The sequence below is a fragment of the Neofelis nebulosa genome, chromosome 4 (assembly GCF_028018385.1).
Source record: "Neofelis nebulosa isolate mNeoNeb1 chromosome 4, mNeoNeb1.pri, whole genome shotgun sequence".
NCBI lineage: Eukaryota > Metazoa > Chordata > Mammalia > Carnivora > Felidae > Neofelis > Neofelis nebulosa.
This window is the reverse complement of record NC_080785.1, coordinates 54,873,331-54,945,419: the sequence shown is the minus strand read 5'-3', so window position 1 is coordinate 54,945,419 and position 72,089 is coordinate 54,873,331. Positions and strand designations below refer to the sequence as shown.

At 42.6% G+C, this 72,089-nt stretch overlaps 1 long non-coding RNA gene across 2 annotated transcripts; it reads right to left on the bottom strand.

The window, feature by feature from the left end:
* Window positions 1–37,963: 37,963 nt before the first annotated feature.
* LOC131509292 (uncharacterized) lies at window positions 37,964–71,202 on the bottom strand. Of its 2 annotated transcripts, none has more exons than XR_009260414.1 (3): window positions 70,877–71,202; window positions 39,594–40,009; window positions 37,964–38,280 (listed from the first exon to the last, which is right to left on the bottom strand). It is a non-coding gene; the product is annotated as an uncharacterized LOC131509292 (long non-coding RNA). The 2 variants fall into 2 exon arrangements; XR_009260413.1 differs by lacking the exon at window positions 70,877–71,202 and adding an exon at window positions 70,256–70,844.
* Window positions 71,203–72,089: the final 887 nt, after the last annotated feature.

Sequence of the window (72,089 nt, the reverse complement as noted above, 5' to 3'; positions counted from 1 at the left end):
GTGGCTCAGTCAGTTGGGCATCCAACTCTTGATTTTGGCTCAGGTCATAATCTCATGGTTGGGGATGGAGCCCCACGTTGGGCTCTGTGCTGAGCATGAAGCCTGCTTAGGATTCTCTCTCTCTCTCTCTCTCTCTCTCTCTCTCTCTCTCTGTCTCTGCCCCCCCGCCCCGCTTACACACACACACTATCTCTCAAAATAAATTAAACCTAAAAAAAAAAAAAAAACAACCCAGGCAAATAGAAATGATGAACATTGCATGATGCACAATGCCAGGGGCTATCATTTAGGTAATAATCAATGTGAACAATGCCCTTGGGTCCAAAAGTGTACATGCTGTACGACCATACCCATCGGCCCTGGAAATGATCATGGCTTGCTCGTGGTAAGTGGAAAAAGCGAAACATGTTGAGTAGTGAAACACGCAAGTATGCTGGGATGTGTGCGGCAGCAGATTGCAGAGAGCAGCAGAAGTCAGGCAGAGGACATTGGATGGTGCACTGTAAGCCATAGGGAGGATGGCAGGTTTCTGAGTTGGGGAGGGACCTGGTGGGAGCATGTTCAGGGATGGTTAGCCAAGAAATAGGAGGCAGAGTGGCCTGGAATATGGAGAATTAGCATCATGGAGGCCAGCTTGGAGGTATCATAGTGACACTGGGTGAGGTGATGACTCACAATCTAAGCATGAAGAGAGAGGAAAAGAGCTGTTGGACATATCGAAACAAAACCTAAAAGAATGATGATATGGGAATGGGAGATGAGAGAAAGAAGATTTGGGGAAAGAGGACACCTGCTTTTGATGAGCTGTCCAAAGCAGTTTTGGTGCCCAATGCCCTTCTCTAGAATAAGATAATGCCAACTCTTCAGTCTAATAAATTGCCTTCCCATTACAAAAGCAAAACAAGAAACAAGAATATTTTTATCTTCTAGGAAGCACATTCTGGGAAACCAAACAAGGGATTTTGTGTGTCATAGTTCATTACTAACTCTGTTTGCATCAGGGCCAACCTAATACCCCAACAGGTTGCTAGGAGAAATTATCTTACAGAACATGTTTAAACTCAAGACAGGATTAAGGCTCTCATCATTTTACAGAATGACCTACTTCAAAGGAAGTCCATTTAAATGTAATGGGTGGATTTACACAAGTTAGTAGGTTTACTCAGAGCCTATTTGGAATCTTCGCTTTATTTAATACTTTCATCAGATCATAGGGGAGGCTTTTCTAGATAATTAGATGGAAAATAATAGAGTACCACACACTTTTGTAATTTCCTTTTTACTGCTAAATGCGCAGAAGGTAAATAAGTTGTCTGAGATGCGTGGAGTGAGTCAGCCACAGCCCTTTAAAACTGTGGTTCTGGCCTAGAGTCCTGTGCTGATGACCATGGAGCACTGACTGCTGCTTCAACCCTGAAATGGTAGAGCCCTGAATGTTTCATGGAAATCCCTTAAGCCAGAAATGTTTCTCAGGATTCATCACTAACACAAAAAACTCACAAAAGATCCAACAACGACAACAATGACAAAACCCAGCTTCTATGACAAAACATTTCCAAAAGTAGCAAAGATGAGTGATCTCACTGGCAAAACACCTGAGAAGCATAGTCAGGTGAGGCTTTGCTAATGCACTCATCAACAGCCTTATCTCAGAGCCATCCTTAGTCCAAAACTACGGGGTTGGGTGCAAATCGTTTGCAGAAGGTTAAGGGAGCCCAGAATGCTGCAAGTTACTTAACATGGAGTTTCCTTAGCATTGTCCCGAGTAGTTGCTTGGGAGACCTAAACCTTCTGACATACCTTCCATCAACCCATAAGTAAAAGAGAAACAACCTTAGGGTTGGTGGTTTATCGGAAGCTTTACTGTTCACCGAGGGTGGCTTGCCTTGTTCCTAAGACGTGTGCTTCTGTCACAGTCTCTTGAACTCCTATTCAGAATCAACCTCCCCACCCGCTATGGATGAACCAAACTGCATGGCAGTTATCGAGGCCATCCATACGGAAATACGTGGCTTAGCTATAAGACGATCTATTAAAATCTTACAACGCTGATGCAAACATACCTACCAAACATACAGATATGATGCAAGAGCGCAAGCTAATAAAAGCCAATGAGCATCGAAAGGATTGGGCTTTTGTGTTTATGGAAGAAAAAAACTCAGGGTGGTTGACCTGAGGTAAAGGCATGTACACTGCAAAGGCAGGACTGGAGAGCACCCCTCCCTGCAAGGGGAGGCTCCAAGAGTTCACCAGTGGGTAGACTACCTATCCTGGGAAGAACCCAATGCAGTGTGTCAGCTCATTAAATTAGAAACTGCAGCAGCAGCTTTAAATATGGAGGTTTCATACGCACACACAGGTAGCCAGAAAGCAGGCTGTCTTGAGTTCTGCTAAACTAAATCACACTCTGAATCACACCCTGAAATAAGACTTCTAGGGCATGGAATTTACTTGGGAGATTCACTCCCCAGTGAATAGTGGAGTAAAAGAATGGAGAACTTCAACAGCGATAGGAAGGGAGCCAATGAAAGGTGCATTATCGGGAAAGATTAAGAGAACTTAATCCTGCTGGAGAACTCTGGCAGCCAACGTAGAGTTGTTGGAGTTATCCCATTTAAGGATGAGGGAGCTGGGGTATTTATACTCCCATTCCCATCAGTCATCGGGCATCAATTCTCTGGCACTGCTAGTGTCCACTGAGCACTGATAGAGAAGGTTTCGGGCACCAAAATCAATCTTCCACACACAGAGATGTGGTGCAGGCGCTTTAAAGTCTGGCTGGTGTGTGTCACAGGGACAAAGCCTGAGGGAACATAGGTGGGGGATGGACAGGATCCGCCACAGAGGTCTTCCTCAGAAAATCCCCCACATATTAGGCCAGGAGACAGAGTTTTTAGGCAAATATGCTCTTTTCCCCCAAAGTACATTTTTTTTTCCTCCACTTACTTCAAACAGATGCCCATCTCCCATTTTCTGAAGTTGCGTGGCTGAAAAGAGGCAAAGATCCAAAGGAGCAAGCGTGTATTAGTTTGTTAAGGCCACCATAACAAAGTGTCACAGACTGGATGGCTAACACTACAGAAATCTATTTCCTCACAGATCTGGAGGCTAGAAGTCCAAGAACAAGGTGTCAGCAGGCTTGGCTTCTCCTGAGGTCTCTCTCCTTGGCTTATAGATGGCTGTTTTCTCCGTGTCTTCAGAGGATCCTTTCCCTGTGCCAGTGCATCCCCAGTATCCCTTTGCATGTCCAAATTTCCTCTTTTTATAAGGACACCAGCCGGATTGGATCAGGTCCCACCCATTGGATCTCATTTAGTCTTAAGTATCTCTTCAAAGCCCCAATCTCCAGATACAATCACACTTTGAAGTCCTGGGGGTTAGGGCTTTGTGTATGAATTTGGGGGAAGAAAAGCCAGAACAGAGAGTACTTAACACATTCATCCTTTAGATTGGTGCATATTTCTGTTAAGAAAGAAAATAGCGTTAACTAGGTTCAAGCAAACTATCAGAGTTAACAAAAGTGTATGTGGGACTTCAAGTTTTGTCTTGGTTGGAAGATGCCTTTTACAAGTTCCTCTAGATCTTAACCCACGATGTTAGGACCACTTGCAATGGTACCCCTAATGTTTAGTAAATACTTGTTTTCAATCCTACGTACAATTTGTGAAACTTACGTGACAACAGTGGGACCCGACCTCTATCAGGGGTCTCTATTCAGCAGGTGCTGTCCTAAGCAGTCTACACCTCTTAAATGATTCTTGTAGGGTAGGTACTGACTGCCATCTCAAAAATGAGAAAACAAGCTTAAAGAGGCAAAGTCACTGTATTTTTAGTTCTTTATTAAAGCAACTGAACCAATCTCCTAGCTAATAGAATACAAAGACAATCTTCACCTGTACTGCAAATTTTATATTACTTCCGTGAATATTTGAAAGGCTAACTTTTAAGCACTGAGCTCAGGCTTGGGGGAAGTTGGGAAGGTAGGATAATTAGTAAGACCTTGAACTTGTCCCAAGAGGTTGACTGCGCTAGAGAAAGATGGGAGACAACGTGCTAGGCAAGAGGGAGATAGAACACAACCCAGTGAAGGTACAAAGCCTCATGAGGACTCAGGCCAAGAGGACATCAGTCCTGGCCAAGAGGACACAAGAAAGCTTCAGGGTGCAGTTGAAATTGTGCTGAATAACTTGCAGTATGGAGCACTGAATTGGGCAGGGTCACCTACTCTTTCTCCACTCTTCCACAGCATGAGTTCAGAAAGTTGAACAGAGGACGAGAGCTCAGAGTCCAGGAGCACTTCCACGCAGAAGGCTGCTACTGGGGAGCAAGCGCATGTTCATTCGACACACTGTGCTGTGGGAGCCCGTGTAGCAGGGGTGCAGGATGGCAGCACTCGGGGTCAGCATGAGCTGCAGGGGTCTGCTGTCGGCATGCAGGCTGCCGTTATAAAATTAAGTACCAACGTTTTAAGAGTGGGAGACTTCTTTTTTTTTTTAATTTTAATATTTATTTATTTTTGAGAGACAGCGAGAGAGAGACAGAGCATGAGCAGGGGAGGGGTAGAGAGAGGGAGACACAGAATCCGAAGCGGGCTCCAGGCTCCAAGCTGTCAGCACAGAGCCCTACGTGGGGCTCAAACTCATGAACCATGAGATCATGACCTGAGCCCAAGTCGGATGCTTAACTGACTGAGCCACCCAGGCGCCCCTAAAAGCAGGAGACTTCTTGATTGTACTCCAGCTTCCTGGCTGCCCTGGACAAATCAAATGGACCTGACCACCCTAGCCTGCACACCTGCCTGACTCTCTTTCCCCAGGTCGTGCTCTCTCCATTTATTCACAACCCTGTCCCTCCCTGCCATCCTGTACCAGGTCACCTCATTTCTCTCAGTTGCCTGCCTGGTCCTTGTGGCAGCTGGGCAGTCACTTGACTGAGAATCATGGTGATTAAGAGGACTAAAACAGTTCACAGGATCTGTGTTTGGACTTGGCTCTACAGTTTTACCAGCATTTTACTAGTGTGTGAGTCTCCTCTCTATACTGCAGTTTCCTTACAGCTACATTGCTGTAACAGTATACTCAAACCTACAGCAACCACTTACTACGCCTAGTTTGCTTAGCACAGCACCTGACCCACAGAAAGCTGTCAATAGAGGTCAGCTCTTATTATTGTTACTGTTGTTCCAGGGTTTTGTCAGTGTGTAAATTTGTCTTTGGAAAATTGCCTCCGTAGAGAAAAATGCTCATGTCGGGGGCATATGTAAACGATTATTTTTGCATTGTTCTCAAAGCAGTTCTGCAACCTCCACTCAGCCTGGCCAGTTTTTGAACGTGTGTCACTGTTCACAAAAGGCACCAGGAAAATAGTCTAGAAAAATGCTTCAATGACCAAGGAATCAGTGACATCTTTTTAGTAGATCAGGTATAAATATTTTTCTTAAAAAAATCAATCTCTATTGTAATAAGGATTTATGACATACCCACGTTAAATCGAAACAAACAAAACTCTATTCTAAAAGATTAGGTTGTAGACCTCAAAATGACCTTTCACAATAAGACTTTAGACAAGATTAACACAGGATCACAGGAAAGAAGTATTAACACTTCTACTATTTACATACATGAAATGTATATATATTCATAATCATTCCTCAGCTAACAATAACCTGAGTTTACGTTCCTTGAATAGACAGGGACTGATTACGTGAAAATGGGAGGAGGGTGATAAGGTGTCAGTTCCCAGATTAACCCACAAGGCATTTCCGGTTTGCTCTGAGTAAAGCCTGCATGAGATGATGGAGACTGGTCTCCCCTGAGAAGTTGCATGACCACAAAGTGGTACCCGGGATGGTACCTCCTCTATTCCTTTCCCTGTAATGCAGAGGCTGAAAACAGGGACCAGACCACCCGGTCCCAAATTCTACCCATGAGCAAGTCACTAAATTTATTGAACCTCAGTTTCTCATCTGAGGGAAGCATTCAATTAATGCCTCTTACATGGGGTTGTTGTAAGCGTAACACATATGCAAAGGATATGTGCATATGACATATGCAAGCACTTAATAATGTTAGCCTATTGTTAATTAAAAGTCAGTCTATCACCCCTTTAAACAAAATGTCAGGAATGTTCATGTTCACCAAAGTGGAAGACATTCTGGGTCTCTATTTCTCTCTTGAGTTCACAGTCACCTTTGTGCCTGGAAAGGAGAAGACACGCTTGTTTTTCCTCCTACAGGGAAATGCAGATTTGTGAAGGTGAAGAGGTTACATAGGTTACTGGCTTGGTGGGTCCAATGCAGGAAAAACAGTAAAAAAGAGGACAGAGTTACAGAGCTGAGACAGCGACAATGATGGCTGTTCTGGGCAGAAAGAGAAAACAGAGGACACCCAACGACCAGGTTGGTGTTTCCCTTCATTCCAACACAACAGTGAAAACGTAACAGTAGTTGTTACTGGGCACCCAAGCCTCCATGTGGAGTGAGTTATGATGAATATTTTTTGTATTGTTTTGAATTGTTGAGCTAACATTTATTTATAGGGAAGTATGCAGTCAGACTAACCTTTCCGTATCTCATCCAACAGTACACTTTCCCATCAGGTACAGTTAACCATGCTAAGGGCAATTTCCCATGACTTAGAGAAACATTAACATGACGTTCTTCCTTCATAAACAACTTTCAATATTTCAATATTCTAGATTTATATCAGACATGAGAATAATAGGCCCATGGAGACTTTGACTATTAAATTTTTTCCCCTAAGTCTACTTGGAGAGCTCCCTCCCTGTCACAGGCAGGATGTACAGGCCCTGGAGTGAAATCCTGATGGGCCCCCAACAGACAAGCATTCTTAGCTAATGATTCTTCTCACTTCTCTCTTGACCCCTGGACTCCTGGGCAATTCTGTGGGTGAATTTTATGACTGACACTAATTTATACAGGCTTAAAAAGGGTCCTTTGCTGCCTTACAGCCTCTCCTCAGGAGAGTAAAACATAGGAGCTGTGGCAAGAAAGTAAAGACTTGAGTAAAATGCAAGGGAGGGGCACCTGGGGAAATCTGACTTGGAACAAATGGATTGTTGTGGATAAGCACACTATTACTGGACTGAATTAAGATGTCAGCCACATCGGAGTACAGACTGTCCTTCCAGCACCTGGAAAATAGCTGGGGAGGCAGGAACGAAAGAGAACCTAAGACGCTTGCTGGGCACGACAGGGTAGGCGCCTCAAGAGACAACAGTTAGCAGCCAAAAGCAAGTGGACCAGGGTGGAGGTGAGGAGCAGGCCTCCTTGACACCATTTACCTTTTCCTGCCGGTATCTGAGATAGCACTGATGATTGTTGTGCTTGAATCAACAGTGCTTAATTGGCCTATTCATCTAGAAATGACCATTCTGAGGTTTTGAGGACTTTATACTTTTGTCCTACGTTCCCTTCACATGAGGTGCAGGCGTGGGCTTAGCTATTACCTAGACTGCCTCCGGTCCAGTGTGGGGCATCATGGAGGGAATATCCCTAGGGCTTAAGCCAGGATGTCTGAGAAAGGTGCAGGGAAGCCCTTTATCCAGTTCTGCTGGGAGACAGAGACTGAATTCATGCCACTTGCCACAACCTCGGAAAGCTCTTGAGCATTTGCATTTGCTTATGAAACATGGTCTTGACTTGATCAAATGAAAAACAATGTGAACCCTGCCCATGGGTTATTTATCCCAGCAGCAAATGCTCAGAGAGTCTGAGATTCTATTACCGTGGAAGCCCCAGTAGACCTGAGGCTCTTTTTCTCTGAATTTAAATAAGTGCAGTGCCTTTGCATTTGTCCTCAGAGGTCATATTTTTGAATGACAGAATCATTTAGAGGCTCTGCTCTGGGCCCTCTGTAAGAGGGGAGGTTATGCTAACTGATGAGGTTCAGCTCCCTAAGCCAAGGGTCAGCAAACTACAGCCAAGGGACCACGTCCAGCCTGCCACTTAGTTTTTTAAATAAAGTTTTACTAGAATTCAGCCATGCCCATTCATTATGGATCATTGATGGCTGTTTTCACACTACAACAACAAAGTTGAATAGTTGCAACAGAGACCATGTGGCCTGCACAGCTTAGGTTATTTTCTACATGGGTCTATACAGAAAAAGTTTGCTGACCCCTGCCTTGTGGCATGGCCCCTTTTCCAGACTTCACTGGAATGCTTGGTAGAGGGCAAGATGGAGGAGGAAGCATGACTTAAGCAGGTCCCCTTTCCCCTCCCTGTGCTCAGGGACCTGCCTTCTTATATCTCTCCTGAGTCCTACCACAGGAATCATGAAGTTTTGTTCTTCTGTTATCTTTGACCCTCAGGTTCACAGAGGTGAGTGAATTATTCTCTTCAGACTATAGCACAACATTCTTGGTCTATGCCAGGTCCTTGCTAGCTTATTTTACTTTATTTCATTTAACCCCTTCATCTCCAACCCCCCCATTCTTCTTTCCCCTAGGCATGTCACTCTAAAGTGTTCGACATGCATGTACTCTGATAAAATGTGTAATGTTGTTGGTTGCATGTTTGTGGGTTTTTTAAATGTGTATTTATTTTTGAGAGAGAGAGAGAGAGCTTGCCTGCACGTGGGAGTAGGGGAGGGGCAGAGACAGAGGGGGACAGAGGACCCAAAGTGGGCTCTATGCTGACAGCAGCCAGCCTGATTTGGGGCTCAAACTCATGAACTGTGAGATCATGACCTGAGTGAAAGTCAGACGCTCAATGAACTGAGCTATCCAGGTGCCCCAAAGTGTTTGTGTTTTTAATGTGCATAAATGATAGTGTTCCGTAGATCTCATTTTATTTCATTCTTTTTCACTGAAAACCATTTTCATTCAACATCATATATTTAAGGTTCATCTATGACTCTTGTATACATCTAGTTCAATGTTTCCAGTTACATCTCAAACATTTTTGGGGGGAAAAGGACAGTAGATTCTTTTCTCAAAAGGTAGGGAACCTATGGTGTATGAGTTCTTCATAAAAGTTGTGACATAGCAGCCCCCCAGAGAAGATATAAATTTTTTAACTGTTTGTTTGTTTATTTATTTATTTAGAGACAGAGAAAGAGAGAGAGAAAGCACGAGCAGGGGAGGGGCAGAGAGAGAGGGAGACAGAATCCCAAGTAGGCTCCACACTGTCAGCACAGAGCCCGACATAGGGCTCAACCACACCAACTGTGAGATCATGACCTGAGCCAAAATCATGAGTCAGTGGCTTAACCAACTGAGCCACCCAGGTGCCCCAATACAATTTTTAAAAAGAGCTTGCCACACATAAAACACAATAAGATTTATAACAATCGGTAGGGTCCCTGAATTCTTTAAAAACATTGGTGTGAAACTTAGTTTTAAGGTAATATTTTTGGTAAGCATTCAGCATATTCTCTATTAAACACCACCCCCCGGCCACCAATATATCCCTACAAGCTAATTTGTGGCCACTCATTTCCAACTATACATTGTCTGTATTGGGTTCTGAATGAAGGCAACCAAGGTGTGGGGTTCTCAGAAGATAGAAATTTAGGTAGGCCTATCCCTAAAGAGGCAAGAAAGAGCTAGAAAATATTAGTTCCCTGACAGCTGCTAGATCAGGTCCACTACATCCCAACCATGAGAATAACCTACCAGGACCTCAGTTCCTGCTTCTATTCCTGTATCATGCACCATCAGGAGAGTAGATTTGGTTCACAAGCCTTCCCAACCCTTTGTGTCCCTAACCTCTCAGTAGGTGGAGAATGAAGAGCAGAGAATCTCTGAGATTTTCCAGATAAATGGTATTCAAACAATGATTTTGCATTAGATTCAAGGGAAGAATATTCAGCTTTGGGCAATCATCATTCCCACAGAATACTGTAAATAATTTCCTGGCCAAAGCTTTTAATCTTAGCTATCAAGTGCATTCATACTTTCACGTTGCTTTTTAAATCGTTAAAAAAAAAAAAAAAAAAAAAAAAGGATGGTCTTTTGATATTTGATACTTTCCCAATATAAGAGTAGGCTATAAATGGTAGACTAAAACTGGGAACTTGCATGTACATTTACAGTAATGTTTGAATTATAATGATGTTAATGTTATTAGTTTCCTGATAGAGTTCCAGAAGGCTTTTGTGAAGTACCTAATGGACCATTCAAATTACTACTCTTTACCTACCTCCCAAGTTTAGGGCATTCCTACTTTGCATGGAGAAGGGGCAGTGGTGAATTAAAACAGGGACCGATCTGCTGCGGGATGTGCTGGAGTAATTGATTTCACTGGTGCAGACGGGTGAGGCTCTGTGGATGATTGTGGCAAGGGACCATAGCACAGGGCTCAGCACAGATACAACTGTCTCCTAAGTTGCCCAATAGGGTCCAGACCAATGCCAATGGCAATTCTGATCATTAAAGAAGGGTTCTTGATGGACCATAATTCATTGCTTTTGTACCCAATCAATACCTCCTTCAACTCAATTTCCTAAACTTATAAATGGAATGGAGGACCTGTAGTTCAGCTCACGGCTGATTTTTTTTTTTTTTTATCTGAACAATGTTTCCCCACTAAAAAGCACACACACACACAAAGCAGTCTTGTCCAAATAAAATAACACAGGCCAAGTCTCTGCCTTTATATTTCTTTATGAATCTAACTTCTTTCCATACACATCTGCAGACAGATAAGCAATCTTCTGAATCTGCAATGAATAAAGATTAAGAAAACCTCTCTGACGTTTAATCAGGGAAGAGCTATACTCCTAGTTTATAGCTAAAGAGATTATACACTAATTAAATTGGAGTGCCTATCAGGATTAAAGCAACAAGTTCCATAAAAGGAAAAGTCTAGAATGCATCAATGAGGAAGCTGTGAAAAATAAAATTATTTTAAAAGTATTTTTTAAGCATAAATCGTTACAACAATGAAGATTTTCACACAGGAGATGACTATCTTATTAATCTTAATCAGGCATCTTTTTTCTTTTTTTTTTTTTAACCTTGAGCAAGAGGCTGCTTCAATCCCATGTAGCATCCAAGCACTTTTGAGCACTTCAGCAGTCAGTTATATGCACTTCTGCTCAGCTGCTAAGCAATCCTCCTTTTTTTCTGCCTCCATCCCCAACACACGTTACAGAGTGTGAAAGTGCCTAACGATCTTCGTTCACTATTTGTCATCTTCCCACCCACATTTGAAAGACACAAAATGTCAACTGTCACTTTTTTTTTAGAAAATCAAGAAAATCGTAATTTCCTTTTTTTTTATTTGAGAGAGAGAGAGAGAGAGAGAGCACATGAGCAGGAGAGAGGGGCAGTGGGAAAGAGAGAAAATCTTAAGCAGGCTCCATGCTCAGTGCAGAGCCCTATGTGGAGCTCAATCCCACAACCCCAGGCTCATGACCTGAGCTAAAATCAAGAGTTGGACTTTCAACTGACTGAGCCACTCAGGTTCCCCAGAAAATTATAACTTCTCATGTCAGCTTGGCCCAATGAACAACAACTTCCTTAAAACTTAAATGATGGGCACAAGGGAAGGACCAAGTAGCATTTTTCTATATGAACAAACTACACATAGAACATGCTGAATTTTTTAATTAAAAAATACACAAAACCTATAATTATCTCAAAATAACAATTTTAATTTAAAAACTTCTAACTTATGAGTCAGAACTTTCATGAAGTTAAAGCCATAAATACATCAGCTCAACATTTTCACATTTGCTTTTTAAAATATACTTACTCTTAAGGGATACTAGCTGGTAAATTTTATACTCCAAGCTGGAGTAGGGCCCAAATGGCAAGAGAATTCAGAACCCATATTGAGTTTATAAGAATATTTCCTTTTAGTATTCCTTACTCAGATTCCTTGCTTGCAGATACGGTAATACAAAGGCTGTGGTTAGAAACAAGCTTTACATCAGAATAATGTAATGTGTTCTACTTCCCTTAGAAAGCAACATATTTAATGCTATTAATATCCGAATAGTAAAGTGCCTTCAAAGTTTCTATAATGTAAGCTTCTAGAAGACAGGGACTCTTATCTGTTTGGCCACTAACATATCCTGAGAGATCAGTATAATGTTTGCATATGTTAAGTGCTCGATAAATGTTTATTGATTGAATAAATGAAGTTAAAAGATAGAGCTCAGCTGAATGTTCAGGATTCTGTATTTTGGAAGGGGGATAATGAAGTAGTTAGGATCAACTGTGTAAAGAGATGCCATTGGCTCCTAATAGATATTGATAGAGATGACAGGGTTTGACATTATTAATTTCCAAAAGGATTAGATTTTCCTTTTAAGTGTAACTGTCTCACAGAAATGCTGGCTGGGAAAGGAGAGATAATAGAAGCAAAAGCAGAAACATTTTATTTATTTATTTACTTACTTACTTATATTTTTTTATTAAAAATTTTTTTTTAACTTTATTTATTTACTTTGAGAGAGAGTGAGCACAACTGCAGGAGGGGCAGAGAGAAGGAGAGGCAGAATCCCAAGCAGCCTCCATGCCATCAGTGCACAGCCTGATTAGGGCCTCGAACCCATGAACCATGAGGTCATGACCTGAGCCAAGATCAAGAGTCAGACACTTAAGGGGGCACTTGGGTGGCTCAGTGGGTTAAGTGGCCAACCTCAGCTCAGGTCATGATCTCACAGTTTGTGGGTTTGAGCCCCATGTCAGGCTCTGTGCTGATGGCTCAGAGCCTGGAGCCTGCTTCGGATTCTGTGTCTTCCTCTCTCTCTGCCCCTCCCCTGCTTGTACTCTCTCTCTCTCTTTCCCTCTCTCTCTCTCAAAAATAAATGAACACTTAAAAAAAAAAAAAAGCATCAGATGCTTAATGGACTGTGCCACCCAGAACCCCCAAAAGCAGAAACATTTTAATCTGCATGTCTGAAATTCTCTAATTCTAAAATTCAGTTAACAGTGGGCTTTTCCCAACTTGGAGAAAATAAAGTTAGTGAATACAGCATGTCCAACTGTGCGTTTTTCTTCACAAACATTTTCTTAAAAACAGTTCTTCTCAACTATGAGTTACATACGTAAGAAACTAGCATTCAGTGGCTTGGTTTTTTCCCTCATGGTGCTCAGCCTAGGTCAGTAAGACACCTATTGCACATAACTAAGAACCTCTGTAGAGGTACCTCTGCGTTGTCACGACAGTCAGCAGCCTAAAGATGAGGGTCCTGGGATGTAGCGCCCTTTCAGCCACAGGTCACCTGAGATGTTTGAAAAGTGGGTTTCTCTGTATCTTAACTTCATCGTCTATAAAGTGAGCATAAATTCATCATTCGCCAGAAGCCAGAAGGCAGGGGGGCTTTGGTGTAGTGCAGATCAGCCTCTGTACTGAGAGGCAGAGCTGGGTAGGGTAATGCAGAGACCACGTGTGGAAAGGTAAATGGAAACTATCTACCATTCTATTATCTTAACGACTACTTTATGCTCAATACAATATCTAGGACAATGATGATAGATAATTCATGCTTACAAACTTGAATTTTTTTTTTTTTTTGCCTTATATCTTAAAGCAGAAGTCAGGATCAAGCTTATGAACTACCTATTTTACCTACAGTTTCAAAGACAACCAGTATTCAAAGACAATACATAGACAACCAATTATAGACACATCCCTGCCATAATAGACAATTGTTATGCCTTTGCAAGTATCACAAGGGCCATATCATCATCTCCCCACCCCTGCCACCTATGCACAAGGTCAATAAATGGATAACTGTTAAAGTTGGGTGATGGGTAGATAGTCTCTCTACTTTTGTATATATTTGAAATTTTCCCTAATAAAAAGTTGATGAAAATAAAACAAAGCCCCACCACTGACCACGTGAAGAAAGGGACAACTCACAGTCTTATATACCCATCTGTTTTTTCACTAGGTAACTAATTTGGAATTTATGAGTAATTGTTATTCGATTTTTTTTTTCAGTTATACAATTATTTCTGTAATGACCAATGCTTAAGGCATTTTCTTCGTCAATGATATATAAACATAAATTGCATTATAGGTAATTTTATATGGTGAATTTAAGTTGTGCCTCTTATTTGGTGAGTACACAAAATAACATTTAGATAGCATTTAAACACCTCCTATAATTACACTGAAAAAGAATCTTTCCCAGTGTTACTGAAATCAGTTGCAAATTTTGCTTCCAGATACATAAAGTACTAGAAAAGTAGCCAAAAAGAGACATGGACTCAACATGTTGCCAAAAATAATAATAGAACTTTAAATGTTAAGCAGTTTTTTAAAAAGCTCTTCTCTGGAATGAAATGCGTTTACTCAAGTTGTTTTTCCCTCCATCCTCCTGTTTCTTGTTATAGAAGTGCCTTTCCGGCCGGCTTCCCGATCAGTTGGTTGGCCCAGGCCGACTGAGTCAGCCAGTTGCCGCTGTTGATATGGATGTGGAGCTGGTGGAGGCCAAGATGGAGAGTGGAGTGGGGGCTGAGCACTCTGGGGCATTTTAAATTGGAAAAAAAAAATTGGGCAAGGCTACTGATGCGCTGTCGTGAGCGCGGGTTGATTGCCCTTTATCTTTTTGTAGACACTGTGAAACGTACTTAATGGTGGAGGCCCAAATCGGCCTCTTTGCTTGGTTTCCTGGGAGAAAAATAAGCAGATCAAGGATTGCCCTCTGGTTAGCATCATGTTCCTCCATGCACAGCTTATTTTTTCTTACGAATGTTTTTGTAGGTCATGCAAAGGGTAATGGGCAAGAGTTCATTTTTCCTTCGTCACTTAGAAAGCTTATCAGGACATTTCGTTCCCAGCCATTCCTCTAAGTCTGGTTGTCCCTATTCATGTGCTCAAAGGAAAACTGGTAAGGGTATCAAGACACAATTTTGGGTGTCATGATTTTCCTGATAATCCTTGAGATCCTCAGCCTTTGTAAACCACTTTGTGCAGAAGGCCACTCAGTGCTTTCCTTTAGGGAAATGTCCTGAAGTCAAGTTTGGTTTCAGTCAGTGTTTCAGACTATGAGTCTGGAGTTCTCTCTTGTTTAGTAAGAGAGTGGACAAGAATACAACAGAGGCTAATGTCCAGGAAGAGACAAGAGTCCCCAACAGGGGTTTTGTCTCCATACCTATTGAGGTCACAAGATATTACCCACATGGTGAATGTGAAGAAAACAAGATCTTATGCACTTGAATATGGAGAACACAAACAGACAGTAATCATTAACTTGTGTGTGTAAGAAGCAAAGGGTCTGGGGGTGTTTGTGATCAAGGTACATTGGCGCCAGATGGAAAGCAATTTCCTGCAGATGATATAACAAGTTACTCGTGATCTCATTACAGTATCTCGCTAGCTAGCCCCAGGCGCTTTCACCCTGTGGTGGTGGCTTTCCACCCTAAGCTTTTTTCTAACCCATTTATGTAAGTAGAACCTATTTCCACACAAGTCAGTTTCCCCAGTTTTCAGAAGATATAATTAATGCCACAATCTCCAAGCAGTCAATGCTAGTGCCCACTTTTTGAAACTGTAATAATAAAAAATTAAATGCAATGAGACAATGTATATAAAGCCTGTGGCACAGTGCCCAATACTTGCTAAAGCCAGTAAATGTTAGCTCTTACTGATGATTATTATCCTTGCCATAAACATGGCAAACTCTGTTCTAAATGACTTACTCATTCACTTAGCAAACAATTGCTGAGCACCCACTATGTGTCAAGCACCATCGTCGGTTACCAGAGATGTAGTGGTGTATATAAGCGGGGCCAGGTCCCTGCTCTCATCAAATGTACATGCTTTGGGAGGCAAGTCAGACAATAAGTTATTGAACTAAATAATTTAAGTTACTAGTTCCACGAGCAAAATAAAACAAGACCATGGGACAGAGAATGACTAAGGGGAATGGGGTGGGAGGAAGGTTGATGCTAGGGTGACCAAGAAAAACTTCTCCAAGGATGAAACTTGGATGATAAGACGGAGTCTGCTTGGTGAAGGTTGAGTGGTGGAGACTCACAGGCAGAGGGAACAAGAGCAAAGGCCTTGAAGTGTGCCTGTCACAACACAGCGCTGCGTTGCCATATGCCATGGATGCAAAGCCACATTCCTCTTTGCTGTCATGTAGCAGTTTCGATTTCCAAGGCATCTAAATACTCAACCTATAATCAGAATAAACTGCCACCAGGAGAGGTGTGGTACTTTAGTGAGACTAACCCATTTTTACAAACGGTGTAGAAACTTTAGTTTAACCAAGCATGAGAACTGACTTCTTAAATCAATATTGCTTAGGGGCGCCTGGGTGGCGCAGTCGGTTAAGCGTCCGACTTCAGCCAGGTCACGATCTCGCGGTCCGTGAGTTCCAACCCAGCGTCGGGCTCTGGGCTGATGGCTCGGAGCCTGGAGCCTGCTTCCGATTCTGTGTCTCCCTCTCTCTCTGCCCCTCCCCCGTTCATGCTCTGTCTCTCTCTGTCCCAAAAATAAATAAAAAACGTTGAAAAAAAAATTTAAGAAATCAATATTGCTTGATGTTCCTATTGCACATTTCACTGGGAGAACCAACCTTTGATTTTGGGGACCAGACCCATGACTCATTGCTACTCAAATTCAAAGATCTAAGAACCAGATTATGAGATGGGATGGCTCCTGCTGTGCCAGTGACCAGCTGTAAGCTCTTGAGTAGGTCATTTAGACTTGCTGTGAATTAGTTTATCTATAAAACAAAACAAAACAAAAAACAAAAAACAAACAAAAAAACAAGAGGAATGGGGTAGACTGGTACATCTAAAACCTTCATGTGCCTTCCAGCCCTGGGGATTTTGTTACATGCAGACTCTGATTCTGTGGTCTGGGGTAGGGCCCGGGGTTCTACATTTCTAACCAGCACCCAGGTGATGCTGATGCTGCTAGTCCTTTGGACCACCCTCTTGAGTAGCAAGAGTTTAAATAATCTCTAAAGTACCTTCTAGCACAAAATCTATGACTCTGTGTTCTAGGTTCACTATGACTTGAACTTCAAGTCCTTGATAATAATCTTCATCACCCAAAAGATCTGTGATAACCAAGATACAGGTGATCTTCCTGTAATACCCAACCTGGGCTTCCTTCTGGTTGTCCAAGGCTCACAAGTCAAGGTCGCTGACTCACATCAGCTACCTCCTACTATAACACTTATGCATTTTAGGGCAGAGACCAGTGAAACTCCTTATCACTCATCCAGTCTAATATGGTGAATTAAGGAAGCTTCAATTTCATAAGTGTGCCAACATTCAGGCTGGAATGGAATGGTTACTTTCCCAGAGTAAGCAATAGTCAAGGAGCACACTCTTCAAATTTACATTATTTAATTAATGAAACAAAACCTTGGTTAGGATGTTTTTAAAAGTACACAAAATTCCATATAGTACTGGAAGTTCAGTGAAGGATATTATTGTCAATCTTACCTTTATTACCCCAGCTAGGTTTCACCTTGAGGGGGTTACTAGGCAGGTAAAAAAAACAAACAAACAAAAAAACCAACCAAACCAACCAACCAAACAGAAAAATCCCCTAGATTCTTAAAACTGAAAAAATTCTCAACTTCTTTTCAGGAAGATCAGTTGGCCACTTTGCCTCTTTATCTCTGGAAGGGCTTTATCTCTGAAAGGGTTTTCTAGGGCTTGTCAGAAGATCTACCTCTAATGGGCAATGTGAAGGAAAAGCATGAAGATAACTAAAGAAATTACTAGCTCTTGAAGACACTGTTCCACTATTTACAGTAAGGTAAAGTAAGGGAAGATCAAGGAAAGGGAAGAAAGGGGGCATAATGGCGCCTATGTAATGGTGATAATGATGGCCCACATTTGAACGTTGCCTCAAAGTTTTCCAAATGTTTTCAGGAAGTGACTACAGTTATCACTATTGTATGAGGAAGGAGACTGAAGGCTAAGAGAGCTACAAATTGTTAGCTAGAGAAACCAGGGTCTGAACTCCCATCTTTCATCCATTTGTAATTTTCAGTACATAGCTCATGCTCCTATTACAGAACATTAACCCAGTCTTTGCAAATGTTCTCAAGCTCACAGTGCATGGCACATAGAAGAAGAATAAAAATCTGTCCGGTTTCTGTTGACTCTGATTGACATCCTCCACTGCCAAACCCAGGACTCGTGACTGCCTTTTTGGATAATTAGGACAACAAAATCTATACTCCCCACCAGATGTACTCCCCTGTAAAGAGTCCCCTAGGGATAGATTGGCCTTGCCAGGATGTCAGCAAATGCCATGATGGAATTATCTGGCATTTCATTCATCCCTCAGTGTTTCTTCTGCCAGACATCAGTCTAAGGGATCATACTGTCATGGGGCATCCATCAAAAGAGAAGCAAATAAATGAAATAGGACTTATTTTCCCTAACCCTTCTTAGGCTATTCAGAGAACAACCTGGTATATAGCTGGCCATTTTAGAAAAAAATGTTATAAATACTGGTTAGTTTGTTCCTGGATTTTCAATCAGGCTTTATATATTTTTATTTGCTGTGAAGGAATACTTTGTACCTGAAGATGGTGAGCACACATTTCTAAACAGATGTTTGAAAGAGCTAATAGGACACAAATAGCAGATGACATTCAACACACCTCTTGGGCAAGAATTGGTATCAGTTCAGGGCAACAAAAAGAAAGGGAGGTATTTATATAACCCTGATTTCTACCCATTGCAGGCCCTTTATACGGTTCGCAGGAACCAAAATAAATATTTAGAAATGATCACGAGACATAGATAGGCAACAGTATTACCAGACAGCAAAGTCCTGGTTAGCACTGCTTTTATCAACCTCTCAGATACAGCAGGCACTTGTAACTTACAAATTATGTCCATTCGTGGGAGTCTCTGTTAGTGCTATTATACCTTTAAAAAAATCACTTCACAGGAATGAACCAGACCAAATCACAGGCCAGCATCCTGCATGACACAGGGTTAAATATCCCAGTTTTAGATACAACGGAAAGCCAAACATCAGCAGAAACACCTAGCATTTATTTCCTTGTATATCTTTTCTTCTCATTTTATTTATTTATTTTTAATGTTTATTTATTTTGAGAGAGGGAGCGAGTGAGCAAGCATGAACAGGGAGGGAGGGAGAACAGAGAGAGAGGGAGACAGAATCCAAAGCAGGCTCCAGGCTCCTAGCTGTCAGCACAGAGCCCAATGCAGGGCTCAAACTCATGAACCACGAGATCATGACCTAAGCCAAAGTCGGACGTTTAACTGATTGAGCCACCCAGGTGCCCCATATCTCATTTTTTTTTTTTTAATTTTAGAGAGGGGGTTACTGGGTGGGGGAGAGGGGCAGAGGAGGGGAGAGAGAGAAAAGAAAAGACAAAGAGAATACCAAGCAGTCTCCATGATCAATACAGAGCCAGATGCAGGGCCCAATCCCATGGCTCTGGGATCATGACCTGAGCTGAAATCAAGAGTCAGACGCTCAATCAACTGAGCCACGCAGGTGCCCCTTTTCCTCTCATTTTAACCAGTCCTTTGTTTTCACTAAGATGATACTAGCTTTCACAATGGGCATGCTACATTGAACTGAGGCCCTAGCAAGTGTTAAATTGGCCACACCCACCTATCCATTCTCTCCTCTCCATCTGGATGATCGGGCCTTGGCTGAGGAAAATGGTGACTATGTAGAGCTTCCCTGTGGTGGTGGTGGTGGGATTCTCCAGGGGATCCTATCCTGTGCTACCAGTGGGTCAACCCTGCCACATCTATACTTGGGGAGGATGAGAAGCAGCACCTGAGGGCAGCCTCAGGTGAGGCTGAATGGTGAGGAGGTGACTTCCCTCATCTTTTGATGACTCAGAACTTGAAGATGATGACCTCTCACGTTTCTTCTGTGACTCCAAGTGGAGTCTATGACCACTTCCTACCCTATTTTATTGAGAGGTTAGAGAAAGCATTTGTGGGAGGACTGGGTACTGGCGGGATGGGTGACGTGCTGTATGGAAGAGGTATGGGAAATGTCCTGGCAAGACAGCAACCTTAAGAAAAAGGCAGAGGACCCACCATTCGGACCAGATAACCCTGTTTCCTCATCCCCAAAGCTTTCTTCTCCTCATTCTCTTAAAGGACAGCAGTTACTTGTTAGGGGCTAATACAGAGATCTGGGGCCTCATAGCTGTCCACTCTCCAAATGACCAGTGGGCATTGATGACCACAGCAGTCAGTCTTGAAGGAAGGGAATCCTGTTATCACAGGAATGTTCTCTCATTGAAAAGACCTAGATTCCCTTCCCTGCCTTCACACTCTGGTTCATCTCCATTTGATCTGGCTGCAACTGGAAAGATACTTTTCCAGAGAAGTAGAGGCACGAAGGAATGGTGTTCCTTTTCAATCAAGACTTCTGGCCTCCCCTATTGGTTCTAACAATGGACTGAGGGTTGTCTAATACCAGATACCCCTCTAAGGTCCTGTCTGGGCTATAGAGAAGGGATCTAGTTTGGTGAGAAGGGCTTCTTCCCCCCACACAAGCTCTCACCTGACAGCCACAGGAGACTATGCAGTACCTCCAACTTTCTGTACACTTCCTTAGAAGCCCCTGGAAAGAGGGAAAAAGTGGCTGGAAGCATCCGCAGTCTACCTTCTAGAACAGAAACAACCATGAAGAAATTCTGCTGCAACTCCTCACCTTGCCTGGCTGCAGGCTGCTGACTCTTGGAAACAGAACTCGTCATGGGGCACGAGTCAAAGATGTGACTGTTGTCCCGGAAAGATCTGATGACCCATTAGAGTTCTTGCAGGCATCTCTTGGCCTTCATGTTCTATTTCTTAGTTCCTCCCCTTGCTTATCTTGGGTGACCCAGAAAGGAGCTGAGAAATGTAAATAATGTTTCTGATAGTGGAGATCTGGGGCCCAATGGGCAAGCAGGGGTGTGACTAACTCCAGGCTGACTCAGAGACGGCAGGAAGCACAGCAAGGACCGCAGGCGTCTGCAAGGACTCGAGCAACCCACTACGGAGGTATTTTAGGAACAGAACAGGGAAAAGCTGTGGTGAAAGCTGGTGCCGAGGCTTAAGAATCACCCCCCCCCCCCAACAGCCTTTCACTCTGGCAGTGTCTGGAGATACGCAGTAAGATAGATCCAGCTCCTGGGTGAGAGAAACAGAGTGCAGCAGGGCTCTTTCTGTGTTTGGGAAAGGAGGGACTAAATGTCATTGCTAACAGAGTTTTATTTCCATAAACATTAATTGAGCTCCTATGAAATCCCAGGCACTGTGATCAGAGAGAAGACAGAAATGAGAAAGAAACCATCTCTGTTCCCAGTGACGCACAGAGTTGTATTAGATGTAACCCCAGATCCCTGTAGTAGATCCTGACAAGTAATCAGTGTTCCTTCACAAATGAGAAGCAAATGGTGGTCTGAGCTGTGGAACAGAGAGCCTGGCTCAGCACAGTCCAGCAGCCTGCTCGGTCGGGTGGGAGCACAGCCCAACCGTGACCAAAAGCCATCAGGGACCCAGGGCATCCAGGGCTGTGTTTATGGTTGTGCCATCAGTCCATTACAAGCAGGTGCCTAGGATACATCAGTGAACATGATAGTATAGTAAACCAAGAAAGCAAAAACCTTTGCCTTGTGGGGTCTACCTTCTTGCGGGGAAGAAACTCATCAGTAATAGTCCTAACATGAATTAAATTATACATGTTAGAAATACACGTGTGTGTGTATACATATACACACATATATATGGAAATAACTAAGAAAACAGAGTAGTGCAAGAGGATCAGAGGTATAGCAATTTAAAAATCGGGTCTCAGGGGCACTTGGGTGGCTCAGTTGGTTGAGGATCTGACTCTTGGTTTGTGTTCAGGTCATGATCTCATGGTTTGTGAGTTCAAGCCCCACATGGGACTCTGCACTGCCAGTGCAGAGCCTGCTTGGGATTCCCTCTCTCTGCTTCCCTCTCTCTCTCTCTCAAAATAAATAAATAAACTTAAAAAATAGGGTGCTCAAGGTAGGTCTCTTTAAGAAGGTGACATCCAATCAAGGACTTAAAGGGAGTGAGGTCCACTCAGGTAGATGTTAAGGGTCCTGAGAGCAAACCCTGGGCCCTCCTCAACGTGAGCCAATGAGGCCAGCAAGGGCCTCTGCAAAGGATCCCCTATGCAAAATGAGGACCTAGAAAGCGGGCTCTGTGTACTCTTCTCCTTGTATGCCCTACTCTCATAGGGTCTGGTAATTAGTAAATATTCAGTTAAAATCTAGAAATGAGGTGCATTCTGGAACAACATCTCAGGCTTGCTCTAGAGTTAGGGCTCCTTTCCTGGGCTGAACAAGCCCCTGGTAGAATGGTAAATACAGACAAATCAATAGTGCACAGTTACAACAAGGGAGGATATTGAACGAGGCCTTCAAAATAACTTCCTATCTTCAACTCTTGGATTAATGTCCCTGCCTAAATCACAAATGGGATGATGTTCCTCAAACCCAGTCAACTAAGAGACATGTTGTAAACAGTTTTCTAAAACGCTTAACAATTGTTATATAATCTGGCGAGAAGCATACATCTTCATAATAATCCCATGTCACCATCTTTGGCTCTGCCCATATCAGACACAGCTTACATGCCTCTTCAGATGCTCTCGGCCTCACCTGTGTCCCAGAGCTTCGGCCACTTACTCTGCTGCCACAGCTATTGCTGAGACCGATTCTGTGCGGACAGCGGACATCCACGGGATAGATGCCCTGAGTCTCCACCATCTCTGCATTCCATGAAGCCCAGGGCCACGGGGCACAAGATCTATATCATAACCTGGCCAGGTGTTACAAAGGGAAGTTCTGGGAACTGGAGGGAGGGAGTACGTAATTATACACCCTCTTCCTCCCTCTCCTGGTCTGTTCTAAGAATAAGGAACACATAGCAGATAAAGATATAATAGAATTCTGCTTGCTACCCTGGACACGTGCCCCCAAATGTATTTCAGAGGTCTTTGTTCTAGGTATTAGATGTAGCCATAAAATTTCAAGATTCAGTCCTACCCATGAGACCCAATTCTTCACCTTTTTCAACAATAACTAACATAGGAGACTCAGGCTCCCCCCAGTGAAAAAGACCATGTTTGCATTTATTCCTGGAGTCCGTTTTAAAATTCACACCTCTCAGTGGCCCTCCACTTCCCTCTCCCTGTAGGAAATGAACAATAACTGGCACTACTTTAAGTTAGAAGCACTGTCTGAGAAAAAAACAAAAAAACACCATTAAGGCACGAATTGCCATTGTGTGTGTGCATACATGTTATTTCCCGACTCGCAAAAGCCAGCTAATGCTTTTAAGCTCTGCTTTGAATTTTTTTTTTTTTAACTCAGATAATTTTCCAGGATTTTATTCGGCTGAATTCATCAAATGCACTTTGTTTTTTCCATCGTGGATCAGCAAAGGCAATTTTCAGAATGACTCTGGAGGGATTATTTCTCTAATGTGTTTCTTCCCTGAGACCTGTTTGCCTCCTTATGAGTTGAATGCACTTCCTTTGCCCTGTGATAAAAGGTGGCGGGAGTGAATACCTGGTCTTTTCCACAACAAAATAATAGGAAATCTACTTTTCACAACATGTTTCCTTTACTTGGTGCAAGTTCCTGGATTCATGTGTTTAAATCGGACCAGGAATGATTATTTGTGAAGTTTCGATGCCTTAAGGCTTACCGTGAACTCCTGTGGTTCTGGCCTAGACTCGATAAATATTTCTTTGTAGAGCAGAAGAGAAGGAAAGAACTCTTTGCTCGGAGAGCATACTTTTGCAGGCCTCTGGGGGCTGATTGTCAAGTTCTGTTCTAGGAGTGTCACTTCCTAGGCCTCATTCTAGGCGAGCTTGTTCATGGAGAGAAACTAAGGATAAAGGCTGTGTGGAGGTTTTCAGAGGGGGCCTCTGTGCTCACTTTCAGCACACACGACTCCATGGATGCTACCCTCCCACCATATTTTTTGGGTTATCTCCTTTGCACGATGAATAAATGTAAAACTCCTCAGACTGGTATCCAAGACCCTTGGCAGAATCACTGAAGATCATTTCTCCACCTTTAATTCCCTTCCCTGAGCCACACTTGTCCATAAGCAGTGAAGCTATCCCAGAGCAAATTCCAAATCTGCCACCCACCTTCCATTTGCCCAAATCTGGCCCCCTTTTTTTTTATGCCACCCACCTTTCCAGGCTTAAATTAAGTGGCATTTCCTCCAGGAAGCCTTCTCAGATAGCCCTTCCCAAATGGAATTCATTTTCTCCTTCGTTCCCTCCAATATTCTGTGCCTCTATTTCATGGACCTTACTAGGAGTATGGGTAAAGGAGGGTAGTGCAGCAGATGTTGGGGGCAATTAGGAGAAACTGGGGCAAATCACATACAGGCATTTTGAATTTCACTTCCCTTTTTGTTGGAGGGGGGCATGCTTGTGTAAATGAAACCTAATGGAAGTAAAGTAGGCAAGGCTGGTGGGTTTGAAGGGAACAAAGGGGATGAAGTATTCTGGAATATTTTAGAATATTCCATGGATGAATTCTCCATGGGAGAACCAGAGAATGGGACCAAGGTTTTAAAATCCAACATATAGAACAAGAACTGAAATCAGCACCTGTGTGGGTCGTGATGCTTACTGAACAGCTGTAGAGAGAAGCTGCTTTACATAGGAAGTGCTGTCCGAAGACCTCTGTGTCTCTGTGGTCAAGACCAGAGATTAAGGTGGCCAGAGTTAAGAGCATTACTGTACTTATCACAGACAGCATGATGGGTCTGGCCTTGGTGCCTGTCTCCTTCACTTGGCTCTGAGCATCTTGAGAGCAGGGATCAAGCCCTACTCATCTTGAACCCTCCACACACTGGCACTAAGTAAGTAATGGCCATAAAATAGAAATGAATTAAATTACATGAGCCCTGGTAAAGGTTTCTATCCAAATGGTGTCTGAATAGCATCCATCAGAAAACCAGACTCAGTTTTACATAGCTTTAAAAAATCCTGGGGCTCCTGGGTGGCTTAGCTAGTTAAGCGTCTGACTTCAGCCCAGGTCATGATCTCACAGCTCGTGAGTTCAAGTCCTACATCGGGTGCATCAGGCTTTCTGCTGTCAGCATAGAGACTGCTTTGGATCTTCTGTCTCCCTCTCTCTCTCTCTCTCTCTCTCTCTCTGCCCCTCCCCCGTGCTTGCTCTCTCTCTGTCTCTGTCTCTAAAAAATAAACATTAACATTTTTTTAATTAAAATTAAAAAAAAAAGTATTATTTAGCCTGAATCAGCTTCAAGTAGGAAAATGCTTCTTCCAAATAGGTATATTTGTCTGGAAATATAAAACCACCCAGTAGGAAGAGCCTTCATCTGAAACACTATCTAAGCCCTAAGCAATTCAGTCTATTTTTGTGCCAATCACATCAGGTATCTTTTCTGTACTCTTTGCTTTGAAATGTAGAATCTTCCTCAAATGTTAAGAAAAATCTGATACATTAAATTCATATCAATTTTATACTTGAGGGAAAGTAAAAGGATGCACACAAAAAAAGACAGAAAAGAAAAATATTCATGCCACCTACAGATAAATGCTTTGTCAACATTTTGGTGTATGATTTTCAACCTTTCCCCCAGTATCTCTGGACCACACTTGGGATCCAGTAACGAAGATGTGCAGAGCCCCTACTCCAGGACTGTGGCTGACAGAACTTCTGTATGGTCATCGCCTGTACCTTACCTTGGAGATCATTCTACTTTCTCCTTCTGGGTCTCCCCCACTCATTTTAGATTCACATGCTATCTGCCTTCTTTTCTTTCCCTGTTAAATCTGCTCTCAGGAAAATTATAACTCACACATCCCGAAGTATAAATGGCAGATGAGACTCTGTGTGCAAACCATTGCAGAAGTATTTGCATTTAGAGGTGCAAACCTTAAATGAAAGAACTATGTCCCCAATTCTGAGCTATGGAGACCTGAGAAAACACTGTAATGTTATCCCCAGGGGCATATTCAGGTTTTTATATCCTGAAAAACCTGCCTTCTTTTCTTTATTATTTATATTTATTTATAAATTAATAAAAATAAACATCAGTTTCCATTTATTATATATTGATTGTTTTCTTTAACATTTAGGACATTCCTTTTCTTAAGAAACTGATAGAGTCAGAAGCATAAATACAAAATTAGGCATAAAAACCTATTTATCTAAAAGAAAGCCAAGCAAGTGAGGTGTCTAAAGTTCAGTCCTCAGGAGCTTGATGGTAAACTCATTTCTCATTTCTTCATTGATCCTTACCATCCAGTGAAATTGCCAAGATAAGTACCATTAGCCCCATGTTACAGATAAGGAAGCTGAGGCCCGGAGGAGTCACACAGTTAACAGAATCACACAGTGATAGATACCGGAGGTCCCCACACTAATGAAATGAAGGCAAGATGCCTTATATGATGTGTTATAAAAAAGAAAACATTTGTATATGAGATCCAAACCCAGATCTCCTGGCTCCAAGCCTGCTGTTCTTTATAGTACGTGTGTTATCTCACTGAACTGAGCCTATACCTCACATCTGTTAAAACTTTGTCCAGTGCTTTTTTCCTCAGCCTGTGTGGAATGACCCCTAAAAAGAACAAAAAAATAATAACAGTGTTATTGTTGCAGATTTGGTCTTTTCATATAGTCAACATGGTTGAAAAGCAAAACTAAGAGAATCATCTTAATACATAAGGAGTCCAGAGAGAAATATGGATATGTCACATTTCATATGATAAGCATGCCCAGAAAATTTTCATGCCAAATTTATGGGAAGTAAATTATATGGTAAATAGAGAACTCACTATTTCAAGGAAATCTATAATAAAACCTTTGGTTAAAAATTAAAAGAATTCTTGTCAATCAAAGAATAACATTCTAATTTCTCTTTTGACAGCTTGAATGTTCATACCCAGGGCTTTCTTAAGGTAGAGCACAATGATGCACACTAGGGAAAATTCTGGAATTTGGATAGGCTTGTGAGGTGGACAGAAATCAAACCTGAGACATGTTTGGATTTATTCAATAATAAGAACAAGCTTCAACACAGTGAAAATACCTATCAATCCTGCAGGTTTTGTTTCCATCTCAACCATGTGAATGATATTGTCAATAGGGTTTCCTGACCTATCTTTAAAAGACAATTATTCCACCTATTCTCTTGGAAACTCTGCTAGGTTATCTTGAAAAAGAAAACCAAAGCTGGAGGCATCACAATCCTGGACTTCAAACTGTATTATAAAGCTGTAATCATCAAGACAGTATGGTACTGGCACAAAAACAGACACTCAGCTCAATGGAACAGAATAGAGAACCCAGAAATGGACCCACAAACATATGGCCAACTCATCTTTGACAAAGCAGGAAAGAATATCCAATGGAATAGAGACAGTCTCTTCAACAAGTGGTGCTGGGAAAACTGGACAGCGATATGCAGAAAAACGAACCTGGACCACTTTCTTACACCATGCACAAAAATAAACTCAAAATGGATGAAAGACCTAAATGTAAGGCAGGAAGCCATCCATCAAAATCCTTGAGGAGAAAGCAGGCTTTTTGACCTTTGCCGCAGCAGTTTCTTATTCAACACGTCTCTGGAGGCAAGGGAAACAATAGCAAAAATGAACTATTGGGACCTCATTAAAATAAAAAACTTCTGCACAGTGAAGGCAATAGTCAGCAAAACTAAAAGGCATCTGGGGCACCTGGGTGGCTCAGTCGGTTAAGCATCCAACTTCGGCTCAGGTCATCATCTCATGGTTCGTGAGTTCAAGCTCGACGTCGGGCTCTGTGTTGACAGCTCAGAGCCTGGAGCTGGCTTTGGATTCTGTGTCTCCTTCTCTCTCTGCCCCTCCCCCTTTCACACACACACACACTCTCTCTGTCTCTCTCAAAAATAAATAAACATGAAAACTAAAAGGCAACTGACAGAATGGGAGAAGATATTTGCAAATGAAATACCATATAAAGGATTAGTATCCAGAATCTACAAGGAACTTATCAAACTCAATACCTAAAAAGTAAATAATCCAGTGAAGAAATGGGCAAAAGACATGAATAGACACTTCTCCAAAGAAGACATCCAGATGGCCACCTGACACATGAAAAAATGCTCAACATCACTCATCATCTGGGAAATACAAATCAAAACCACAACGAGATATCACCTCACACCAGTCAGAATGGCTAACATTAACAACTCAGGCAACAACAGATGTTGGCAAGGATGCGGAGAAAGAGGACCTCTTTTGCATTGCTAGCCAGAATGCAAACTTGTGCAGCCACTCTGGCAAACAGTATGGAGGTTTCTCAAAAAATTAAAAATAGAACTACCCTACGACCCAGCAACTGCCTACTAGGTATTTATTTATCCAAGGGATACAGGTGTGCTGTTTTGAAGGGACACGTGCACCCCAATGTTTATAGCAGCACTATTAACAAGAGCCAAAGTATGGAAAAGAGCCCAAATGTCCATCAATGGATGAATGGATAAAGTAGATGTGGTATGTATGTATATATATATATATATATATGTGTGTGTATATATATATATATATATATATATACACATATATATATACACACATATATATATACACACATATATATATATACACACACACACATATATACATATATACACACATATATATGTGTATATATATATATGTGTATATATATGTGTATATATATATATGTGTGTATATATATATACTATACCAGCCAGCTCCAAATCGACCTATCAGGGCCATGAGCAAGCTCAGTCTATATCATTTGAACCTGGCCTTGACTCCAAATCGACCTATCAGGGCCATGAGCAAGCTCAGTCTATATCATTTGAACCTGGCCTTGACCACAAGAACCACCTGGGTGAGCTAAATCAATAATTGTTTTAAGGCATTAAGCTTTAGGGTGATTTGTTTTTACAACTAACTGACACAGAAGACAACCATATCAAAAAATTAGCTACTTTGACAGCATTTTCTGCTTAAATAACAACTGAAATTTTAGCGCTGGTGGTTGATATCACATCCTTCCTCTGCTTTAATGTCATGGAGAGACCCCTGAACTCTGTGGAGCCTGAGCTTAAAAAGTTCTCCACTATGAATATATTCACATGGAGTCACTGACACATATGTTTGGCAAGAACATTGCTCTGGCAGAAAGCAGAAAAAGCAGAGTTTTCAGAACAAAGCGAACTTTTTTTGATGAATAGATCTGGCCACACAGTCTAAAGATTCAGTGATTTCTCTTCTGGCGTGTCATCAAATAATTAAGACTTTTTAGATAGGCTGTAATTATTCAAGAGAATAGAACTTTGGCAGGCTGGACCCCTATTTTTGTAAATAAAGTTTTATTGGAACACAGTCATGTGCAGTCATTAGCATATTGCCTGTGGCTGCTTTTGTGTGACAACTACAAAGTTGAGAAGTTGCAACAGAGACCCCACAGCTCATAAAACCTAAAATCTTTAGTGTATGACTTTAAGAAAAAGTTTTCCAACCTCTACAGTGCCCCATAAATTTTTTTTTACAAGTAAATCTACTTAAATGGCTATTAAGATACTCTAGAATCACAAATGCTGGCTCAGTCAAACCTAACCAATCACATTGCACAGGAAGATAGTAAGAAAAGGAGGAAGAGGGGCACCTGGGTGGCTCAGTTGGTTAAGTACCTCACTCTGGATTCTGCTCAGGTCATGATCTCATGGTTTGTGGGTTCAAGCCCCACATCAGGCTCTGGGCTGAAAGCGTGAAGCCTGCTTGGGATTGTCTCTCTCCCTTTCTCTCTGCCCCTCCCCCATGAGCTCTCTCACTTGCGCATGTGCTCTCTCTCTCTCTCAAGATAAATAAACGTTAAAAAAAAGGGAAGAAGGGATATGTGGGAGTATTTTCACACACACACACAAATGTAGGAATACAACCCTTGTTGGGTCCATTGGATGGATTTCTCCCCACTAAGCCACAGTTAAGTTCTACAAATAAGTGAGCCAGAGTCATAAAGGATTTAACACAAACTTAAGCTGAGCTTTGCCCAACCAGTTTTGGTAGCCCATTCATTAATCACGTCCCTTAGGAGTCACCTGATTCCTTTGCCAGAACCATAGTTACATTTCAGGGATATTAGAACGCATAGCCAGGAAGGTAGCTAGCTGGGCTTCACAGAACTTTCCTGAACTTTGGTTCCCTGGTTTATAAGATGGCCACCAGGCGGTCTCTGCCAGGTTGGACACGGTGATTCTAAGCTGGTGCCAGTGGCTGTGGTGCTGCTAATGTGGCAGGGGTTCTGGCAGCTGGTGGCACAGTGCCACCAAAGCAAATCCATGATGCACAGGCTTTCTTTAACCCCGTCAACCTTCTGACCCCAGCTCAGCTTTTCAGAGGGGCCCTGAGCCTCAAACCTACATTGCAGAAGGGACAAGGTACCTGCTCTGCTGGTGCATCACTCAGTGAGGCCACAGGTGGGCAGATGGCAAAATGGTGGTGCCACCAGCCTGTCCAAAACAGAGACAGGGAATCTATCTATCTGTCAGGAAGTGGCTGTACACCAAGTGTTGGCAGTATAACTCTGGGTGGTAGGGGTGCTGGTGCGTTTTGTTTTCCTGTTTTTAGTAACATATATATTTTTTTAATTTTTACTAATTTACTAAGTTTCTGTTCAACATGTTCCCAAATGGGGGATGGCATGAACTCCAGAACCTGCCTGGCTATTAGAAACACCCAAGGAGGGGCGCCTGGGTGGCGCAGTCGGTTAAGCGTCCGACTTCAGCCAGGTCACGATCTCGCGGTCTGTGAGTTCGAGCCCCGCGTCAGGCTCTGGGCTGATGGCTCGGAGCCTGGAGCCTGTTTCCGATTCTGTGTCTCCCTCTCTCTCTGCCCCTCCCCCATTCATGCTCTGTCTCTCTCTGTCCCAAAAATAAATAAAAAACGTTGAAAAAAAATTAAAAAAAAAAAAAAAAAAAAGAAACACCCAAGGATGTTTAATGTAAAATATTATTTCCGGGGGCCCAGACTGTTTCAGTAGTTTAGGAGCAGGGACTTGAATAATGCCTTTTAGGTTCCCTAGGTGTTTTCAGTGGCCAGCTCAGTTTGGGGCCCAGAACCCTGTAAAACCATAGCCAGAGTATGGGGCCGATCTTGCTGGGAAGGTAACCCCAGTCTGACTAGCACTGGGACTTCTAGAGTCAAGAAGAAAAACATGCTGAAAGGATCAATTGGTTACCTCTTGTCAATAACGCTTTTTCCCTTCAAAGCCTTCTTTTTCCTTTCTCTTGATTGTCTAAGAACCCAAACTCTGAGACCATCCTGCCTGCCTCCACATACATACACACACTTGGGTTCAGCCTGCTGCCACAGACATTCCTGCCTTTGTCTCCTTCCCAGAGGCGCAGGACGACTGGGGCCTCCGGGTCCTAGGGGTGGGGGTTACTGCTGGCAGCCAGGGACAAAGCAGCTCGTGTCAAGTCAAATATAACCAGTGCTACCCACCCCAGGACATACTCTTCTTTCTCACAGTGCTGGCTGGCCTTTTGGAAAATGTCCAACATTTTAAGATATAATTACCAGAACAATAGACCCCAAGCAATTGGATGAGGTGAGAGATTCCATCACTGGCCAAGTTTCAGGTTACAGTTGTGGAGTCTTCAGTTTAGTGGATTCCATACTCCTGTTGGTGCTGTGGGTTAGTGAGCACGGCGGGAGGATCACAGAGAGAGGGAGAAAAGAACACTTTCCTTTAACCCGTCACCTCTATACCTGGAGCAGTTTGGGATGGCAGCGCTCCAGAGGCCGTGAAAAGCTGCCATTAACAGTGTGAATGCGGTCTCTTCTCTTGCATATACAGGAGCTGTGCCTCCCGGTGGCTGCTTTTCTTGTAGCTACATACATTAGCACCCCACGGTGAATCTGTCTTATTTTTAGGCACCAAACACAATCCTTTCTATTCCCAGGATGGCATTAGGCACTTCACCTGGTGATTTAATGAGCATACCTCAAAAAAATAGCACAATTACCTATATTTACAACCAAGAAATTTATAGTGTTACCTTACGGTTCGGTGGCAGTGTTTAGCATCTGCTAGATGGCCTCAAGGATAAATGCTAAGTGATAGAGAGATATCCCTCCAGATGCATACGGTTAGTCACTGATGGGGTAGAAAACAAGCACAAGAATTCACGTGAGACCACCTGGGTGTGAGGCCCAACTCTACATTTTGTGTCTCTTTAGGCACGTTTCTTAATCTCTCCGCATTTGCTTCTTGAACCAGGCACAAGAGCCATCTCCCAGAATGTGGCACAGAAATTAATGCTACCAAGCATTCCATTTGCTCCCCTACATTGTCCACCCACTTAGCAGCTGGGCAGGTCATAGGACCATGAAGTGTGAGTGGAAATGCACGTGCTACTTCTGGCTGAAGTGAAAACCCATGTGTGATCATCGCATCTCTCTCTTCCCTGGCTTAAGGGTTTGAGAGGGCCGCTTTTCAGACGGTACAGGTTACAAGATGGTGAAACCTCTTTCAGCTGGGTCCCTGAGTGACTTTGTGGAGCGGAACACTCACCTCCCATTCCCCCTACTCCCATCTCCTCATGCCCCCTCCCAGAATGGATAGCAGGAATAAGAAATCATCTTTTGTTGTGTTAAGGGGTTTCTGAGTTACTTCCTCCATTCCTAATGGCCAGGGTTATTGGGAGGTAGTCAAATGTAGCAGTAAAGAGCCTGAGTTCTGAAACCACACTGCCTTGATTTGAAGCTGAGCGGTATCACTTGTGAGCTCTGTGAGTGCTCTGAGCCTCAGTTTCTGCATTGAAACATGGAGGTAATTCCTCAGAAGACTGTTAGAAATACCAGTCAATAGATATAAAACTCTTAAAACAGCACCTTACACATAGTAAGCGCTCAATATCAGCTACAACTAGAGAAGTTGCCTAGCACCTAGAAAATACTAGTTTTCTGGATCCACAATCTTCTCCCTCTCCTGGATCAGTCATCTTCAACGTGGGCTGCACACTAATTTACACACATTTGAACAAGTCCCAGGTCTGGTCTGCATTCCCAGACCTCCCGATTTAATCGGCCTGAGTGGGACCCAGCACTATTTTCATAACTCCTCAGGTGCATCTAATGTGTGCAGCCAGGGTTTAGAACAACCCTTCCGTACTTGGCAGCAAATAGTAAAAACTAAAAGTTTTCTCAAACTTGGTGAGTAACAATATGTGGGATTTCCTGTGAGCCAATATCCTTTCCCAGCTCCAGGAGGGTGGCATTCAAACCACAAAGGAAAAAAAAACGACAAAAAATAAACAAGCCTGGTTTATGCCAACTTGACTGCCTGGCTGCCGGCGTGTATATTTCACTTCAGCTATGGCACAAAGCAGCTCATCTGCAGCGTTTAATACATCTAGAAGGGAGGGGTTGGACACCTAGAACTGCGGTTGCCTCCCGTTCTAATTGGCCAGTTTGGATGCATGAAACAGATGCCCCTGCGTGCCAGCCCAAGAGAAGAAGATAAGACGGGAAGACCCAAGAGGCAAACTCAGGGGTGTCGGAGGGCCCGGCAGCCAAGCCCAGTGCGGCCACAAGAAGATCAAGAGAACAACCAAGAAAAATGTTAGGGCCTGAGGAGTTGGGCAGTGCAGACTTTCTGACTGTTGTGTTAGATACAGACACAGTTCTGGTAACCTCTCCACAGTTCTTCCTTGGACCAGAGCTTGCCGTGAACCACAAGACCACAAACAAATCCAGGATCTCGGGAAGGAGGCTCACGTGCTCTTTGTGTGGAAGGCATCTGCTCCGAGGGCATGCTCTGTAGTTTCTATTAGCAATCCCACGGGAGCTTCTGAAAGATCCTGATGCCTGCGTCCTCCCACGCCACTTAACTCCACTTCTTAATCTTGGCTGCACATTGGAACCACCTGGAAAACTTTAAAACACGGATGCCTGCATTCTCTCCCTGACTCTTCCACCTAGAGCTTCTAATTTAATTAGTCTGGGCGGGGGGTGCAGCCGGGACTGTTTAAAAGTTCCCCAGGTAGGGGCACCAGGGTGGCTCAGTTGGTTAAGCCTCCGACTTCGGCTCAGGTCATGATCTCACAGTTTGTGAGTTTGAGCCCCATGTTGGGCTCTGTGCTGACAGCTCAGAGCCTGGAGCCTGCCTTGGATTCTGGGTCTCCCTCTCTCTCTCTCTGCCCCTCCCCCTCCCTTATTCATGCTCTTTTTCTCTCAAAAATAAATAAACATGAAAAAAAAATTTAACTCAAATGTGCAGACAAGGTTGGGAACCACTGCCTAAGAAAAACCTGGGAACCAGAGATTCTGATCAGGGAGCTCTGGGTGGGGGTTCAGGAATTTCTATTTAGACAACCTTCCCAAAACAGGTGGTACCTAGATTCCACTTGAAGAGATGATGTGCTTGGCTGTCTCTATATGGTACAAAAACAACAATATGAATTTAATTGCATCAATTCAGGAAAATCAATCTGATTATGTCACATTGGGTAGACATAACATCCTGTTGATGGGTTAAATTGTCCCCCTTTAAAGCAATTATCTTGATCTCCTATTGAAAAGGCTGTCACACACTATTAGCCTAGGCATTTTGATTGCATTGATTGATCCATTCCATCAGGGCCCGTAAAGACCTCATCTTGTACCCCCCACGCCACCACAATGTCTGGGACACAGAGGACAATCAAGTAGCAAAGTGAAACCAGTAGTTACCTGGGAATCTTAAAAAAAAAAAAAAAACAAAAAAAAACAAAAAAAAAAAACTTACCAGGCCCACCCTTAGACTAAATGAATAGAAACGTTTGGTGTAGGGCCTAGCATTAGTTCTATCAGCTGTTTAGACAATGGATGAGTTTTTTAGCCAAGACATCCAAACCGTGTGTGTATATAAGCCTTGTCTCCATCTTTCTTGGATACCACTCTCTTCCTCTCTTGGTTGGGAGGAGATGCCTCTGTCAGCCTGGCAGATGGATAATGCCTAAGCTTCTCTCTCCCTAGCTTCCCTTCCTAATCTCCCAAATGGACTTGTCACATCCAGTGAGCTTTAGTACTTAGAGATTTGCAGCTCTCCGTAAAATCCTTCCTTGGTTGACTAGTGAGCTCCCAAGCGGAAGACACAGGCTCACATTAGCATATCCAAGGCTTGACTGAATAACGTTCTGGAAATATTGAACTGGTGGACTTCCTAAAACAGCAGCAGCTGACAATGCCCACCCCTTAATGTGGGTTCTGGACCCACAATACACCTGGAGGGGAAAGGAGATTTCTCCAGAATGGGATGAGGAGGGATATGGGTCTCAGGAAGGAAGGGGACAGGGTAGGAAGGCATAAGGAATGAGGGGCATGGGAGCAGGTTGGGATGATAGGGTGGTGGGGCTCTGGGCATGAGCCCAGAAAGAGGCTGGAGACAGACAGATGCTGCTTGTGGGTGGGACTGGCTCAGCACTGGACAGGTAGGCCGAGAAGGAATCCAGTCCCAGTTACTGAATCCTCACCTGGGTCCCTTGTGTCAACTCCCTGCCCTGGTAAGCGGATTGGACCTGGACTCTGCCAAAACTGGCTTCACGTCCTGGCAGTCAGCCCTGCCCCAGCCTGGGGTCCATGTCAGGAACCTGCTCTCTGAGATAGACTTCCCGGATGCAGTGCTGCCAAAGACATCCACATGCCACTAAGATAAGGTGACACTGGAGCAGAGACCTGAAGGAAGGAGGGGGTAAGCTATGTGAACGTGTGGGGAAAGGGCGTTATAAGCAAAGTGAACACAAGTGCAATAGCCCTGGGGCACGGATGCACTTGAGTTGTTCAAGGAGCAAGTGGACTAAAATTATCTGAGGAATGGGATAAGAAATGGGGTAGGAGAGGTGGCGGAGGTAAGATGTAAAGGGACTTACAGGCCAGGTTAGGAATATGGATTTTACTCTGAGTGAAATGAACAAGATACTGTTGTCAACTCACAAAACTTGCAGCCCGAAACAACTAAAATAGCAAGGGATGAGCAGAGACAAGTCAGAAGAATTAGGATGTGGTCCTCTTTCTAGCTCCATCTCTGTGATAAAACCTGACGGCAAGTTCTATTTCCACTACGCTAGCCACTGGGTCCTTCACCCCAGAAGCAGCTCCACCCCAGGGGGACTGCCCTGTTCCTTCCCCCCTCTGTCTACCTTGACTGTGTGCAGTTAGGCCATCCTTGCCCTACATCACTAAGCATGAAAAGTGTTCATGTCCCCCCTCTGCTTGGCCCAGAGCAAGAGAAAGGAGAGAATCAACAACAGGCCTGGTTAGTGTAGCCTCTTAGCGTGTGTACTTTGTGGGGATGGGGAGAGGAGGTGGGGTACGGAGAAGGGGGAGATGCTGCTGCTTTTAGATGGAGGGGAACAGACAGACTGGCCCTGAGGGACCATCTTCCCTTCCTTCCCTCGGCCCCTCACCTCCCACTCTGCCCACCATCACGTACTCCACGTGCTGAAGGCTTGGTTCATGTTCTGCCATCAAGCCCCGTGGCTGTGACTTCATTCAGTGACAGGGAACCCTTGACCTGACTCCATAAAATATGCACTGGCCACATATATACACCCTTACCTAGCTACCCACACTCTCGGCCCCACACTCCTTGGTGACTTGAGACCTCAACTGGTCCAGAAACAGGTGACACAGGTATGGCCAGGATTCCAGAAATCCATTGTTATTCTAGTTATAACTAACGTATCCCAAAGAATTATCTATGTAGCAGACTCTGTACAGCATATCCATAATCAGCGCAGGTAAAAGGCGACTTGGAAAATGATATACAAAGATACAGATAGAATCTGTACATACATATGTGTATGCATATATGTATGTATGTATCTATCTACTTACCAAATGCCCTCTTTAAAAAAAATGGATAAAGGACACAAAAGGCAAGTAACAAAAATATAAATGCTTGAAAACGTTGAAAACCTCAGCCTCTCTAAGACTCAAAGAAATGTATATTAAAATATTGAGAGTAGCCGTGTTATTTAGAAAAGGGGGAAATAGACTCTCTCAAGCATCACTGATGGAAATTTAAAGTGGTATGACCTCTCTAGAGGGAAACCTAGCAATAGGTAGGACAATTTTAAACCGGCAGACCCTTAACTCAGCTATTTTACTCCCAGGTATCTATTTTGAAGCAATAACTAGACAATTCACAAGGATATATGTGCAAGGATTTCCAGGAAAAACAACCTAAACTCCACAGTAGAGAACTGATTATATAAGTCAAGCTAAATGGAGACATGTACATGATCCATGATACAGCTACACGCTACATGATGTAAAATGGTATTTACTGACATGGAAAGGAGTCCACGATATCCTAAGTACAAAAGCTAGATTACAGAACCATGTAGTATGTGATACAATTTTTTTGAGACTATATAAAAGACTATACAATTTTTTTGAAACTATATACATATATCTGTATATATATGTATATACACACATATATATATACGTACATACATATATATATATACACATATATATATAATTTGGGTTATTTTTGGATTACAGAATTTTGTTTGATTTTTAGTTTTTCATATATTTATGTAATCTCCGAATTTCAAATAATGAACACTTGTGGCTTTTCAATCAGAGAAAATCAGTAATGCTGAAATGCTCTGAAACGTGAAACTCGGTCAGTAGACCTCAGGAGAAAGGAGGCTCCTTTCTCCTCTGCCGCTACCCAGAAGCCAATCCATCATGCCATCTCCAGATAGGATCAGGCTTCCACTATCTCAGGCACATGAGCATTTATCCTATTTTCAAAAGCTCCCAGAGAAAGAGGCTTCAAAATTCCCCCCTGATATTCCATTCCAGGGTTTATCAAATTCACCTGAAAAAGAAATTTCCCCTCATATCTAATCTGAAACCCCCGTTCGATGACTCAAGCCATTGCTTTTCTCTCTCAGCTTTCAGTGAAAATAGGAAATGGTGACTGCATTTGTCCTTATCGAGAGCAATTATTTTCCAGAATGTCTAGAATGATACACACTCTGCAAGTTAAACGCATGTGTGTATTCTCTCTCACACCCTCATATACACATACACACACTTTCAGGACAGTCTAAACTGGCATGGCACATAAACAAACATTACATTCTGGGCCTTCAGCTCAACTGAAGAAGCCATTTGGAAAGCCCATCCCATCCTTGGCGGCTCTGAAGCACTTTCAACCCCAGGTGGTTTGTCTCACCTTTCCAGCAGCGCAACCATCAGGAGCATAACCTTGAGCAGGAATCAGAGCTGGAGATGTTGCAGGAAGCTACCTCTTGGACTGTTCCAGTTGAGACAGGAGTGTATCACTCCCAAACCTTGAGAAAAGGAAAGAGAACAGTTTGCTGATGTCAACACATTGTGAATGATACATTGTGACAAGAGCTTTTCCACCTCTCTCCTTTTAATCCCTCCTCCCTCCCTCCCTTCCTCCCTCCTCTTTTTGTTGTTCCTTCTCTTCATCCTCTCCTGCCCTGTCCATCATCCTCCACACCATTGTAACCAACATTTATTGTGCATTTACTGTGTGTCAGACACTGTTCCGAGAATGCTGCATGTAGTCGATTCTCACACAAACTCTAGGAAGTGGATTATACTAACACCATTTACAGTAGTTTCTTCCAAGAGCTCTCTCCTTTACTGGCTGGGCACCAGATAGCCTCTAGATGCAGCACTGGAACCATAGAAGGGTTTTCCTGCCCTTAGAGAAGCCTGGGGGCCGGGGATAGTGGGGACGTGCTCAGGAGCCTACCATGACTCAGGGACCAAGGCAGCTGAGCAGGGTAGAGTGTTGTGCAGACCCCAGGCTTTATAGCCTAGAGCAAAGGCTATCATGTCTCCACCCACAACCGTGGACAGTCATGCATTCCAGATGACTTCCAATTGTCAGGGTCTGCATCTCTGCATCTGAGGGTGTTTGTTCCCCAAATCAGGCATTCAACCAATGACTCTTGGACATTGGTGTATAAATACCCAGCTCCCTCAGCTCTTGAGTGGGCTAATTTTGGGTCATGAATTATGTGCTTTTTCTTTTGGAGATCAAACCACAGTTGCCAGTGTAGTAGCTGATGTAATAATGCATCCTTCATTGGCTTCCTTACTTCTCCTGGATTACTCTCCATGGCCCAGGACATTATTTGAGCACGAATCCTTGTCTCAGTGTCTCCTTCTGGGAAAAGGTTACTACGGCAGACTCTAAAACAGACCTCTTTTAATTCTAGCTCCAGTGCTTTCTTTCTGTATGATCTTTGAAAAGCTATCACTCTCTGAAAATGGGGAAATCTGGTATAGGGCTTAGACGTTTTTATATATAAAGTTCTGGCACACAAGCCCTCCAGAAATGGTCATTCTTCCTGTTACTCTTTGCTGAAGGAGATGCTGCTGTTATATGGTCACTGTTCCTATTCCTGAACAACTATAAAACATCTTTTCCCTCCTCATTAACACTTCTGGAAACTTTAACACCAAAGGCTTAAAGCTGACTGTTCTCCAGCCTAGGACCAGGAAAGCCAACAGCAAATTTGACCCATTGTAAAGACCTGATGTAGCTCCTCAGAGTTCAAGTTCTATTTCAAAGAAATAATTGCAAGTGATTTTCCACGAATGAGTTTTGTCAAATTGTTCCACCCACCTGCTAATTCAGGGATGCTAATTCCTTCTTTGGGTAGAGTGCTTTAATGTTGTCAGAACCTCTCCATCCAATGTTTATAATTGCACGTGATTCTCATGTCTGATCTTTGTGCCAAGAAAGGATCGGTTGTGCTTCATGGTGACCCCCCACAATCTCAGTGGATTAACACAACAAATCTGTATTTCTTGCTTGGTCTCTCGTGAGTCAACTGGGGGATCTACCCCATGTCATCTCTGCAGGATCTACACTGGCAGAGCGGCCATCACCTGGAACATGGCTGCTCCTTGTGGCACAGGAAGAGAGCATTCAGGAGTGTCCCATTCTAGCAACTCATCATTGTGCCCAAAAGTAGCACTCTCATTTCCTCTCACAATTCATTGGCAGGGTCTGGTCATGGGGTCAATCCTATCAAGCACCTGGAAGGCAAGCAACAAGAAATTGTTGTTGAATAGAAGTAGTGACTACCGCCATATTATTTCACCCATTGTATTATGGAAGACATAAGAAATGGCGAGTTCCAGTGCTTTCTTAAAGTCATCCAGAGAGTTTGGGCCTAGGATTCTGTTGTGGTTCCTTTTCCCTGAGATGCCTGAAGAAGACTACATTAGGAGGCAATGAAAGTCTGGTTTCTTGACTATCTCTTTCTACAACTCAAAAAGCCTAAATTATCTTTGTAATTGTCCTACACACAGCAATCTCAAGGTCAAGGACTGAATGGTCAAAAGAATTGAATTACTGGAAGAATTTAGGGATCAGGTAATAAGGGTTTTTTTGTTTTTTGTTTTTTTTGAAAGCAGTAGGTTGTGTAAAGAAAGTGGCCCCTCCCTCTGCCCTATCTTCTTGTCCCCAGAATCAGGTACAACTCTACAACTAGTGGAATTGTAAAGCCTATATTGCCAAAATGTGGTGTTCTCCTCTGCAGTCTTGAAGCTTCTACCCAGTAGCATCTTGGAGCCTGCTCACATCAGCCTTTAAGAACCGACTGTGTGCATCCTTTCCCAGTGCCACATTCGGGAATGTCACAATGGTGGCTTGAAGTTGGCCACAGGAGCAATATTTACAGCACAGAAATTGTAAAAACTACAAATTAGGGCCTTTTTTTCCTCCCAGACAGCTGGTTGTTAAAAATGTACAGGTTTCTATGCTTAATCCTTCACATGCAGTTGGCTTCTCCCTCATGCTCTTGCATACCACGTGGGCATACATGGATCCCTGAGGACTGGCGAGAGACTTTGCTTTATCCCTTTTTAAAATTCTTCCCTTTCCCAGCATATACTTCGATGTCCTATACTATTTGCCATGCATTGTTCTGATTACTTACATGTAAAAAGTCTCTAATCCCTACGAGGAAGGCACTATTATTTTACAGAAGAATAAACAGGCACAAAGAGGGTAGGTAACTTTCCCCAGTCACACAACCAGGATTTGAGCCCAGGTGGTCCAGTTCTAGCGTCTAGACTTATAACAACCATACTCCACTGTCGGGCTCTCAGAGCACACAAGAGAAGAAAAGAAAGATTTTGATTCATCAAAAAAGGATGTTAAACACCATTTTTTCCCCCTGAATATACAGTATCAATTATGCCTGGCCATGTAAAGTGGATTTTTTTCATTTAATATTCGTTCATGGCACACTGGCTATATGCTAGGCTCTGTGCTAAGTGATGACAAGAATACAAGCCTGACAGTAATAGAAAGTACCATTTACTGTGCTCTTATTAAACAGGCACCACGGCAGGTGCTGAGGGGCTACAAAGATGATGATGATGATGACCGATACGATGACAGCAGTAAAAGCTACATCACCTGAATGCTTGATGTGTGCAACACACTGCTGGTCATTACATTTCAGTTTTGCCACACCTTGTGAGACAAAGATTTTTCATTTTTTGCCCATGTTACAGGTGAGGAAACTGGGGCCCAGGGAGGTGTCAGCACACCAAAGAGCTCACAGATCAGGCTGCTCCTGTATACTCTGTCTACAAGGCAGTAGAGTTAGACTCTTTGGGGTTCCCCTCCATCTCCTTCACACCACAGCTAGGTGCTTCCATCTGTGTCCAACTCAATTCTGAAAGATTCCCTTTTGATCTTCGGGAGAGCTTTGAGGTTGTCAGTCTAACATCTTGAATATAGATATAGTGAGAGGAAGTCCAATAAACCAAAAGAAAAAGGATTTTTCCAAGCTTTTTGTAAGAAACGTGAATCACTAGCATTCTGAAGAAGCCTATAATAGGCACAGATGTACATGATATTCACCGAGTTCAGCACACGGTGCTACTGAGACCAGAAACTCATTACATGCTCAGTACAGGGCTGAAAACCAAAGTAGGGACCTCTTCTTCCAATGTACACCCGACTTTGTAATTAGAACCTCCTATGGGAACGTTTTCAGTACGAACAAAACCTTGCACTTGGAGTTACCACAGTTAACATTGAAATGAAATGCCACTATCAAACAGTGGGACAAACTTTTAAACAAATATGCTAGAACTTAAATGTTTATTTCAATGCTTTTATCTTTAAAGATGTCACTGTAGAAGGTTATTCTCTTGTTTAACTAACAGTGTTATCACTTAAAAATATTGATAGCCCTATTTTTAGAGTTGTTTTCAGGTTTAATCTAGAAAACACAGAAAATGCAACTCTGTGTGCAGGTGTGTTTGTGTGTGTGTGTGCTTCTGTGTGTTCCTATGCACTCCATATTTCTGGTTCTCTTTAATAGCTCACCTTACTGAATAGCTTTGGTTCCAAATGACTTTATGCTCTTTCTAAAATTAAACTACCTGCCATAGATATTATAACCAATAATGGAGAGCCAAAGAATATGCCACAGGCTCTGCAGGGCAATTCCAAAAGAACGGTCCCCAAAATGACTTGAGGGGTAACTTCATTAAAATATTCAATGAATATTGAATATTCACACACTCAGTGGTAGGATTTAAAAAAAATTTTTTTAATGTTTATTTATATTTGAGAGAAAGAGAGAGAGAGAGAGAAAGAGAGAGAATTAGCAGGGGAGGGGCAGAGAAAGAGGGAGACACAGAATCCGAGGCAGGTTCCAGGCTCTGAGCTGTCAGCACAGAGCCGGACGTGGGGCTTGAACTCACAAACCGTGAGATCATGACATGAGCTGAGGTTGGACGCCCAACCGACTGAGCCACCCAGGTGCCCCACTCATGGGTAGGATTTTTAAAAAGACTTTTTAGGGGTGCCTGGGTAGCTCAGTCAGTTAAGTGTCCAACTTCAGCTCATGTCATGATCTCACAGTTCATGAGTTCAAGGCCTGCGCCCAACTCTGTGCTGCCAGCTCAGAGCCTGGAGCCTGCCTTGGATTCTGTGTCTCCCTCTCTCTCTGCCCCTCCCCCACTCATGCTGTCTCTCTCTGTATCTCAAAAATGAATAAACGTTAAAAAAATTTTTTTTAAAGTTTTTAATCTTACTGCTTTCAAAAGGATTCAAAGCAGTCATTGACCATTTAAATTCTCACATCAGTTTATCCTAAGATTTCACATGACCAAGTTTCAGAGAAATACTTGTTTTGTTTCAATGAAAAGGAAAAAGATGAAGTTTTATGTTGAAGGATGTGAAAAGGAGATCTTGGGAGGAAAAGAGCATGAAAAGTCTCATTTAAATATAGATTTAACATAATAAAAACATGACAAATACATGAGTATATAAAGATTGCATGCAAATCTATGGGAAAAAAGTAGTGAGATCCCAATAAACGGGTAAAGGGTGCAAACAGACTAGTTCAACCTTGCTTCTTCAAAAAATGATTAATACATAGAAAAAAATATATTCAACCCTAAGAATAGTCAGAAAAATGTAAATTTAAAAGCTATCATTTGCCCCAATGAAAGTAGCAAAGTGTTTTTTGGATAAAATATTCCATACTGGCCTACGTATGGTGAGATAAACTCTTGTGTGTTCCGCTGGAGTAAATATAAACAAAGACATCTTTTCATGAAAACAATTTGGTGGTTTGTCTCAGAAGCTGAAAAATATCTGTAACTTTTGACTAAACAACTCTATAATAATTTCAGGGTGCTGGCTTCAGTACAATGCTTTTTATGAAAAGGACATCCTCCAAGCAAAAGACCAAAGGCAGGTATCCCAGAATAGTTCACTGCCTATGGTTTGAAGGTCATCATAACCTTGTCTATCAAAAACTAGTACTGGATTAACTGACCTAATGATTAAAATTTAATTCACGGGAAAGAATGCTTTCCCACCTATTATTCACATGCTCTTTAAACCCACTAACTGCTAGGTGGGCAGCATGAAGTTGTTTTACAAGGAAAAAGTTAGCAAGCCGTCTACCAGCCGGGGCTGTCTACTAATACTCGTGGTGTTATTTGTTGCACCTGATTATGGCTCAACAGAGCAATCACTGTCTACAATATGTCAAAAGGAACCATGCAATTAAGTCAATTCAGGCCCAAGGTCAGTGAATTCAATGAGACGAACAAGGTTTAAAAAAAAAAAAAAAAAAGTCAGTTGGCATCACATGAAGCAAAACGGATTGATTGACTGAACTTCTCACTTTTCAACTCATTTGCATAGTATTCTGAGCAGTCCAACCTGCAGCTGTTTCCAGCTACACTACCTCACTAGAGCCAAAAATAATTGTTAAAAAAATCAGCTATACATCAAGGAACCACTGCTTCCATTCTGACTGGCAGTCTCCCAAGGCACAGCCTACATGAACTGCAGGAGCCGGAAGGGGAATGGCATCCAGCCTTACGCCAGAGCAGAAATCCTGAGGAAAATGAGCCCTTCACATCTGAATTCTAAAGAAAAAACAAAAGGAGCAACTTCTAACAAAAGCTACTCTGCTGAAATCAGCCATAATTCGCAGCTACTTCCCATTACATATATATTTTTTAAACTCTTATTTTTTATTTTTATTTTTTTTTATTTGAGAGAAAGAGAGACTGAGTGAAGGTGGGAGAGGAAGCAGAAGGAGAGAGAGAGAGAATCTTAAGTCTGCTCCAACCTCAGTGCAGAGCCCGAGGTGGGGCTCGATCCCACAACCCTGGGATCAGGACCTGAGCCAAAATCAAAAGTCGGGTACTCAACGGACTAAGCTACCCCAGGCGCCCCTCCCATTACATATTCACAAATGGTTATGACAGCCTCAGTGGCTACAACAGTTTCCTCAGAACTGGAGACTGTTGTGTTACTGTTGTCTTCCCTCTTTTTTGTCCTCTCTGGGTATAGTCATCCATTAGGCTAGAAATGTGTGTTCTATTAACACCTCCAAAGAAAATAAGGCATGCCACCAGCCCACTGTGGAAGGAAAGTACTGCCTTGGAGGTAAGGAGTCCCAAGTCTGGTCTCAGGGATTTCATTTACAGTAAAGACCTTGGGCAAGTTACTCTGTTGGGCAGCTGTGCACTGCATGAAAAATGGAAAGTTTGAAAAGTTCCATATTCAATAGTATGAAATCCTTCCCTAAATGCAAAATAAAATAAATAAATGTAATTTAGTTGAAATGCATAGCTAAGCTTACAAGAAAGCAAAGGGAATCCTCAGAAGACCAAAAAAAATGAAGTGAGAGCAAGAAATCAGAATTTTTTAAAAGCGGTGAAGACAGTTTCCAGGGGACGTTTCCTGATATTCACTCCCCAGGAAGAAAGAAACGATGCCTTGGGCCGTTAAATAGTATCAAGTCGAAAAGCAGATACTCCCTTCGGCCATCCTAACTCCATGAATTAAGTTCAATCTCCAAAAGGCTACCTACACCTTGAGGAAAGGGGTGACAGCAAAAACAAGAACAAAATTGTTGTGTGAAGGCAGAGCTATGACTCCAGGTGAATGGGGAAGCAGTCTCCCCTGAGAATTTGTAACTTCACACCAACCTGCACTTATTCATTCATTCATTCATCAAATATTTATTAAACACCTACCATGTGTTGGGTTGTGAGCTAGACATCGAAAATCTAGCAATGGACAAAGCAGATCAGCCCTGCCTTGAAGGAGATTATATTCTAATAGCAGAAGATAGACAATAAAAAATATATATAAATCAGGTGATGATAAATGCTAAGAAAAATAAATAAAAGTAAGGATGATAATAAGTGACTGGGTAGGAGTGGAGCTTTCTATAGTTGGGTGAAGGAAGGGCTCTGATGACATAACTTCCTTTTTCTTAATGTTTGTTTTTGAGAGAGAGAAAGAGAGAGAGAGAGAGAGAGAACAAGCAGGGCGGGGCAGGGGGAGAGCAGGTAGAAAGAGGGGGACAGAGGATCTGAAGTAGGCTCTGTTCTGACAGCAGATAGCCTGATGTGGAACTTGAACTCACAAACTGTGAGATCAGGACCTGAGCTGAAGTCGGACGCTTAACTGACTAAGCCACCTAGGTGCCCCCTGGAATTAGTATTCTTATATTAAAAAAAAAAAAAAAGACCCCATAGAGCTCCCTAGCTCTTTTTACCATATGAACACAGAGCCAGAAGATACTAGCTATGAACCAGGAAGGTTCACCAGAAAGCAACCATGCTAGTGTCTTGATTTTGGACTTCTACCCTCCAGAAAATAAATTTCCTTTCTTTATAAGTCACCCAGTCTGGACCCTTAACCAGTAAGGAATTCAATCAATAATCAAAAATCTCCCAAAAAATAAGAGTCCAGGGCTGGATGGCTTTCCAGGGGAATTCTACCAAACATTTAAAGAGGAGTTAACACCTATTCTTTTGAAGCTGTTCCAAAAAACAGAAATGGAAGGAAAACTTCTAAACTCATTCTATGAGGTCAGCATTACCATGATTCCAAAACCAGTCAAAGACCCCACTAAAAAGGAGAACTATAGACCAGTTTCCCTGATGAACATGGATACAAAAATTCTCAAAAAGATACTAGCCAACTGGATTCAACAATACATTAAAAGAATTATTCACCATGACCAAGTGGGATTTATACCTGGGATGCAGGGCTGATTCAGTATCCGCAAACCAATCAATGTGATACATCACATCAATAAAATAAAGGACAAGAACCATATGATCTTCTCAATAGATGCAGAGAAAGCATTTGACAAAATACAGCATCCTTTCTTGATAAAAACCCTCAAGAAAGTTGGGATAAAAGGATCATACCTCAAGATCATAAAAGCCATATATGAAAGACACACTGCTAGTATCATCCTCAAAGGGGAAAAACTGAGAGCTTTCCCCCTAAGGTCAGGAAAACAACAGGGATGTTCACTCTCACCACTGTTATTTAACATAGTATTGGAAGTCCTGGCCTCAGCAATCAGACAACACAAGAAATAAAAGGCATCCAAATTGGCCAGGAGGAAGTCAAACTTTCACTTTTTGCAGATGACACGATACTCTATATGGAAAACCCAAAAGATTCCACCAAAAAACTGCTATAACTGATCCATGAATTCAGCAAAATCTCAGAATATAAAATCAATGCACATAAATTGGTTGCATTTATATACACCAATAATGAAGCAACAGAATGAGAAGTCAAGGAATCTATCCCATTTACAATTGCACAAAAACCCATAAAATACCCAGGAATAAACCTAACCAAAGAGGTAAAAAAATGTATATACTGAAAACTATAGAAACCTTATGAAAGAAATGGAAGAAGATACACAAAAAAAAGGAAAAATATTCCATGCTCCTGGATTGGAAGAACAAGTACTGTTAAAATGTTGATACTACCCAAAGCAATATACATATTCAATGCAATGCCTATCAAAATAACACTAGCATTCTTCACAGAGCTATAACAAACAATCCTAAGATTTGTATGGAACCAGGAAAGACCCCAAGTAGCCAAAGCAATCTTGAAAAAGAAAACCAAAGCAGGAGGCATTGCAATCCCAGACTTCAAGTTATATTACAAAGCTGTAATCATCAAGACAGTATGGTACTGGCACAAAAACAGACACTCAGATCAATGGAACAGAATAGAGAACCCAAAAAATGGACCCACAAATGTATGGCCAACTCATCTTTGACAAAGCAGGGAAGAATATCCAATGGAATAAAGACAGTCTCTTCAGCAAATGGTGCTGGGAAAACTGGACAGAGACATGCAGAAGAATGAACCTGGACCACTTTCTTACACCATACACAAAAAAAAACTCAAAATGGATGAAAGTCCTAAATGTAAGGCAGGAAGCCATCAAAATCCTTGAGGAGAAAGCAGGCAAAAACTTCTTTGACCTTGGCCACAGCTACTTCTTATTTGATACGTCTCCGGAGGCAAGGGAAACAAAAGCAAAAATGAACTATTGGGACCTCATCAAAATAAAAACCTTCTGCACAGCGAAGGAAACAATCAGCAAAAGTAAAAGGCAACCGATGGAATGGGAGAAGATATTTGCAAATGACATATCAGATAAAGGGTTAGTATCCAAAATCTACAAAGAACTTATCAAACTCAAACTCAAAAACTAATCCAATGAAGAAATGGGCAAAAGACATGAATAGACACTTCTCCAAAGAAGACATCCAGATTCGCTAACAGACACATGAAATAATGCTCAACATCACTCATCATCAGGGAAATACAAATCAAAACCACAATGAGATACTACCTCACATCTTTCAGAATGGTTAACATCAACAACTCAGGCAACAACAGATGTTGGAGAGGACGTGGAGAAAGAGGACTTCTTTTGCACTGCTGGTGTGAAAGAAAACTGGTGCAGCCACTCTGGAAAACAGTATGGAGGGTCCTAAAAAATTAAAAATAGAACTATCCTACAACCCAGAAATTGCACTACTAGGTATTTATCCAAGGGATACAGGCATGCTGTTTCAAAAGAGCACATGTACCCCATTGTTTATAGCAGCATTATCGACAATAGTCAAAGTATGGAAAGAGCCCAAATGTTCATCGATGGATGAATGGATAAATAAGATGTTATATATATGTATACACACACACACACACACACACACACACACACACACACACACACAAGGGAGTATTACTTGACAATCAAAAAGAATGAAACCTTGCCATTTGCAGCAATGTGGATGGAACTGGAAGGTATTATGCTAAGCGAAATTAGAGAAAGACAAATATACTATGACTTCACTCATATGAGGAATTTAAGATACAAAACAGATGAACATAAGGGAAAGGAAGCAAAAATAATATAAAAACAAGGAGGCAGACAAAACAGAAGAGACTCTTAAATACAGAGAACAAATTGAGGGTTGCTGGAGGGGTTGGGAGTGGCAGGTTGGGCTAAATGGGTGAGGGGCATTAAGGAATCTACTCCTGAAATCATTGTTGCACTATATGCTAACTAGTATATAAATAAAAATATAAATAAATAAATAAATAAATAAATAAATAAATAAATATTTAAGGTAGAAAAAAAAATAAGTCACTCAGTCTGTGGAATTTTGCTATAGCCATCCAAACAAACTAAGACACTTGGTGTAATGGAGATGGGAAAAGTGGCCAGGTTCTGCAAAGACCAAAAGGACATCCTGATTGACAGGAAGTAGGTTTTAGGAGAGGATCAAACGTGACTTGAAGACTTGTGGCCTGGTTCACTGGAAGAAGAGGGTTGGCTCTCCTCAGATGGGGAAGGGCAGGGGAGGAACAGGTGGATGACTGGTGGAGATCACCAGGTCAGGTGTGGACATACTCCGCTTCACATCATATCAGACCTACGAATGGAATTGTTACACCAATAAGTTTTGACGAAATAGACAAGTTCCAAATAAAGTCTAACTTTCCAACCCTGATGTAAGAATAGGAAACCTGACTATTCTCATAAGCTTGAAATCAATTTAATCAGTGGTTGTGGGTTTTGTCTCCCCCACAAAGAAAACATTAGTAAATTCAAACCAACACATTCAAGAATTAGAAAATTTCCATCCTAGTTATACAACCTCTTAACAGGAGAAGGGGACAGAGAAGGACAAGAAGAGGGAGGAGAACATGAGGGGGAGGAAGATGAGGAGGGAAGAGAGAAGGAACATCCTAATTAACTTCATAAAGCAAATGTATCACATAGAGGTGAAATTTGTACAAGAAAAAAATATACAACAATCTCACTTATGAATATAAATGCAACATTCTTAACCACATATTGGCAAACCAAATCTACAGTATATGAAAAGTAAAATACCTATGACCAAGGTTAGTTTAATACTAGAAACCTTTTACTCTACCTTATCTGAAATTAAAGATTATGAGTAGTCATTTCACCACAAAGGAATTATAAATGGTGAGCAGGATGATGAATCCATAAATATATGGGAGATGTTCCAACTCATTAGTAAGCTGGAGAAATATTATTTTAAACATACCAATCTGACAAAGTTCTTTTTTTAATCTGACAAGACCAAGGGTAAGCGATGATCAACCCAATAACAATAAATAATCATTAATAATAAGCAATAACAACCCCTAGCACCTAGATTATTGCTTTTAATACCATTTCTCAGGATTCTGGAGAGATGGCTGATTCCACGCCTGTGACATAAAATGTATGAAATGAATCTGGCAATTCTTGTCATACCAGAAAATTAGGAAGCTGCTGACCAGTGTTACAGATGAATGAAAAAGACATACACACCAGGGCGCCTGAGTGGCTCAGTCAGTTGAACATCTGTCTTCAGCCTGGGTCGTTATCTCACTGTTTGTGAGTTTGAGACCCACATTGGGCTCTGTGCTGACAGTGCAGAACCTGCCTGGGATTCTCTCTCTCTCCCTCCCTGTATCTCTCAAAAATAAATAAATAAACTTAAAAATAAAAAGAAAGATTCTTTCCCTCTCTAGCCTGCCCACTCCAACCGCTCAAGTGTGTGCTCTTTTTCTCTAAAAAAGAAAGAAAGAAAGAAAGAAAGAAAGAAAGAAAGAAAGATAAAAGAAAAAAGAAAAAAAGACGTACACACCAACTTAAAGAGAAGCTCCTACCGGCAAGAGATGGGACAGTTGACACTCAATATGTTGAATAACTGCAATGGACTGAAGTATTAAATATATCTCAAATGTGGTACATAATATTTTTAAAATTTTACTGGTCATATCTAGAGGATGCTGGAAACTAATTTGTTATTTTAAAAACTATTAAATAAGGGGAAATAATCAGGCCAACCGACTGTTTACAAACTGTATCTAAGGATAACAAATGGTTGATGAGAAAAAGGATTTCTTTATAGAATATCCCAGCTAAGAAATGAAGTGGGGGTGATAGAGTTTTAATATTTTATTTTATTTTATTTAAAAATTTTTTTAATGTTTTTATTTATTTTTGAGAGAGAGAGAGAGGGAGAGCGTAAACAGGGGAGGAGCAGAGAGAGAGGGAGACACAGAATCCAAAGCAGGCTCCAGGCTCTGAGCTGTAAACACGGAGCCTGACGTGGGGCTCGAACCCACGAATCGTGAGATCATGACCTGAGCTGAAGTCAGATGCTTAACCAACTGAGCCACCCAGGTGCCCTGAGTTTTAATTTTTTAATTCCATAATTAAATAATGACTCTAGACAATAATCACTAATGGCTGTTGGTAAAATCACAAAAAACTACAGTTAACCAGATATCATTTGCTCCCTGATGGATGGAAGTACACCACATTATCTGAAGTATTCTTTTCAGAAAATTAAAGCTAAATGAGACCAATTCTCTAAATCTTATCACCAATTTACAGGAAATAGAGGGTTCAGAGGAACATGTTGATTGACATATTAGAATGTAATTACAAAATCTAGACTGTGGGAAAGTATACAGAATAAATGACCTGGTTTCTTCAACAAAGAAAACTGTAAAGAACCTAATTAGAGGTGGAGTACCAAAGGTAAGCCAGACTGCTGTATCCTCACGCTTGTGAGAGCGTTAACTGACACAATCCCTCTGGTAAGTAACCGGTCAATATCCAGGGCACTCAGGGCTGCACAGACCCTACAGGGTAGTTCCTCCACTTCTAGGCTCAGACCTTGGAGAAACCCTTGCCTGTGGGCACCAAGAGACAGCATGAGAGTGCTCATAATGATAGCATTTGAACAGTAAGAACCCCCTGCCCAAATGTCCAACAACCACAATAGTAAAAGTAAAATGTGGTGTGTTCACAAAAAGAAATGTCACATTTCAGTGAAAAATGGGTGAACAGAGCTACCTGGATCAACATGGATAAATCTCACATCATGTCACATATATTTGAAGAATATGTACAGAATAATACCATTTCTACAAAGGTCAAAAACTTTTAAATCTAAACAATATATTGTTCAAAATCATGTGTGTTTGATGGGCTTAAAAGGCCTGACACAGGTTGGACCTATCTATAGATAGTAAAACCATATAGAAAAACAAAGGAGTGATGGAAACAAAATTCAGCCAAGGGTTAACCTTAAGGACAGAGGATAAGAGGGGCTCAGTTACAGAACCGATGCACAGCTCCTCCAATGGCACCACCTTCTTATAGCGGTTGTGGACATATGGGTGTTTGTTACATTACTCTTTATAATATATACATATATGTGTTTATATTCTTCTGTGTATATGTACTATTTCGAAGTCTCTTAAAGGGAGTGAACTAAATGACTAGAACATTTTCTATAACTTAAAATTCAACCCATGTGACTTATTTCCTTCACATGCCCATTGGGAAACATAATAATAATTTTCTCCTCAAACATGGTGAAGATTAAATGAATTAGTGCACATCAAGTGCTTGGATTAGAGCCAGGCATATATTAAGTGCTCAATAAACATAACTGGTACCATTGCCATTATCTTCTTATTTACCACCAGAACTGCCTGGAGAGCGGATCTTTAATTATGATCAAGGACAGGAATTACTAAAATCTCTCACCAAGGAGGAAGTTGTCATAGAATATTTTATACTATTACTTGCAGCAAAGTGAGTGCCAGCCAGGGACAACTTCATCCCCCTCCCTCTGCCCTATGGCTGGCTTGGTTTTGACTGAAACCACAGACTGAGCCCAAAGGCTTATGCCCCTAAGAATCATGACGTAGAACGCTGAGAACATAGCACCATGGTTTTCCTCAACAGCCAAGTATTCTCAAGGAGCATCAAGAAAGCTGTGTCCTCCTGCCTAATTAAAAGAATGTGATGACCTCATTCAGAACTGTCTGTCCAACCTGCCCCAGGCCTTTTAAGCCTGTCAGACAGACACAGTCACCACCACAACTTGGTCTTCCTCGTTTGCTCTTGACCTGCATTCTCCCCAGTCTTGCCTATACTGGACACGGAACCCTTGACTCCACGATTCCAGCTGCTGCCTCTCTTGAGGCATTTTGAACTTGGTCTTGTCTTAGTCTCCCTATCATTTCCATTACATTTCTCCCTATCAAACAAAGCTTGCCTTGCCCTGTGGTGCTCTGTCTTCTGGGATGCACTGAATAGGAAAAGGGTCTCCGGTCCCAGGCACAATCCTCCTGGCTTTGTAAGATGCTTTTGGTTGCAAGTAACAGAAACTCCAAGCTAAATTGACATAAGTTATAAAAAGACAGTCTTGGCTCAGTAATTGAAAACCACAGTAATGAGGTGCTCAACGGTGGCACCAAAGATACAGTGTCCTCTCATCTTCTCTTCTATGCTGTTTCATCCTCAAGCTGCCTCTCCACTTAAACTGCAAAATGGCTGAAAGCAGTCTTAAGGGCTACATGTTTCTTCATTTATGACTAGCAGGAAGGTGGGGGATCTCTTTATCAGTAGCTCTCAGAGGAATGAGACATCTTCTTTTCCAAAAGTCTTTAGAAAATCTTCCTTTTCATTCACTGACCTGAATTGGGTTGTGTATCCTGAACTAAGCACTATGGCCAGGGGAATGGAATTTTCTGGTTGGGGATTAGGTAATCAGAGCCTAAGCCTATGCTTTCAGAGTGGTCTCCTCTCCCAGAGCATGAAGGCTGCTGGAAGGGGCATGATTCCTCTGCTGTTTCACCCTTACCCCCAGATCCATTCTCTGCTCTGTTCTACACCTTCAGGGGCAAACTTTTCAGAGTGCATTACACCAGCTGTCTTGCTCTCTAGTTTCTAGCTGCATTTTATCCTGGGAACACCAATGGAAGATCAGAAGGTGGGAGGGGAACAGGGTGGGGGTAACTATTTTCCTCAGCTGCTCCCTGCCTTGCTCTGTCTCTGACAGAGGCTGTGTTCCTCTAGAGGGTCAACTCCTGTTGGGTGTCCCCCAATTCCTCCAGCTGCAGCTCTAGCCAGGCCCTGGTCCCCTGTTCCATTCCTCCTTCCATCAGGCCAAGGGATGAATTGGGTCTCTGGCCCTCTGCTATTGCCAGTCCCTTAGCACTCCACCCATCTTTGTTGGTCCCATCCCACTTCCATCTCTGCAATGGACCCTTCACTATGCCCTGTGGTTGTATCTTCTGTTTCCATCCCAGACCTTGACTAGTACAATATCTGAATGAAGATTGGGAAATGTTACCAGGAGGAAGGTAGAATGGATAACAGCAAATATCCTCTGCTATCCACTATTCCTGCCCTCATACGTGGATGGGAAACTAGAAGCCTTCCCTTCATTGGTGTCTAACAGACAGTTTACTATTCTAGCTTGTGATTCTGCTATGGATGACATACAATGTCAATAATATTTTAAAACATACACACACATAGTAGGAGTCCTGTCTCTTTCTAGAGAAATGCTCTCATCATTCCCTGAGAGCAAAGGACTTGCTTCAGGAGCTCAGTCTCAGGCAGAACAACCCTCAGATCTTCACATCTGGTCTTTCTGCCAAAAAATGGTGCCTGATTGCTGACAGCACATTTCAATAATCAACTGGAAAACAACAGACAGGAAAATGGGGGAGAGAGAGTGAGTGGACAAGGACTCTCCGACTGGAACAGGGCCTAAATGGGTGAGTTATCCCACAAGAAATGCACATTTCACAAGGCTCCTGGTTACTTGACCAGACTTCAGCAATGGTGGCAAGTGTCCCCTCATTATCGCCAAGCCCTCTGAGGCTGTGACCCTGGGGAGGAGATCTTATGCTCAGAACAGCACCAGGAAGGTCAGGCTAAATCAGTTTTGGGGAGGGAGGCTTTGTATAGGAAAAGGGGTATAAGATATGGGGTTGGGAGCCTGCTACACAGTAGAATTCCTACTGGGTAGAAAATATTGCAAGATGCCCACATACAACAGGGAAAAGTGTATTAAATCATGTAAAGGGATGGGCTCAGGACTGCAGAGAAATCCTATTCCAAAAAGTTACCATTCGGGAAAGAATGAGCCCTTGCAACCGGTCTAACTGGTTGTCAACTAAGATGAATTGAAGAGGAAAACTGCTGGGCTTTGTCATGAGGAATGTTCGTGTATGTGTGTGTGGGTAGGTATGTGTGAGGTTCCCCGTTACAGATAAGGTTCTCCTTTCTCCTCTCACCTCTTTGTAGTTTCATGATCGTGCTTTACTGGGGGAGCCACCTACATCCATTGGACCCCATCCTGACAGCTGGGGAAGGACCTGCACACCCACACAGGGGCGAGCACCTGGCGTCCCGCCTCATAACAGCTGTTCCAACCACGTAAGAAGCATGGGGGTCACCGGTCATTCTCCATGAGAACAAAGGGCCAAGGATGCAGAGATAATTGTATCAAAGGGATTCAACTTCCTAGATGACCTCATTCCAAAGATCTGCAGAGCCCAGATAAGCATCACAGGGCTCTGGCAGAGGGCCCCTCCAGGGAAAGAAAAGGGACAGGAAGCTGACTTTCCATAGTCTGCACTGCCTTCCTTGACCAAGATACGGGCACCTGTGGCCATCAAAAGTCATGATGCCTCCCCCCAGCTCCCGCCAACTCCACAAGAAAGACAAACGATGGTCACATCACCCCCAGTGTAAGGACTCCACTGAACCCACAAGGGTCCCCTAGGGAGCTTTTCTGTCTGTGTCCCCGGCCATACATTTCTCTTATTTTCATTCAAATAAATTTGCATGACATTCTTGAAAACGTTTTCTTTCATATTATCAGAATATACAGCATTAAAAATAGTAAAAATAGGTCAAAAAGTGGTACATTTCAGAATATACTTTTTGAGCCTAATAGCTATAGTTAGCAATACAGAAAATTAAATGACGTTTCTAAGCTTTTATTGATTCAGGGTCTAATCATTTTTCAGCCCTTTCTGTGCCAGACACAAATTCAAGCCCAGGAGACAGGAAGATAAAACATGTCCCCTCTTCTGAAAAAGCTCACAGATTTGTTAGAAGTCACAGATACTTAAACAAATGGTTATAGGAGTGCTACAAAGTAATTTTATCCCTAGAAATTCTACTAATATTGTATTACATAACAAATAAGCCAGAAGACCCATTTATCAAAACTTTGTTTTATATTTTTCAGTTTGGCCCCAGAATTTGTTATTCAATACTCTTACCCCAAAACAATCGCCTTGTTTCAACAGAAGCTTATGCAATGATGGACAGGTTCTAAACCTGTGCTGTCCAATGGCACGGCCACTAGCCACAGGTGGCTATCGAGTCCTTGAAATATGGCTGGTGAGACCGAGGAACTGAATTTTAGAATTTAATTTTAATTAATTTAAATTGAAATCGCCACCTGTGGCTAGTGGGTACAGTGTTATATAACACATTTCCAGCAGATCTGGTCAGATTTACCGAAACCCATGAAGGTTAATCAACTGAGAGTAAAATCAAGTAACACATCAGTGGGAATGGCCAATGAAGCATTAATGAGTCAACTGCCTGCCCACCTGGACTCACTTGGCCTTGAAAGTCTGGAAGAAAATGAGCCTGTTACTCAGATGGGGCAGGAAACGGGGTAGGAAGTGTGACCCTAATGCAAGGCTAAGTGGTTAAAATGGAGGTAGGAGGCACGAACAAACCAGAGCAAGTTTGGGGCGGGGAGGGCGGGGAACAACACAAAGCTGGTGAGTGTCAAAAAGCAAAATTAAAGCAGATTTGAAACCCACGTAAAATGTCTTAACATTTGGGATATTAGGGAACTCAATTAAATGCAATCCCCAAACCACCCCCCTTCTATCAACAAATGTTTTTCTAAATGCTTCCCATGTGCTCAGCACCAAGGGGGGTTATTAAGAAATCTATATTTAACATCAGTCTCTGTCTTAAAGAGGCTGAGGTTTTTGCTTGAGACACCAAACACACGCACACAGAACAGTGAGAAAACTATACGAGACAGTATTCAGTAGAGCACTGAATTGTACTTAACTCAGCCTTACTAAGGCTTACCTGTAAAGGGTAAGCGCCCGGGCTGGTGAGGAAGGGAGCGGGCAAGCGAAGGCTGCGGTCACCCTGGGGTCTTCGCTGAGAAGAACTTTGCCACTGGCTCTGTGCAGCTCTCAGGATGAGTTCAGGTTAGTCTGGCCTCCACCCACCTCCAGCAGCATCCTTCAGCACTCCCACCCCACCCTGGATTTTACCAACACGACTAGCAGTTTCGCAATGTGCATGCCACCTGTCTTGTTGAGCCACAGTATAGGCAGCAGCATTGGTGGACCCGCCAGGGATGACCAGCGCCAGAGTCACAGGCCTCGCCTTACATCCCAGCTTCATCAAGTCCTAGGTGGGGGACTACCAGCAAATCCCTTAATCTTTCTAAGCCTTGGTTTCTTCATACATGAAATCAGACTAATATTATCCATCTACAGGGTTTTTGTGATGATTCAATGAGACAAGCTTACACAGAGCTAATTTTTTTAAACTGCTTTTCATACTTTACCTGGCGATTTCCAATGTATCTTTTTTTTTTAATTTTTATTAATGTTTATTTATTTTTGAGACAGAGAGAGGCAGAGCATGAACAGGGGAGGGGCAGAGAGAGAGGGAGACACAGAATCCGAAACAGGCTCCAGGCTCTGAGCTGTCAGCACAGAGCCCAACTCGGGGCTCGAACTCACTGACCGTGAGATCATGACCTGAGCCGAAGTCAGACGCTTAACCGACCGAGCCACCCAGGTGCCCCCAGTGTATCTTTTTAAGATTGGTACTCCCTGTCCCAAGAAAGCTTCTCTGTCTGGAAAATAAGGGAAATTATGTATTAGGTCCTGTGTAAAATATACCGGAGTTAGAGACTCAGAACTCCTGCAATAAAGTATATAATGGGTTATCTGAATGCTCTTGTGGTAGAGGTTTTTCATTTATAATATGGCATAAAATTACATTTATTTTACTCTTTTGTTAATACTTTTTTTGGGGGAGGGGCTAGGCAATAAATATTTTCAGCTGCGACTGAACAAAAAAATGTACATGTTTGGGGAGTCTGGGTGGCTCAGTTGGTTGAGCATCCGACTCTTGATTTCTGCTCAGGTCATGATCTCACAGTTCATGGGACTGAGTGCCACATCAGGCTCTGTGCTGACAGCACAGAACCTGCTTGGGATTCTCTCTCTCCCTTACTCTCTGCCCCTTCCCTGCTTGTGCTTGCTCTCTCTCTCTCTCTCTCTCTCAAAATAAATAAATGAATATTTTCAAAAATGTACATGTTAAATGAAAAACTACTGGATTTCTGTGCATTAAGAAAGTTGATGTATATACAAAGCGCATAAGATCTTTGATAACATTTACCATCCACTGTTGGGTGCTGGTGACATCTCCGACCACATTAAAACCAGACAGAAATCTACTGGAAAAGTTCCAGCCTCTATTTCAAAAGTTAGAACTATTTTTAAAAGGCTATGCCCCCAACTGACAATTTCACATATGCAGCTGCGGTAGGAGTGTTTACATATCACTCTGTGAAGCAGGACTTCTGATTTAGATCAAATGACTATTCGTCTCAATTAATTTTGCCCATGTTTATTCCAGGTCCATACATACAAAACGTGAACTGATAGCTGTATGTGTGTTGGTGATGTTTGCAAAAGAAGAGCTGTCAAACAGCTGCATGAAGCCTTGTTTATATTAGAGTCCTCCGATGCTTCGATAAGTCCTCTGATAATTGATTAATTCTAATAATGGTGTGATTTTTTTCTTCCCCATACAATTCATAAAATCAAAGTAAACTGTTGGAAGTTTATTTACAGGTAAAACATCTGACATCGTTGGGTCTACTGTGTTATAAATTCAGCTCAAAAGTTCAATATTGAAGAAAAAATGTGTTTCTACAGTAATAAAAGGAACACAAATTTTGTTGGGGGCTCAGGTTCATGGAAAAATAATGTTCTTACTACCTTAAGAAAGCTATAGAGCAGGATGTACTTGGAAATTGTTGTGGAGCACATACTTCATGATTGTATCCAAACAACTGTGGTATTCCACCAAAGGAAACAGAAAAACATCATTGTCAAAAGTTACAAATGTTTCACTGGGGCACCTGGGTGGTGTAGTCGGTGAAGTGCGTGACTTGAGCTCAGGTCATAATCTCACGGGTTCCTGGGTTTGAGCCCTGTGTTGGCTCTGTGCTGACAGCTCAGAGCCTGGAGCCTGCTTCAGATTCTGTGTCTTCTTCTCTCTCTCTGCCCCTCCCCGGCTTGTGCTCTCTCTCTCTCTCTCTCAAAAATAAATAAACATTTAAAAATTACAAATGTTTCTATATGTGAACAAAGTAACTAAAGTACAAAATTCTTGTGACAGAGCTTGTATTAAGTATCAGATCACCCGTCTCAAATAAACCCCATGCATCAATAGCAACAAAAACTTCAGTTTTCTGGCAGTACACATTTTCTTCCTTTCTCTGTTGCCCATCAGCAATCTGGTTTTAGAAATGTTGAGCCTTTGAATAATAACTATTTTGTAAATCACCCTACGTGTCCTGGAATACTATTGAATTCTTTTGAAATAATTCCTTAAATGTTGGTTGCATTTTGATGAAAATCAATTGGAATCTTTTAATAAATTATTCAATAGATGGAGCACAAAAAAAAAATTCAGGTTGTGAAACTTTTTATGAATCGTAATTATCTAAAACAAGCTTACACAGGGACAGATTGAATTTGTCTCTACCCAAGGAAGGGAGGAAATGAAGAAATTAAACCTTGGAGCTCAGAGGTATACACTATCTTGATTTGTGAGAAAAAGCTTTTGATGAAGCTCCTATTTTTAATTAGGATCAATTTATATTCTGTACTAAAATGGAATTGAAAAGGCCTGTAATTTTACAACATCTAACTTCAGTGAAATATTCAAAAGAATCATAAATAGCAAGAAATTATTTGCCAATTCATGCCTTATAAAAATATTTGTTGAATAAAGATGCTCTAAATGGCAGCAAAAGACATACACTGTGATGTTATTTGAGCTGAAATATTAACACATTCTGATTTGAAACATTAGAATGGAGACTATCCTCTCTTTATCTGCACTTGCTCGGAGGTTACCAAATAATTCAGCACTTCTAGAAAGAATATTTTCTCAATTAAAAGTATTTTGGTCCAGGGGCACCTTGGTGGCTCTGTCGGTTAACTGTGTGACTTCGGCTCAGGTCATGATCTCATGGTTTGTGGGTTTAAGCCCTGACATCGGGCTCTGTGCTGACAGCTCAGAGCCTGGAGCCTGCTTTGGATTCTGTGTCGCCCTCTCTTTCTGCCCCTCCCCCACTCACGCTCTGTTTCTCTCAAAAATAAATAAATGTTAAAAAAAAAAGTATTTTAGTCCACAGAGAAGGATCTATTTCAAATTATTATAAAATGCAAGTGTAAATAATATGGCAATTTTACTTTAAAAATAAAAATTAAAAAGACATTAGCATGAATACATTCTTCCAAAATGCCAGGGACTTAATACAATAGAGACAGATATGACTGAAAAGCTGATTAAAGTATGCATGTTTTTATGTACAATATTACAATAATATGTACACTATGGCATTTTGCTTATATTTTCTTAATATAAAAGTTTATTAAAATTTTTGCTTTATGTATGTGAACATTTTTATTTTTTAAAGAGAATTTCATTTTTATATTCATTTTTATAAAGTTTATTTATTTTGAGAGAAGGAGAGTGAGCACATGGGAGGAGCAGAGAGAGAGGAAAAGAGAGAGAGAATCCCAAGCAGGTTCCACACCCTCAGCAGAGAGCCCGTCTCGGGGCTTAACCCATGAACCGTGAGATCACAACCTGAGCTGAAACAGAAAAATATCATTGTCAAAAGTTACAAATGTTTCACTGGACACTCAACCGACTGAGCCACCCAGGTGCCCCTATATTCATTTTTGAAGAAAATTATCTATAGCTCTACCACTGTGCTGAAACTAATTTGTCAATAAATAATTTCAACAGCTGTGTAATTTTCATTATATTAAGCCCCCATTGCTTAGGTGTGCCAGGTTGGATAAGTCCTCAGTTTACCCCAGCTGTAGCTCACACCAGCCTTCTTCATGACTACACATCATCCTTTCCCATTCCACCGGGACTGCCTTGATTTGATGTGAACAGCAAGGATTTGATGTCACTGACTCAGTATCCCTTTACTTATTGTACCATGTGCCAGGCACTGGTTAGCTAATTTAAATTTATTTTTTAACGTTTATTTATTTTTGAGACAGAGAGAGACAGAGCATGAACGGGGGAGGGTCAGAGAGAGAGGGAGACACAGAATCTGAAACAGGCTCCAGGCTCTGAGCAGTCAGCACAGAGCCCGACGCGGGGCTCGAACCCACATACCGCGAGATTGTGACCTGAGCCGAAGTCAGACGCTTAAGTGACTGAGACTGATTAGCTAATTTAATCTTTGTTAGCCTCTGAGATGGGCATTCTAATTATCCCCATCTACAGATGAGAACACTGAGGTGGGGAGAGGTTAAGTAATTCTACTATGGTTCCACCTCCTAGACAGTGATTGAGCTGGGCTCTGAGCCCGCAGTCTGGCTGCGGAGCCCATGTCTCTAACGACTACCTCATGTGGCTTTCTCTCAGTAAATACCTGTGGAATAAATAAAAACAGGAATGAATGAATGAATGAATGAATGAATGAACAAGCAGCAAGAAAGCAATGGCAATCGTTGTCAGCAACTGGTGAACACATCACAGTGAGAGGAAGTGTCTAACACACAACTCCATATTCAAAACACAGCTGAAAAGCTTGGAATTATAACCAGCACTTTTCAAGGGAAAAGGAATTACTGTAAGTAAACAGGATTGTTTACTCAGCACACCAACTGCCAGGATGCAAGGAGTCAAGAAAACAAACATGCTTTCTCCCCTGCTGATAACAGGGACCTCTTCGTTTTGCTTGTTTACTCAGACTCTGATAACCAGGCACTCTCTGGCTAAAACAAGGATGTTGTGTGTCCTGTCCTGTAGGGCCCTGGATTTTGGATCCAGCCCCACTGGAGGCGGCCTGGCCTGTAGCTGGTGCCTGAAGGGCAGGAGTAAAGCCCTGAAGAGCTCTTTCTCACATGTCTGGGATTGGAAGTGGGGGCTGGTAGAGTGTCTGAGGCATCAGGAAAGGAACTAAGGGTGAAAGCCAAGAGAGGAATGCTAGACTGATGTCTAGAGTTGAAACCCCAGGAAAGAAAACTGTCACAGAAAGGAATATGGTCTGGGTGGGTTGGGCATGGTGAGTTTGAGACATTTGGAAATTTGGTTGGAGAGATAGAATGTGGAACACTGAGAGAGGGCTGGGGTGCCCTGGGTGACCTCTTGTCTCAGGGGTGTCGTTAGAAAGAAGGTGTAGAGGTGATGGAGACACAGGTCTCCTCGGATGGAAGAAACACAGCATGAGAAGACATTGCTTAAAGAAAGAAAAGCAATAACCACTGTCGCACCCAGATAATCCCGATACTCTAAGCCTCTGTCAGAGAGACAGCACTCTGATTTCGCTTCAAAAAAGAATTCACCCAATCCTGCTTCTCCCATTTTCCCCAGGTTTTTCCCCAATAAATCTGAACTCAATTCTGTTCCAGTGTCTGCTTCTTGAAGGACCCGAACATACTCCCCAAGTCTCTGAAAGTGACACTCCTTTTCTAAGAGCCAGAGAAAATCCTACTGTCAGGTTCTCTGGTTACCTTCAGGAACCTAGTACCCAACATTAATGGTTCATCGATTCACTTTTTCAATTCATTATTCGTTTGATGAACCGCTTTGATAGGTTTTAGTCATGTCAGGAACTGTGCTGGATCCTGGGGATATCACGGTAACTAGGGAACACATAAGTGACCATCTTGTTTAGGCAACTTGGAAAATGAAAGGTCTAAGGAGTCCATGGAGGAAGAGCTCTCTCTGGGTGTGACTGAGACTTGAAGCAGTATCTTCTACCTGAAGCAAAAATCTACAAAATGACCATCCCAGTAGACTGAGAAGACCTTCAGTTCCATGCAACGTAAGTCCTCTGCTTCTATGCCCCACACTGTGCTTGTGAAGTTACCACCACTGGCAACCGCTGGAGGAGGCCAGCAGCACATCTGTGGCAAGACAATGGTATGGCATTGCCGACTCCCGTGGCCATCTAGGGGATGACATTGCCAGCTGCCTTTTATACTTTCAGCTCCTTCTCCTTACCCACCCCACCCCCCAACCAAGAGTTGGGCAAAACCCTCCTATTTGGCTGGAGCCGCCATGAATTTGGTTTATAGAAAGTCCCCCCAAATTCATCCCAGCTGAACAAGCTCCAGGTCGGAGAAGCCGCTGACCAGGAGGTGGCATCCAATGGAAGGTGGAAGGTCACATGGAAGCCTGCAGGAATGGGTCAAAGGAGTCCTCATGGGTCGCTGGCCAGCCCACAAGGCCATCTCTGTGAACTGGCTCTCAGGGGGATGCTGACTCCCACCACCCCTGTCCCCCCCAACATCTGACTGATGCAAGGAAGCCAGAGGCCACTACAACCTCAGGAGCTCTTGGGGAAGAGTGGCCACAGAGCCGGTGGGGCCTGTCCGATGAGGTAGAGCCCCTCTCATGACTGTGGTGCAGGGCAGGGGCTCTGGGGGAGGTGGTGGTTCGAATTCCAACTCTGCCATCCCTGACCTATGACAAAATCAAGTCCCTTACCTTCTCCAGGCCTCCATTTCCTCTGCTACAGAGGAGAGACAGTGGCTGCCCCTATCTCATCGGGCTACTGGGAGGATTACATGAGGTAATGTCTAGAAAGCACTTAGCACTCTGCAAGGCAACTGGAGAGTGTGTGACCACCACTAGTTACTAGTATTCTTGTATGCCTGGCTCCAGCTGCCACACTGGCCTCAACGGCCTCTAACTCTGTGTCATTCCACTCTTACCTACTTCCTCATAAAAAGAAAAACTAAAATATAAACCCCTTTCCACTTTCAGGAAGGGTTTTCTGAAATTCACACCCATCAGGGCCAGTCCCATGGTAGACACACTGCTCAAACTCGTGGGGCAAATGGCCCATAAGCCCCAGACTCAGCTACTGAGGGGTCTCTGCTTCGTCCACTCACAGCAACCCTGGGAGAAGCATGGGCCCCAGACAGAACAATAGGATGGATTGTGCGTCTGACACGGATTCCACCTGTGGCCTGAGCAACAGGTTTTGCTCATCCTGGCTCTCTGCCACTTGGGAAACGAAACCCTTTCCGGAACACTTGCCGTTTTGTGGGTTTTCCCCTGGAGACGGGCTAACTGATTTCACCTAGAAACTTCGTTGATGAGCTGTGTGTTGTACAGAATGTATCCCTGTAAAACCTGATGGTTTATGGCTCCCTAACACTCTTCAGGGTGAGTAGGGACGCCATGGTCCCTCCCCCTAAACTGACAATTGGACACTCCTCCACAAAGTGTGCATTTTCTGTCCCCTGAGCCAGCTCTGGGCTGTCCACTCAGTGTGAGGTAGCAGAGAGAATGGGAAAGAAAAAAATGGCCCTTGTTTCTGCTGACAGGTTTGCCTTAAGAATCTGGAAAGGGAAGCTGGTTGCAGTTTGAGGGCCTCTGAGCCTGGTTGGGAGCAGGGGCTTAAGGAGCTTCCCGGACCCTCCTGCTGCATGTGTTATCAGCAAGAGTGATTGCACACCAGTTCTGCAGATGGCCGTAAGGCCCTCCTCGTGGAGGAGTTCTCCTGGGGGAACAGCTTATTCTGGAGCCTTGGAAGAACAATGGGAAATCTTTTCCCATGACCTTCATTTCGCTCATTTTAAATTCCATTGTACTTGTAACTCCAGATAAGAGGGACTGATTTCTGCAACTCTTCAGGGAGGACGGCTGGGCCATCACCGCTCCAGCCTTCCAATCTTTCCCTGCTCTAGTCAGTCGGTGGCGCTGGGATCCTCAGGCAGTTGAGTGAGAGCCAGGCAGGAACCAGCCGGCAAAGGTGGCTATAAATACTCCTCTTGGCTGCTGGCCTCCCTTGGGAGCCTGCAGCTGAGGGGCGGGCCGGGGAAGCACCTGCATCTCGTCAGGGCACATCCGCCCCCGGGGCCAGGCTTCCTCGCCGCCCTCCGCCTGGGGTGGCACTTTCCGTGTACATTTTCCCCACTCTGAGGAAGCCGGGTGGTAACCTGGCCTCCCAGCTGAACGCCAGACTCCAAGTGGCTAACCCCCTTTAAACTCAAGAGCCTGAGCTTCATTTCCACTGGGGTTGATGGAACTGAATAGCGGAGGGTAAAATGAGGAAGGAGGGGACGGGAAGAAAGTAAAGGAGCCTCCTTACAGGATGATTTTCTTCTCCTTATTTCATTTGTGCGAGGAAGCTGGAAACAACCAGTCATCAGTCAGGCCTCCGTCCCCCCATGAAGTAGAGACTTAACAATTTTAAAAATTAGTGAATACCTCCCCCCCCACTTTTAAATTTTATTTATGGGCATTTTAAATAACCAGAAGCAAGTCACAACAATAGCTAATGGTCAGTTGTAAATGGAATTTTGTGCCATTGTCATTCAAAATGAGAACTTAAGAGCCAGGTTCAGAAGAAAGCAGAAAGCATTTAAAAATTCATTGGATGATCAAAAAAAGCTTCTGCACAGTGAAGGAAACAATCAGCCAAAGTAAAAGGCAACTGACTGAATGGGAGAAGATATTTGCAAATGACATATCAGATAAAGGGTTAGTATCCAAAATCGACAAAGAACCTATCAAACTCAAACTCAAAAACTAATCCAATGAAGAAATGGGCAAAAGACATGAATAGACACTTCTCCAAAGAAGACATCCAGATCGCTAACAGACACATGAAATAATGCTCAACATCACTCATCATCAGGGAAATACAAATCAAAACCACAATGAGATACCACCTTATACCTGTCAGAATGGCTAACATTAACAACTCAGGCAACAACAGATGTTGGCGAGGATGTGGAGAAAGAGTATCTCTTTTGCACTGCTGGTGGGAATGCAAGCTGGTGTAGCCACTCTGGAAGACAGTATGGAGGTTCCTCAAAAAATTAAAAATAGAGCTACCTATGACCCAGCAATTGCACTACTAGGTTTTTATCCAAGGGATACAGGCATGCTGTTTCAAAGGGACACACGCACCCCAATGTTTATAGCAGCACTATCGACAATAGCCAAAGGATGGAAAGAGCCCAAATGTCCATCGATAGATGAATGGATAAAGAAGATGAGAAGATGTGGTAAATATATACAATGGAGTATTACTCGGCAATCAAAAAGAATGAAATCTTGCCATTTGCAACTACATGGATGGAACTAGAGGGTATTATGCTAAGTGAAATTAGAGAAAGACAAATATCATATGACTTCACTCATATGAGGACTTTAAGACACAGAACAGATGAACACAGGGAAGGGAAGCAAAAATAATATAAAAACAGGGAGGGGGAAAAACATAAGAGACAAATATGGAGAACAAACAGAGGGTTACTGGAGGGGTTGTGGGAGAGGGGATGGGCTAAATGGGTAAGGGGCATTAAGGAATCTACCCCTGAAAACATTGTTGCACCATATGCTAACTAACTTGGATGTAAATTAAAAAAAATAAAATAAAAAGAACAAAAAAAATTCATTGGATGACAGTTCTCACACTCCGGTGAACTGAAGAATCACCTAGAACCCTTGTTCTACATACAGACCCTCATGCCCATCACCTGAGACTAATCCTGTATGGCTGGGCCTGGGCCCCCACATCTGCATTCGGGTCCGTAAGCAAGTCTGACTTGGAGAAGCAATGCCCAAAGGCAGTAGTTCATAAAGTGAGGGCCCCCACCAGTAGCAACCAGCCCCCAACAGTAGCATTTGCTAGAAATGCATATTCTCAGGCCAACTCCAGACTTAAAGAATCAGAAACGCTGGAGACAGGGCCCAGTAATGTGTTTTAAACAAATCCCCAGGTGATTGTGAAGATTGAGAACCCCTGATCTAACAGATTTACTTTTTATTTTTAATTTTTTGTTTTGTTTATTTATTTTTGAGAGAGAGAGAGAGACAGAGAGAAACAAAGAGCACAAATGGGGGAGACAGAAAGTGGGGGGAGACACAGAATCTGAGGCAGTTTCCAGGCTATCAGCATAGAGCCCAACTTGGGGCTTGAACTCACAAACAGTGAGATCATGACCTGAGCGGAAGTTGGACTCTTAACAGACTGAGCCACCCAGGCACCCCTCTAACAGATTTCTTACAAGCCAGGAGCACGAACCCTGGAACAGTGGTGATTCCAGCATGCAGCCAAGATTGAGAACCACCGCTCTGTGTTGGCATATAAATGTTTATATCACCTTCACAGTCCCCATTTTCTGAGCATCTACTTTTTTTGAGCCAGCGTTAGCATCAACGATGTGAAAGGGGAAGAATGTGGATCTTGTTTCAGACAGACAAGGACTCAAGGCGTGGTCCCAAATTTAACCTCCCTGACGGCCGGCGTTTTCACCTGTGAAATGGAAAGGACAATACCTTTCCCATGCTCATGATGCAAAGAGTAATGAGACGTCACTTGGGAAAGCACTTAGCCAGCATCTAGCACATCGTAGGAACTTGATTTTCCTCTGTGCCTCTCTGCAATCGTTATTTCCCTTAGTTTAATTGAGGTCTGGAATGAGATTTTTAATCTTTATAGAAATATGGCATGAGGGTATACTCCCTAGAGAGCATCAAAAACCTCCTCTTAAAACCATCCCTCTTATTAGCATAACTGCACGAAGAGCTCGGCGAGCAATCCTGATTTTAAAGACTGGTGGCCGGAGCATGGAAGCACTGTTAATACTGCTTAACCTGATTCAGCTGCAGCCAGAGTCACTTTGTTTCATTCACAGGTATGCCAGTAATGGGCAAAACCTTATAATTTTATTACTACACTCTTTGCACAAGCACTTACTTTCTCAGTTGATCTCTCTTGCTTCTAAGATGCCACATCAACTACGACCAGTGTAATGACAGAAATCTGCAATCAACTGGTGTAAAGAAATCACTTTGTGTGTGTGTGTGTGAGTGTGTGTGTGTGTGTGTGTGTGTGTGTGTGTGTGTAATTCTGCTGGTGTGAACATCAGCCAGTACTGAACACTTATAAGAGAGCAGATTCAGTAACCACTCTGGCATGAAGCTATGTTGTCCATGTTTTGTATTTTCTATAATACTTAATGGTTTTATTGACCCTAAATAAGTACTTGACAATGACCTCTTCATAGATTCTAAAGATGAAGTGGTTGCAAATGGGTCTCTCCCAAGTCAATGACAGAAGCATGTGTTGTTTGCAGCATGAAGCTTACACTGACCACATTTTGTTGTGGGAGTGAAGTAAGCGTTGTCCACATGCAACGATCAAATGTTCCACATAGTTGCATTAGGATGGAAGGTCCTTTATGTGACCAAGACCTGGAACACTGTGCAGCCTGAGATGGCTAACTAGTTTATGGTAGAGTAACTGGAAGCCCTCAGGGCAGGGGAAGGTGGATATACCCAAATTTCATATCATCTAGTACTTCAGCTCTAGCTTTGACTAACATTTTCTGAGCAGCTGCCATGTGCAAAGCACATTTACATGCACAATCCCAGCTAAGGCTCACATACAGTTATCATCATCCACTGGTTTTTTAAGTTTATTTACTTATTTTGAGAGAGAGAGAGAGTGAGTGAGCACATGCACAAGGGGCAGAGAGAGAGAGAGAGGGAGAGAGAGAATCCCAAGCAAGCTCCACATTGTCAGCACAGAGCTTGACGTGGGGCTCGAATCCATGAACCGTGAGATCATGACCTGAGAGGAAATCAAGAGTCAGACACTTAACCAAGAGCCACCCACGCACCCCAACCATCCGCTTTTTATAGACTGAGATCAAAGGGCAGAGATATGAAGATATAAGCATCATGCAACCAGTTACTAGCAAAACCAATACATCAGCCCAGGTCTTCTGTCTCTAGGATAGCATTGTTCTACTACTCCATGGTGTCTCCCCAAAAGGTAAAATCAACAGTTCAGCTGTCCCCAAATTGAAATTTCTAAATCCATTTTACAGATGACAAAATAAAGACAAGACACACGGCTTTAAGAAAATGCACTATTATAAGCCATTCATTCAGCCACAAGTTATTCTCAAATAAAGACAGAGGAGACACTTGGACTGACTTGGCTCCTGATCAGGGCCCCAATATCAAGTGCATGATGTATCGTTGCCATTTTTCATAGGCACATTTCCCCAGCAGGGAAATATTTGGCCTAGAAAGAGGATTTCTGGCTTGTAGTTGCTGATTCGCTTATTCATTCATTTATTCATCCAGTCACCCAACCAGTCTTCACTCATTCATGTTTTATTTTAAGCAAGGCGACTTCCTTTATTCGCATATCTCCTAATACAATTGAGAAAATTACTTATCCTCTTGAACTTCTTAAAGATGAAATCTAAAGTTTCTTTCCCGGTATTTAAACAGTTGCAAAAGTACTTCTGGCATGCAGTCAATATTGACAATTTAAAACAAAAGTGTTACTGTATATTTTATATGTACCTGGAGGACTACAGATACCTTAGCAGTTTTAGATTTATCATCATCCAAAATTTTAAAACACATGAATGATGTTTTACTTAAAACACATGAATGATCTTTTAGTTAGAACATTTAGTGTTCCTTTTCTTCTTTGAATTCATATTCCACTCCACTTCCCCAATTTTACCAGATTGTAATGTAGTTCATGCTTGGAAATCTCTTATTAACCACCTTAACAATATAAGTCAACATCATCTTTTAATTTCCTGTAACCTTAAGTCCTTAAAATGTGAAAATTTTCTTTTGGATTGAGTTATTACTAAAATTAAGGAACAAAATTAGTCAAAACAACCAATATATTACAGCTTTAGACAGTGCACCATAACATCTGGAGAAATGAGAAGTACAGCTTCCTTTTTGAAAGTACAAGGTGAGCTGAGAAAGAAGAACCTTTCCCATGGGATCTTCCCTGCAGGCAGGTTCTCAGGCCAATCTTATTAGGAAAGAGTACATGTGGAAGTCTAGGATCTGGAAATTAATTCCCTGACAAACATCCAATCTAACATACCCCAGCCGGAAGGATGCCCCCTAGGAGCCAAATGCACAGAGGCCCCACAAGAGACACTGCAACACATACACAGACGGCCACTGCACAATCAGATGGGTCAAGCGTTGGAGCTGTCAGTGACCAGTCAAGAGACAAACCTCATTAGTAATCTGAGTGTAAAGAACTGTGAACTAGGCAAAAGATGATTAACTACCAAAAGGGATAAAAGAGAACTAACTGTAAGGTGTAGATGCAGAAACTTAGAAGGCAGCTACCATCCATGAGGCTGAAGGAAAAGTAAAGGAGGAAAGAACTTTAGAAATTCAGAGGAGGATCCTGCAAGGTGGAGACGCAGACCTTGAAAAGGGGGAGAGGTTGCCGAAACAGCAAAGAAACGGTGTTGGAGGTGCTCACCCCAGGACACTGAGAGCTGCCACCACTGCAGGGAAAACTGCTGGGATCCTCTGCACCCAGATTTGCTAGCAACTGTTGGGGAAACAGAACGGAGCGCACCTTCTTCTACCTCCCGCTTCACGGCGCCCTCTATTGGTAGAGTGTACCAGGCAGGCGGCCATTAAGGAGAACTGCAAGGCGCAGAGTTCGGCTTCAGGAGGACAAAGCAAGACAAAAAAGGGTGGGTGCGCTTGGAACCGAGAGGCAATACATCAACAACTGGAGCAAGCAGGGAGAGACAATTACAGTTAACGGATTGCATGAATCCAGAGAAAGGAGAAATGACTTTTCATCTCCCCTTTCCCCAAATCGAAAGATGGGTAGACTCTACACCAGCTCCTGAGGTAACTCCTTTGGTCCCAGTCACATTTGCAGTTTATAATCGCATGCACAGGAGCAATCGCATGCACAGGAGCTCCCTTGCAGTGATGTCCAGGGCTGAGAATCTTACCCCAGGCTCACAAAATCTTGGCTTTGCCTCTGTGTGCATGCAAAGCCAGCCGGTTTTCTCACAGGCTCAGGAAGCATCGCCAGGATTCTGGAGGGGAGAATTATGTATATGTCTTTGTGGGAGTTGCTCACCCTGACACCAGTCCTTGGAGACGGCTTTTACTGCTGAGCTTTTCCTCCTTTGATTCTTGCCCAAGTAGAGTGGGAAGGCGGGGAGGTGCCGATCATCTATTTTCATTTCTCCTATTTCTGCTCTGTGTTTTGAAGTGAAATGATTTCATACGGCCACCGAATTGGCACCAAGTTCTCCCTTTCTCCAACTCCTCTGCAGTCTTTATCACTGCAGTCAAGGAGACATTACATAAAAAAAAGTTGTGTCAGTGCCAACCAACTGTGACAGAATTTTATTTCAAAATTATTCTGTTGGCTTTCCTTGTATGAAGCTCTCTGCCATATTCTGAAAAACACATTACTCATCTCAAACATCTTTAGAAAGAAACCCCCTGAAAGGCCACATGATGGGCAGGAAGTGTACTGGTTGGGAACAGAAAGCTCAGGTGTTCCCATTTTTACCACTAACTGGTAGCGTATACAACAGAAATCATTTGGTGTCCCATCCCATCCCTCAGTCTCGCCCACTGAACACTGCAGGCTTTGGGACAATATTTGCAGTCTTCAGCCTCACGTTCATGTTGCTGAGCATCATTGAGATGGATGGGGCCAAGGGAATTAGCTAGGGGAGACCTTGTCTAGACAGCCCTTTTTTATGACCTTATATTTACATTCCCTTTTTAGTTTCATTAGCTTTTAAAAATTAAGGTATAATAGACATATAGTATAGTGCACAGATTGATAATGTTTACATAAATATATAGCTATGTAACTACCTTTTGATCACAACATAGGTATTTCAAATATCCCCCCAAATCCTTGTGCCCTTTCCTAGTCAATATCCACCTCTGCCCTGAGAAGTAACTACTATACTGACTTCTGTCACCATTGACTGGTTTTGTCTCCTCTTGAACTTTGTATATACGAGATTTTACAGTATATACTCTTTGGCATCTTGTTTCCTCCATCAAAACGGTCTGTGAGATGCATCCACAGCTCCCACCGCCATTTATCCACTCTGCCATTGATGGAGATTTGGGTGGTTTCCAGTCTTGGGCTATTATGAATAAAACTTCTGTGAACATTCTTGCACATATCTTTTGGTGGATATATATTTTTTCTTGGATCCTGTGTCAGTCTGATCAGAAGAACAAAGCCACATACTTTGAAAAGGCTTAATATGAAGAATATCTTAATTATAACAGGAATAGCAAGAGATTGGCCAGTAAGAAGT